The 72,089-nt window shown below is 39.3% G+C and overlaps 1 protein-coding gene across 1 annotated transcript; it reads right to left on the reverse strand.

Moving 5' to 3' along the window:
- Positions 1–18,928: 18,928 nt before the first annotated feature.
- LOC139742274 (uncharacterized) lies at positions 18,929–33,831 on the reverse strand. Its single transcript, XM_071652853.1, has 2 exons — positions 33,149–33,831; positions 18,929–20,483 (listed from the first exon to the last, which is right to left on the reverse strand). Exon 2 carries the CDS (start codon positions 20,372–20,374, stop codon positions 19,202–19,204), a length of 1,173 nt encoding a protein of 390 aa, XP_071508954.1. The 5' UTR covers positions 20,375–20,483; positions 33,149–33,831; the 3' UTR covers positions 18,929–19,201.
- Between the last annotated feature and the right edge of the window lie 38,258 nt (positions 33,832–72,089).

Below are 72,089 nucleotides of genomic sequence, written 5' to 3' on the forward strand. Positions count from 1 at the left end.
AATATATGGATTACTATTAGAACTTAATTATTATTAGGTAATGTTTCAGAGAGTAGCCTATAACACACCAAGACTACAAAACCAATTGGAGATTGTGTGTGTGTATTCAAATAGTGTTATGAATTCCGCTGATGTATATTTTGAAATTAATTAATGAATTACTTTTGCATAATACAGAGGGTAAAAAACGTTGCTGTTCAATGAAATGGTACAATGTACGGATCTAAAAGGCCACTATCTATTAGTATTATTAACATACATTATGATATACCCCTATCAAAACATGACGTCAACGGGAGTCAGCTCTCCAAATCTTCTAAAAGCAACTATAATTTATCATTGGCAGTTTTTTGTCTTTTTTTATTAGCCCTCGGCTCAGTCGGTAAAACTCAGCAGTTGGCATTGTAATAACGTTTTACGTGATGATAATGATGAATATATGTATATATATATATATATATATATATATATATATATATATATGTATCCTGGCGAGGAAAGCGCATGTTTTAGAAACAAGACACCAGACAGGTTAGTCATAGAATTTTTTTTTTTTTTTTTTTGATGAAGAATGCGATGACTAACCTGTTTGGTGTCTTGTTTCTAAAACGTGCGCTTTCCTCGCCAGGATAAAGCGTTGTATATATGCCATTTTAGGTTTTTATCACGCACACACACACACACACACACACACACACATACATATATATATATATGTATATATATATATATATATATATATATATATATATATATGTATGTATATATATCATGCGGGACATAAACTGCGATCGCAGCTAACGTTTATCGAATGTGTTCGTTTTTTTTGTTTGTTTTTTTTCTCTTACAATAGAATGTATACCTAGGAGTATAAAACGAAAGCGTTTGAAAGCATGTGCCCTGGGCATCCTCTTTCGAGATCCCCACAGACCCCTAAAACACACACACACACACACACACACACACACACACACACACACACACACAAACGCACACACACGTGCCCTTCCTACGCTCCGGGTCACTCTATATATTTTTTTTTTTTTTTGCTGTCTCTCTCCCACGCACGCATGCGCCTAGAATGAAACAGCATTTGAAGGGGTTCAAGGAAAACGAAAAGGTCGATGATCCCGGGATCTCTGTCTTCTCGGAGGGATTAGCCCAACACGTCATATTTGATACATATTTTTCATCCCCGGATAGCTCGGACAAATGGCGGAGTAGGAGCTGAACATCGCATTCAATTAGGACAGGAGCATCAGAAGGTCAAATGTGGGTTCGCAGAGATGTTCGTTGAATACATTTGCAGGACGACAGATAGGCCTACTTTGTTTTCTTTTTCTACCATTTGTCGAGCCTTCTCTTTAACATAATGCTTTATCAGCCACCCCCTTGTTTATTGCCGCATGGTAATTATTTCTTACCGTCTTTGGATTTGCCGTATGGAGCATGGGTGTGAATCACAAGTATTCTTCATCACTTTTATCATATATTCCACGTCGACTTTCCATTGCAGAGCAAAACATGACATCAATAATCAATTCAGTTCAATTCAATTATAATGTAGTATATGTTTATCTAGCAAAAGGGTAAAATATAATACAGACAATACAATTCATATATTGCTTCAAACATTTCTAAGATAGTGTCAGTTCGTTTATATGTTTTCACTAGAGCTTCTGCATATTATGTTTTGCTTCCTTGTTGTATAGGAGGACATTAACTACTTTTTCGTTCACAGAAATTGAATTAAAGCGACAGCAAAATGCGCCAATGAAGACAAGAAATCACAAACCATATTAATTTTTTCCTTTCATATATTCATTTCATGTAGTGTTGCTAGCGACCAGCAATCAGCTTGACCGTTTCTATGTGTAGAAGCTCTTTTGATATTTCACATTCTAACCCGACGATGTAAGCTTTCTAACTGCTGTGTCATAAGTCATTTACGTTGAATCTGATCTAATGGAGAGTAAGAGACTCGCATCAACTTTACACGTTGCTCTCTCAAAGTAAGTACATGTCGTCACCCTTTGACATACTTACCGGTAGTAATTCATTTTTAAAACAACAGTCATTTTAAGTTGATTATAGTTCACTGCGACATGAAGCATTAACCAATTCTGCCATGTCTGCAATTACAATAAGATTGAGATTTCTTTAAGACCGCCAATCCGTCCGCCCCCACCCCCGACATTACATAGTTACACCTTTATAATTATAATAAACACAAATTGAAACTCGAGCACTCACACAAACATACGCATATTCATTCACTCACTCTAACAGACACAAACACCCACGCTCATGATATTAAACATATAGAACAGATGCTTGCAGGGTAATAGCTGTAATCATGTCTGTATATATACGTCATAAGAAGCATAAAAGGCGCGTGCGTTATTCGATATCCCCGCTGTCTGTGCTAAGCTAGACTAGGCCTTTTGAAAGACACCATGGCTCAAGCCGAACAACAAGTGTGCATGGCGTTCCATATCACTCGAGTTAATAAGGCGGACTTTACGGAAGCCCCTCCTCTCTCAGCACCTAAGCAACTGTTGAGCGCATTTTTCTTTGAAAAATCTGGGGCTTTCGATATCATATGCAGCCGATCGGAACTTGGCGGGATATATACGAAGACGCGTCCTCTTTCTACAACCGTTTGTATAGATATCCTAGGTTCATTGACATCACCATGTAATATACAGCGGAAGAAGGGGAACACGCCCGCATTTCGATTTGGGGACAATTTACAATCACTCCCCAGTATTTGACTTTAATTCGCCCCAATTCTTCCCCCGATAACAAGTGCAATTTTTTCTAAGCGACTACAGGCAGGCCAGAATAATGTTTTCCGTCTGAAACCAAAGAACCCGATACTGCATCTCATTTCGAGAAAGCTATTCCAAATGTTGAATGTCTTAATGAATTCACGATGTCTTCATGGAGAACTTTCGACTTGACCGTGACGTCACCTGATTAGAATCCCCAAGCGTACACTAGTATACCCCCACGCACAAACACTCAAGCAGTCTAAATACTTAAAGAACAGGAAGACTGAATGATGTGAAAGATGTGTAATAAGATGATATCTATCTATAAAGTATGAGATTAGCAACATTTCTCAAAAAGAAAGAGTGGATTATAGGCATACTAAACAGGTGACGTCAAAATCATGTCATGAAACCAATTATTCTTTTGAGGGGGGCCCAATGTTAATCACACACTAAGTCACTTTTTCATAACTTTCATAACTGTCTCACTTCCCGTATGGTTATGATTAATTTCACCGGCCGTCCCTGCTTTACCTGTATGATTGTTCAAATCCTCGGAATGTTTGGATTCTTTATCATATTGTCCTTAATTATTAGCGGGCATAAATCACTCTTATACTCATATGTCATGTAAAGCGATAATGATCCAATAAAAAAGATAAAAAGGTAAATGATTCAATTAGAAAAAAAATGAAATTGAAGGCAAATGATTAAATTAGTCCTGGTTAAACAGTAAATATTTCCATGTATTATAGAAAACAGTGACAACGTCAATTTATTAAACGACCAATTGTGTAAGCATAGATCAGCGTAGGCTATCGTGTTTATCAACACATCGGTTGTATCAACCTCAAAACGGGAATGATAATTTACGTTCATTCCAAAAGCGACAAATTAGCCTTCGGTAGTACCAGTTATTGCATCGTACGTTCTATCACGGCGGATTATCAATGTGGTAAATGGTGTATCTCAAGTTTAAGCAAAGACAAAGCGGTTTAATATCCTTTGATATAAGTTAATGACAGCACGTTACTTCGACAGTTTCCGTCCACAAACGATGCTATCCTGGCACGACTTGTTTCTTTACCCTCTCTGCTATGGAGAGTAAAATCTTGGCACCCTGTCCGCAAACTGGCCACAACTTCATTTTAATCCGTCTGATTAATGTTGTATTTCGTGCCCCCCTTTCGAGCGCTCTGGGGCTCGTTATAATCATCACCTGCTTTGTAGATGTCATTAAAGCAATTATCCGAAATAGCCCGGGCAGGCGAGTAAACATATTGTTCCGATTTTCTCTTTACCGTGTTTGCGCGGAGCGAGCTATGACGAAGTCAGGGAATTAAGTCGAGCAAAGAAACGTGTCCGCCCTTTTCAGAAAGTCATGTTCCCGCCTCGCCAAGCAGTGCCAAGTGGCAATAAATAGTGCGGGTCGCCTTGGCGACCAGTCGTCTGAGGTTTACTCTCAGTGGTCAGGTGTGACTTTGGAGGACAGACGAAACACACCTGGTTTGATTTCAGCAACGCCAAACGAGACATTGAAAGTTACACACCGTCAGCCATGTTTACTGTGTATGCGCTATGATTACTTTAAAACTTTACGAAGTCAAAATGGTCAAATGGTCTAGTCCCGTATATCTGGCATGACAAAGTGAAAATTTCACCTCAAAGAAAGTTACCATGCTTCAAATCAGTGGCAATGATCAAAGTTGGTCAACAACCATCAAACATTATAGTAAAAGAAGAAAGATATTGGAAATTAAGTGAAATGAAATCTGTTAAAATGAGTAAGACCTTCTACACAGAATTACAATTTGGTGCGACACCTGTCCAACCTATATATTCGAGACTTTGCTCCAATCGTTCTTTGGAATTGAAAGGTCACATCTTCTTTAAAAGACAAAATGGAATTATGACTAGGTGTCTGATCACGAGATAAACAGAGATCCGGCTGACGATTTAGATTCGGGTTTCATATTCGCAGCTTAGAGCTTGAAGATCTTGCAGCATTCTACCTCCGGAAGATCTCCGTAGAGCTTCGATCGGAGCTCCCTCAGACGTCTCGTCCCCGTGAAGTCTTTGCATTCTAAGATGTGTTCCTAGAGAGCATGTCTATTGTCTTGGTTAGTAAACTAAAGTCCAATGATACAAATCCTACAGCAACATGAGATCGATGAATAAGCCTTCAGAGAGCAAAACTGCCGCCTGACAAAACTGGCCTGCGACCAAATACTCGGGGAACTTCCAACATGAATGTACTTTGAAAGCTTTACATCCTTCGTCTGCAAAAGAACTATATGTGTTTATTTGATTACCAAACATTCTGCTCCTGTTATGAATGCTTCAATATTTTATGTAAATTACGTTCATGCATAGTATAGTATAATACAAAAACACCTTTTAAAAGATGACTGTATTATAGTAGGGGAAAACTTTGCTTTATTTTCCATTCCCTAAATCTTTGCACGGGCTTTAAAGTCGAACAGAGCAGAGATATGGGTCACGTACATTAGAAGGTTTTCCGATTGGTGTACAGTCGCAGGTGGAATGCGACAAAAATCACCTCAGATTTCCCGCGGAAGACGGGGTATACGTTCAGCTTCGAATCTGCGAAAGACGCATGCGCTCTCCTCACTATTTTACCCCCTCCTGTCTCTCTCTCCCCATCTCTCTCTCCCTTACCTTCTCTTCCTCTCTCTCCCCTTCAACACCCGCCATCAAACCCTCAAACGTCATACTGCTCTCTCCTGTCCCCATTCTCATTGTATCGAACCGCGTGAAAGTTTCATGAAGTCAGTTGATCATTGTCACGTGATTGTATAATCATGACTGATTGTATTTATGTATTCGTATATACTATAGTCTGCTGAAATGCACAGCCCACCACATCGAATCAAAATACACAAAGCAGACTGTTGTCTCTCTAAATAGATTTGAGACTGTTGTAGCTCGTTACGACGATCTTCAAGACACGCATGAAGAGACAAATCAGTACATTTATAATTACCGATGAACGGCGGAGAATTAAATTCAACATGTCACAAGTTAAAGGTTTTCGAGAAAATAGTGCTGCCAGTCAATAAAAAAAAAAATGCATCTTACTAACATAATACATAAGCACGGTAAAATTCCCGTACCAGTAGGTGACTGGGATATTACACTGCTTATACAATTTGGGCTTAAAATATGACTGTGTAAGGCAGGATGGCACGTACTTTCATGAACTCTAGCCAATATACAACAGTAAGCAGGTAAGTGGTAAGTATATAGGATCACTATGACTATGAACAAACTTGTGTAGTGGAGTGGTTTTCTTGTAGGACTCTAGAAGGGAGAACACGATGGGCAAGAGAAACAAAAAATCAGTGGAACGTCATGTTTCATCATTCCTTGCTATTCAGAGGAAGTTGGATAGGTCATATTCTTGTGTGCGAGTGCCCGAGTTTGGTGAAGAAATTTAATTTTATCGATTGAATGTCTTTCTTTCTTTCTTTTTATTCTTCAAAACATATTCTTTCCGTTTCTTTTCGCGGAAAATTTTAATGGAATCGAATTTACGTCACATATATACATTTTCCTTTAAAAAAAAATGATAATGGGCCAAACAAAGAGAGAATTTGTTTAAAATATTTTAGACAAGTATACATAGAAAATATGAGATGATCGTTTGTTCGTTAAAAACTTCATTCTCCGTTGTTGTTTTTTTTTTTAGTTTGCAATTCTTCGGAGCGAAACCAAAACGAAAGCACGCTTCTTCCGAAACCCGCGTACTGAGTGGCGACTTCAGTTCGCAACATGCAAAAAATAACATCGAGTATATCGTCATACAATCATATGGATGTGAAGCAAGACAGACCCTCTTCTACCCTTTTCCGCGATGTTATTATATTTGTATCGAAATAATATGCATAACCTTCTATTCAAGGACAAGTGAAGATTAACCTCTTTGCAGTATTAAGTTGGCGCTCTCTTTTGAAATGGTTAGATTAAAAACAAAAGAATCTGTGCGTAAAATAATAACATGATGTGTGTTTGTTACCCCAATATTTGCAGAAGAAATTCGCCAAGCAAAACAAACGATTCCTGAATACAACAACTACAAATCTGGAAAAAATCAATCCCGTAAATATGGCGCCAAGTACATAATAGAAACCTTATTATAGTGCATGAAATTATAACACGTTAGATATTGACATTTGACAGCTGCTTATATTGATATGATTATGAGGTACATAATTAGACTTAAAGAAAAATGAAAAAAAAAATCTGCTTCTGAACGTGTGACGAGCGTTTAAGTTACTTTGTTCAAGTTAAAGTTAAAAAAAAAGAGTAAAGTCGGATCGACCCACACCTAAGTTTTTTTTCCTTTATATACATAGATAACTTAAAACATGATATGATTTCTAGGTTCATGACACTATAACATTGATCGCAGCCGATTGTTACACAAAAGTTATATATCACATCACTTAAGTATTCAATTTTATGGATGTTTCTTTTCAAGAAACTTAGTGGCGAGGTGTTTGTTAAAATGGTAAACAATGGACATTCACCCCATGTTACTCGCGGTCTTCTCGAATGTCGAAAACATGGTTACACCTTGTAATATATTCATCAGTGTTTGTTGTACATAGTCTTTTGTTTTCGATAAGGATGTCAAAAGTCATTTTCAAATTGGTTAGAATATTTGTTTATAAGATAATCCAGATTTTTTTTAATTTGTAAATAATTTGTAAAATATATCTCCTCTTTCTTTAATATTTGTATAATCGTTGCAACTCTAGAACAGTATATACGTGGATGAAATAACTTTTCCTTCAATTCATGAAAACAATTACTTTTAAAATATGTGTTCAAGCGAATGTGTGATTTAGCCGTGATTTGCATGTACCAGACTGTCACCGATTTTACCCATACATTACTAAACCACCATTATAACCTTTCATGTGATTACGTGACACATATTTTTCTTAATTGATTTTTTCAATATCAATTTTCTGAATTTTCACCACTCAGTTTCCATAATTTTAACAAATAAATAATCTTAACATTTGAATAACAAATGTGTAGTCTATTTGTGTCCATATCAATATCTATAAAGAAATTAAGTTTAAATGAAAGAGATACTAAAGATCAAAGCACATTAACTATTGGTTTTGACAAAACCACTCATACAAAATAACGGATGGAAAGCCCTTGCCCAACTGTGTCTTTGATTGGTATTAAATGTTGGTATTACTAGGGGTCTATAAAGTTTGAGAAAGAGCTATAGGAAGGGAAGAATATTTTATTCACTATTATATATTAACTTTTTTAAATGCATCCTTTCAAGTTGATGTGTATAATGATATTTTCTTTTTAACCAAAGAGTGAAACGGTTACGCGATACCATGTAAACCTTCAAGCTTGCAGATGGTGTGTTTTGGTTAGTTTTTTTTCTCTCTCTCTCTATTCAGCCAGTCGCCGTTTTGACTCGGCATGATTTTCGTGTCCGCCTTTTGATTTGTCCAACAGGTGGCAGCGATTCCGCGATTGCCGGATGAAGTTGGTATTCCAGGAAATAGCGCTCCTTCAGTTTGAGCATTTCGATTATACATCCCGCCCCCTCCAAACAGAAAGACAAAAGGAAAACTACAGAAAAAAAAAACTCTTTTCTTTCTTTTTCTTTTTCTCTATCTACCATTCAAGTATTTCTCTGTAATATAGAGATATATCTTTTCCACTTTCTCTATATAACTCTCTAAAGAGAGCCCTCACTTTACCTGTTTATCTGTCTTTCTACAAGCAACTCCTCCTCTGAATTTTATATATTTCATTCTTCCTTGCATCTCTTTCGGATTGAACAAACAATATCGCTATATTCTTACATTCTCAGTTAGATTTGGATGCCAAAATGGAGAGAAGTGCTTCGTACAGGCAAAATATGGATCCATCTCTATTTTACACAGATCAAGAGGACACAAAAATAAGATTACGATCATCGAGTTCATAGTTGCCTCTTTCAATCATAAAGAAATGGCATCTGTATTCCGAATCAGCTGCAGCGGTGCTCAGACAAAAATACCCTCTCCTTCTTTAAACGTCTTATTTCGAAGTTCGTGAATCCGTCTTTCAAGATTTTGCATGTTCCAGCCTGCTCGCAGTTTGTGTGCGATGATTTGTTTATGGCTACTCACAGTACTAGAGGTTAAACGTTTTCTCAGGCCGTCATTATGGTTATTAAACTCGCATTTTTGTTCTTTTTCTTTTTAAAACCACCAGCAGTTCGATGAACTCACGATTCTTCTTTTTAGCGTCATTTCAATATGCAATTGTTCTTTCCCTGAAGCAGGTAAAGATGCACGATGTGCATTCGGGTTCTGGAAAACACTCTCGTAGAAAGGTATACTCTTTACCAAATGTCATGTGATAAGCACTCGACCAAAGGGTAGTGAGAATGTTCCTACCACTTCCTGTTCATTCACCCCGGCAAGAAGGAGAACCTTCTCCTCCCTTCTCTCCTCCCCAGCTCACCCCCCTCCCCCTTCATCTGAGATCAGTTGATCTAATTAGATGAAAAACATATTTTCATTTGGAAGTGATGGGGGTGGTGTCAGCTCGGGTCTTCGCTAGAAAAGAGTTCCACATAATTGTCATATCTGCACACAACTTTAAAAAATCCCCTACCCAAACCCACTGTATCATTATGCGAAACCCCCTCCCAAAATTCAATAAAAGTATCAGACTGAACGGTGAATAATTTAGATAAGTCAACAAATTGATGAAGCAATCAATCATTCAGTTAATTAATCAAGTTCTAAATCAATGAAATGAAATAAATGAATACATAAATTGATAGATACGTGAATAGATAGATTGATATAAAGATAAAACAAGAGTGATAGTACGCTTTCTTCCAGATTCTCGAAATGAGGTTGTCTACCTTTAACTTCCTCGGGCAGGTCAGGTTTCTCATTACTGGATGACCTTTTTCAAGATCTTAAAAGTGACGGCACGCGACTTTCACCGGTGCATGGCACTTACGTCGTCAGTGAAGTGTAAAGTTCGAGGACGAAAGAGAAAAAAAAAACACAAAGAAAGAAACAAAGCTAGCAAGAAAGGGTACGTGGTCGAGCACGCTATAAATACATCATTGTAGGAGCGACTGGTATTGAGGGCAGTAGATAGGAATCAGTCTTCGAATAGAGGTTTATGTGGAAGGAGAAAAAAGCGCGAAGGACCTTTACCCTCTTACTTCCGCCTTGTTTTGGAGAATAGGGAGGACGTTCCCCTGAATAGCGTGAGGTAAACGAAGGTATTAATCCGCAAGGAGCAACACTCCCTAGCTCCTCCTTTTTATTCCACACTATGTTCCCATTGGTGAATTTGAACAAACAAGAGGAGGATGTGGAGTGATAGTGCGACTTCTGTAGTGCTCTCCTTTGCAACCCAACAAACTTTAATTACCATACAGGATGTGAAATTATTACTAACAGCTCTCCCAAGGATCATGATAGTTGGAACATAAAAATCTTATTAAAAAGAATCGTGATTTTAGTCGATGATGCATCGACTTTAACCCATCCCCCCCCCCCCCATATTAGACATCACTACTGGGTCATTGTAAAACCAAGATTAGACTTATCCTTATTCAATTCATGTCACAAAGGATTTTTCAAAGTGACAATTTGTGCATAGATTAATTGAACACTTGTAAAGTGATGACATCATAACTTCGTCCAATTTGCACATGTGGGTGTAATGAATATCAATGTTTCGTGAAAAATTTACAAGTTTCATAACTTCTTTTTTAAGATCCGGTTTGAGGAAACATTCACAGTTCTGTTCGTCTAATTTAGCACCCTATTCATTTAGACACGGTTGACACGTTACTGTGGAATGGCCAGTGAAATCAAGGCCTGTTTAACTGCTCCATCTCTAAGCTTATTGGAAGGTTCTTTACGGGCAAAATGTTGGTAGTAAAGCGTTTTACATATCACGCACTGCTCGCACAGTGGTAGAGTTTGCTTCAAACATTACCTCCATTTTGATCACCGCGGTCTATCAATTTCTTCTCATTGGTGGAAATCGAGTTGTTTGATAAGTTACCAATTGAAATGTTCATTCCTGTTCCAAGTTAAGGAAGATATGAGTTTTAAAATTGTTTATTTGTGTGTTTTTTATTTGGTGTTAATTCTATAAGGTGTGAGGCTATTAAACTTAAAGTGTGTATCACAAGCGCAAGATATGAGGGTACTTAACTTTAAGTGTATCATAAGCATAAGATTTAGTGTTACATCACTAAATTAATGTTCTTTATCGAATATATCTATGGGGCAATTAAGTACGTGTATGTACTGTGTCTATCTCATATCTAATGATGACGTGAAAACACTGCTGCATACGACATGACTCAGATATAAAGTATTCTTTCCTCATGGACCTCTGAGTTATAACTTAAGAGTGGTGCTAGAAATCATAAATATGCCTCGACAGGAAGAGACAAACTGCAAAAACACTCCATCAGAACTATGTATAAAGAAAACCCGAATCAGAACTATGTAAGAACTATTTAAGAGATTGTCCTTTAATTTGCTCCTTCCGAGGGAAAATTGAAAAAAAAAAATCTATTGTCATCGTAGTCACACTTGTACTCACATGAATGAAAATCATTGCTTGCGAGCACTACGTCTATTGTCTGTAGTCCATCTATCGCTTATATACTCCCACCTTCCCAATCATACTCACCTTGTTTTCTACTCTTCTTTCATCTCTCCTGGATTTTCGCTGTTGTTTTCCGTGGTATCTGTGCATATATATGTATTTATATATACATGCTGTTTTTTTCCTTTCCCATTCCCACCGAACCAAATGTACAACCTTGAAATGTATATTAATTCTTTTGCTTGTTTGTTTTACATGTATATTAATATTTAAGCATTACTGGGGCCCCTATTTATAAGCACTGCTTCTCCTGGGGTTCCCACCATCAAGTTTAATTGTTTTCTGCTTTGTTTTTGTTTGCTTTGTATATAGCTATGTATCTTTGTGTATGTTTTTTATTGTATACTCCTAAATTGATGGTGAATAAAACTGAACTGAACTGAACTGAACTGAATCGACACTACGCCTGTTCTTTGACCGGTCTCCACGGCAGGAAAACCTTTCTATAGATGTGTAGGGAGAGTCGTCTCAATCAGCACTGGCGATACTGTATGGGCAATGTTTGATGGGCGTTGTATCCTAAGTTTACCAAACACTCGACACGATGTGACAGATTGAGATAGACATCAGCAGGGTCAGATCAAATATTTTGATTACTTATATCCCAATAATCGATACCTGTAAAGGCAACATCAACGGTGTTAACATTAATCATTATTACCATCGTTATCATTATCGTAATGAAAGCAAAAAGTATAATACCTAAATGTGATGACTTGTCTGGTTGATACCACCCGAATTTCGAAGTTGGAAAGAGAGAGATCCATTGTTGATCCCCCCCCCCCCACATTAATTTGATTGCCTGAATTGTATCAAGCGACTTGACAAGTAATCTGCCCTTCTCCGTCGACGGAGTCTGTCGGAGAGAGCACGGCACGTTTTTCCATAATGGACACAAAACAATCAGGTGATCAATCTTCCCCAGAGTGGGTTCTTGATTATTTGTTTTCATCCACTCTCTGTCACCGCCGGGAGTTTTGTCAGCCTCAAAGAGGTATAGGTATAGAAAACAGTGTGAAAGAGGGGAGTATATTTGGTAGAAGACTGATCGTGATGTCAGAGAAGAGTCTGTCTGTCGTTACTGAGGAGGAAGAGCTTCGTTACGTGAATTCACAAAGGGTTGTCGCAATAAGGTGAACGTGTCGACGGACACCCCATCACAGGCATCGCCCGTGGCCACACAGCGTCTTCTCGGCTCAGCGTTTAAAGGTGCGTAGCCGTCTCTAAAGAAGAAGAAAATGAAGAGCCCAAGTTCCTGCCCGATTAAACTTCAAACGGGTCATTGGCTTAGATGCAATTCTACACTATTTGTATACGTTCAAGTTGGATTTGATAAATAGAGTAGAAACAGACGAAGAGCTCGCTATAGATTTCCATCAAATCTAATGTTGCAGTGCGTAATTCCAAAGGTTCGTTAATCCGAAAATTAAATAAGATTCGATATTCCGCGAAGGTTAGTTGATAATAATAATGATAACAAAGTTCGTTACTCTGAATGTTCGTTTATTTTCTGACGGTCCGTTACTCCGAAGGTTCGTTTGACGAAAGACCGTTAATCGCTGCGTTATTTCGAAGGTTCGTTAATCTGATAATGTGAAAATAATGGTTCGATATTTCGAATTGTCGTTAATCTGAAAACGAAGCAATGTTCATTAGGTTTGTTATTACGCAACATCATTTCATTTTCGGAATTTCCGAAACTCATCATGTTTATTTCACCACTTTCGGATTAACGAACCATCGGAATACCAAGCCTTATCAAATTTTCGGATTAACGAACCTGCGGAATGGCGAACCGGATTGACGAACCCCATTTTATTTTCGGATTAACGAACATCTAGGTGTATGGAATTTGTGTGTGTCGGACTAACGAACCTTGGCAATAATGAACATTATCCTAGATCTAGTACATCCTTGATCAAACACAACTCAAGACGAAGAGCTAGGTGGAGGTTTCCATCAAATGCAACCACATTCCTAAACAGGATTAGGTAAGGATGCCATCATCTCACACGACTCCCATCGACTTGTACACAGATCTTCTAATACTGTTTTAGATTTCGTTTTTCCCTAATATCATTAAGAATATGTTGTATCCTCAGCATTAAATTATCATAGTCTTGTAATAACTTCGTATTGATAACTTTTAGGGGAAAGGTACGTGATTTAGTTGCTTAATCATTGATCAATAAACAAACAAACAAATTTGCTCACTCAAAATTGCCTCACTATTACAAAGAGTCATGACCATGTACAAGCCAAAGAGTTATTATTCCACATAATTTGGGAATCTAAGCCTTGATATTACGTAATGACTCCGCTGACTGTGGTATATATACAATATGATAATGTATATATTCAGTGCTTATAGATAATCATACATTATATATAAATATGTATATATATGTATGTTGATAAGGTAGTCCACGTGTTGGCAAGATAAAAAAATAAGTAACAAAGCTGCAACAAAGTTCATGCTGTATTCACCAACGGTTTATTTCTTCACACGTATATGTACATGTATATATATATATATATATATATATATATATATATATATATATATATATATATATGTGTGTGTGTGTGTGTAGGTATATATACATGTGTGTGTGTGCGTGTGTGTGTGAGGTGCTTTGAAATGTTAAAGTTCATTATGTTCATGTGATATTCAATTTATGGGTTTTTTTTATATGTACACATATATCGATCATAATATTCTTCTTCTTCGACGTCATCATCGTCATCATCACCATCATCATCATTATCGTCAAGGAGGTCATATACACAAGTAACAACCATCACAAATATAATCACAGCGGAAGAATCAGACGACAGCAGCGTGTATGTTTGTTGATTACTTTTCTTATTCTTTACACGTGTGTTGGTTTTTTTTTTTCCTTTCGTCATGAAATATATAGGAATGTACGTACATGGAATATAATACTCTCTGTCGCTTTCTCATGTCATCTACAAAAAGAGAGCAATGAAAACTTCTTTGCTTACTGAATCAGTCAATCAATTCATCCATTGCATTGCAAACACAAGTAATGCAGACGACATCTCGTATTATGTTGGCTCTCACGTGACTAAAAAAACCGTGAGAGCAAAGTCTAAATAGAATATAAACGTGCAAAAATATCTCTACTTTACACAACTTCGCAGGCATAAAAGCAGGAATGTACAATAATATATAAACATTATCAAAAACATTCAGGAATGACCTGTTCTCCATAATTTGCCTCTGTCTTGTTCTCGTGCAACGGAAGACTTCAGTGGAAAAGGAAGTGCATGTACAAAAAAAAAATTCATCGACATAGATCTTTAAAAGAAATACACTTTCTTTTATAATTCAGCGGGACCAGCCGCAACTAAAATGACAAGAAAACCAAAAAAATCAATTTGGAATATACAAAGCAGATATACAAACATAAAAGAATGTGCGGTATCACATTCCAACAAAAATATAAGCAACAATGGAATATGATTAGAACGTTCTTCAAATCAAAAGATTCGGGGATTTTATAACAGTTTGCCAAAGAAAGAAACAACCCAACTTAATCCCATCACAAATTGTGTGCGATGAGTAAGATAATAATATTTCTATTCTTACATCTGCCGGAATGTTTCATAGATTCTCGTCTCCGGGAGTAACAAAGCACTTCAAAACCTTCAAAAATGAATCTATAGTTTGGGGTCGTCTCCTCTTATACAAGGCTGCAATAATTCCATGAAAACAAACTTAGAGTCGTCTTTTTGTGTGTGTAAAGACAAGCGACTCGTATTTCCCATAATGTCAGCCCGATATTGTTAGATAAATCAATCTTTCAGTTAGATAAGTAAATTCAGTCTTTACGTATCTTTAAGGAAATTGTGAAAATGATTAGCTTTTATTCTAAACTTGAGTTTGGTTTAAAGAAGGCAAAATGGAAACCCATTTGTTCTATCTGTTTACCAGTGTAAGGAGACATCAGATTTAACAAGCAAACAAACATACACACACAATAAAAAAAAACGGGACTGGTCAGTCTTAAGTGGCGCGATATGACCCCATAACCCCCTGAAACAGCAAAAAAGCGCGCGTTCGGGGTTATCTCGTCTGTTCGCCCACCAAAACATATTTCCGGGTTTGGACAACGAGGTATAATCTCTCACAACATGGATACCTTTTTTTTTCTTTACTTTACCAACGTTTTCCAGGACAGGATGACATTGGCACCAAAACTAAGAATCGCTGGCCTTTTTTGTCTATCCAAACTGGAGATGAACAAATGAATGTTACTGTCTGCTCGTGACATTTCTGCGACAAAAAGACAGAAACCAAGTCTGTTACCCGCCTTGTGTGTGCAATAACGCGATGCCCACAGATGATTTTGTTCATATTGTTTGTAGGAATGTAATACATTAGAGGTGATTTTTTTTTTACCGCATAATTAATGACAGAGTAGCAAGACCTTACATAGTCATTGCTTTATGGAATGATGATAATGTAAACAGAGCAGCGCTACCTATTAAAAAAGGAATGGTCTGTCAGTTCTTCAAAATTAAAAGTAAGAGACAAACGGTAATGTATTTGAAGCTCGGAATGATATATGAATTTATCAATAAAAACCGTTCGATGATCACTTTTTCTCAACAAATTCTTCTTCCTCTTCACCACCTCCTTCTTTTGCATTCAACTTTGTGAGAAAAGCCCGATTCTTGCAGTTATGTGTGTTCTCTACAAATGAATGAGTTTATGGGAAAAAAAAAGTTTGTGAGACACATTTTCCCTCTCTTGAAACGAATCAAAATGTGTTCGCGACGAACGTCAGAGATCTGTCATGTAACCAACAAATATTCCAAGGGTCAGGCCATGACTAAAAGCGATATTCAATAATGAATGAGAGATTAATTCATCTGTTCATTGACGGAACTTATTTGTCCAACATATGCACTTGTTCATAGCAAGGGCGAAGCACAAGTTAAGATTTCATTACAAAATTTAGAAGTATGATGAATAATAGATATTAAAAGGAAAACTAACAATTGCGACACCGCTTGAGACGAAGCATTGAATTTGTATATAGGCCCTACATGTTAATGTTTGTACCTAATGCAGGACTCGACATCAGTCCTGTCGGTCTAACGCAAAGCACATCGAACGCCCCTGGCCTAATAGAGGCTCGTGGAGGGAACCAAAAACTGTTGTGTCACATCACCAAAGAATTTACTGGTGATTATTTGAATTGATTTGAAAAACAAAATGATGGTGATGACACACGAAAGCTTGAAAAGTAATAAATTCAGTTCAACCAGGAAAAAATATAAAATTTTCAGGGTTTAAAGTGCCGAAACTGGGTCTCATACTGTACTCATCGTAGAGCTGTTTTAGAATCTCTGTAGAAGTGACTCGTTGATTTTATAACCGGATTGAAAGAATGAAAAACATTTATAAACAATGAACAGATGAATACGACGATAATTTTTCGCTCGTTATTTTTTTCCTCTATCTCTTCGCTCATTGTAATTAAATTGGCATCGATTTTTTCTGATAATTCGTCACAAATTGATGTCACGTTGTCATCTGCTTTGTTCTCAAGTACATACCAACAGCATTGTCATTTAGATGAACATTGAACTGATATACAGTAATTGTGATTTGTGAACCGCATACAAGTACATCAATATTGTAAAATACACATGCACTTCTGGTATGCGCCAGCCAATGGCTGAGAAAAAAACTTGAGAGGGCAAAACCGAAGTGATTATTCATGTGTTTATCTCTTCAGTGCCTCGAAAATACAAACATAATTTACAAAATGCACGCCGCAACGGCTGAGAAATCATGATAATCTACTATGCCGTTCTCATCTCATCGGAATGTGATCATTGAAATATGTTGGAATATCTGGAATATTTTAATTGCAAGAATGCCTAGACGTGGTTTTACTTTGTGCACGGGTCAACCCATGACCCTATAGTGTACATTCATTAGTTACATCAAACCTGTTTCGTGTCATACTCAGATTTTCAGGAAAAAAAATAATTTCATATTCGCCTAAAGTGCAGCAAATTTTGATTGAAGTCAATTGCCACGCCTCAAAGAAAGAAGAAGAAAAAAGCAAGAATTTTAACTGCAAAGAAAAAAACGGCGCGTTTACAGATGTACCTTTTGTGAAGAGTCAACAATGGTCCCCGTATTTCCAAACAGGTACATTCGTTACCGTAAAAATAGAAGTCGATAACAGGCCATTATATCGAGACAGCAGCATGTGCTTTTCCTATATCCCGTTTGCTTTAAGATTTTAGAGAGCTACGTCTTCATAAAGAATTGAAACAAGCTGGGCCAATAATGCAATTAATATCCAATTAACATCATTTTGTTCATAATTACGATATACTGTGTAGGCAGCATAAACAGCACTAGGAATGCACACTTCGTTCAAATAGCAACTACTTGTGTCAAACACACCAAAAAAAAAGTTACCCACTAATTCTGAGTCATCACCTCTCCATCTTATATGTAACGCTGGCTCATCCATGAATAAAAAGAATAATATCAGTAAGTTTTGAATAGAATGAATACACAATATATCTGATAGCTCTCACTCTCTTTCTGTTCCTATTCACACTCTGACTGGCCTTTAATTGCCACATACTGGGCAAGATATGGTTGGGGAGGAAAACCTCACATATTCAGAAGTTTCCGACATTCTAACCATTAAATATTCTTCCATGTTCTCCCTATATGGACAAACATGACTGTTGAATGAGAGTGTCATCCTCTTTCAAAGCGTGAATATGTCCCACTTACTACGTACAAATTAAATCCTCTTAAACAATCAAAATGTTTCGATATTCAGTAACAATGTATCTCACCGAGCAGAGATAATGTAAAAAAAAAGAGAGAAATAATAAGTTCAATCAATTGAATAATTCTCTTATGAAGCCAAATCCCCAATATGACTCTTAAAGAATCATGATATCAATAGCGCCAAAGCTTTCGCGACTGTTTATTTTCTTAATCACTTCCTAGCCGTAAATCGGCAGCACTCATTTGGAATGTAGCCCTCTAGTTTATCACTACGCATGCGCGTTGGAATGAAACCTCCCACATGGCATCCGTTCCACGTCACATCGAATGGAATGAGAGAAGTGTTCAGGAATGAAGATTGGAATGATCTTCAGTGAAGGAGAAATATGATTTCTTACAAGATAAAAGAAAAAAGGTAGCACGAATAAAGTGAATAATACGCCTTCGCTCTCTTAACTTCAGCAAACAGGCGGTGTTGCGCGTCAACTACCCCTGAAAGTCTAAATTTTTGAAGAGGAAACGCTTGCCTCGCTCACTCCTACTGCAGGCTGATGAAGCGAAAACCCAGTAATAATTATAAAAACTTGCAAAGCCAAAGGGGAAAAAATCGTCTCGTCGAAAGGATGACTGGCAGCGTACCACGTGACTGCACAGCAGGAGTCACGTGGAGCATACTCGGTGTCCCGTCTCTCCAAACTTTATCTGCAAAGCGCATCTCCCATTTTCGATTGTCTCATGGAATAATATCAATACAATATGGAATGAAGAATAGGAATGTCTGAATCAACATGCATACAAAAGATAGGCTATCATTGTTCAGCAGAAATTTACAAGTCCAGGGGAGGCAGAAAATAGAAATCGCTTAGGCTTGAATAGCGTAATCGAGAAGATTCTAGAAACTATGCAGGCGCGAGTGACAGTCGCTGCGACCTCAGACACTCTCGTTGCTGGCAGGTGGGGAGTACCACGGGCTGGTGTCACCGTGGCACACGCTGTCGTCGCTGAAGTAGACGCTATTGGCGCTTCCACACACGCTGCTCGTACTCCCACAAATGCTCTCCGAGTCTCCGATCCCACTCTCGGAAGAACTTCGGCTACTCCGCGCATGTCGCATCGACGTGCACGTTATCGCCGTGAACTCGGGCTCGGGCTCGGTCTTGACCACGGCGGCAATCGGCGAAGGCACCTCGGGCTCGATGTTCTCAAAGGCATCCATGGCGATCGCCTCCCCCTGCTCGCTCTCGCCGTCGATCTGGTCGTCCCGGAGTTCCATCAGGAAGTTGATGTAGCGAATCGTAAGACGGAGGATCTCGTTTTTGCTCAGCTTTTTGTCGACGGGATGCGTCGGCAAAAGTCGTCTCAGTTCGGCAAAGGCCGAGTTGACGTTTTGTTGGCGCCACCTCTCTCGGCTGTTTGTGAACATGCGTCGGCCAACCTTGCCCGTGCCGGGTCGATCCATGATGGGCGCATGCATAGCCTGACGGGGCAGGTGGTAGACCTTTTGGCTGCGTGGATGGACGGTGAATGTCTGGTGATGCGGGTTCTGCTGTGTCTGGTGCTGAGGTTGCTGATGCAATTCGGAAAGTCCCTGGCTCGACAAAGAGGAGTTGACCACGGTGGGAAAGGTCCAGGTGACCTGGGGGGAGAAATGCATTCGTTTTGCGTTCTTGTTCTGCATGCTGTCGACATTGGCGGTGATGTCTGGTTTGTCGTCGGGCTTCAATCCTGCCAGCATCAACTGAGGAGTCCCCGGCATGGTCGGGGACAAGGTTTCGTCAAACTCCGACGTGTCGACTTTAATCTGGACACGATCTGTAGGGAGGGTTGGGCTTTGCACCTGTGGAAGAGCGAGGCTGCCGCACCGAGGCGTGGGCGCGACCGTCGAGTCGATATTTGCGAGTTTCTCGGGGAGGGTGAGCGTGATCTGCGGCGGGCGAGTTTTGATGGGTTGCTGCAAATTAATCGGGCTCACTTTTGCGGGCTCGACGTCCAGCGGGGAGGTTGCGGACAGGTTGAAGCTGCCGCGCCCCAGTTTTAGGGTCAGCGAAGGACCCATCGAGGAGAGGTTGGTTTGGAATGTGGGCGGAGCTGCCATGTCAATCATTGTGATGACGGTGTTTTATAATTCACGGGTCAGTTCGAGATTGATGAGTCAAATTGTTTCGGTGATGAAGACGATGATAGCCGAGGTTGGGTGGATGCTATGAGAACACCTGTGTAAGGACGATAACGTGAAAAGAATGATGACAATGAATATTATTGATTTTACGTGGAACAAATAAAAGATTCAACAAAACAATGACAAAAAAGGAAATAATGAATCAGACGCTACATCGGGACTTATGATCATGATTTGATACTTGCTTTGAGCTCTCCAAGTGTCAATTTAAGACAAAGAGAGGATAGGGAAAGAGCAAAGCACTGACCCCAATACCTTCCGCACTTTGGAAACCTCGTAATCTCAGGAACAACGGAAGACATGCATAGGAAACACTTTGTTTTTCATTCGAACATAGCTAATGTTGAAACGTTTACACTAGGGAAGGAAATGGTAAAGGCACCTAAAAATAGCTGAATATATCACAATATTACAAAGATGTCGTTTGTGAGGTGCTCCTGAATCGTGTTTCTTTTCACGAAAAAAACAAGCTCATAACTTGTAGTCTTGAAATGTCAAGAAATTGATGTCATTTGTCACAGAAAACATAACGTGACGTTTGTCAGTAAAAGAACAACAAAAAAGGAAGCAAAGTTCATGCATCAACTGCATCAACGAACAGAAGATCCATCAAGTGACGTTAAAAGCAAGATATAGCTCTTAAGGTATTGGAGTACACATCGTTATGGTTTTCAACTGTCTCCTATTCAGGCATGAAAATAGTAAAGATCTATTTTTTCTTTAATTGTGCCCGCTGCACACCCCTCTATCACTTGGCACGTACGCAATTGTCGTCGATAAACCCCGCTAACAAGCCCCGTTTTCCTGTAACTCTTTAAAAAAAGTAATATATGCACCTCAAAAGTATATCAAGTGTGTGGGGAATTTCCATATATCGTTTTGAGAGAATCTTTGGTGTCAAATGGCACACGGTTTTTCGTCGTGATCGCGACACGATCTGGTTAGATATCTATACTCGAACACTCATTTCCTAGTAGAAACGATTATGACACATTGATTTACGATCCTTACGCTTCATTGTTCTATTCATGGACCCATGTTCCATCTCCCCCCTTCTCTTTATACCTCTCATTCTAATTCTCTTCCTCCTCTTCTTATCCCATACGAATCGGAAAACATAAGTAATCTGATATGAGATTCGCTGTGAAGAATGTTACAACACATGGTTAATAATTTAGTTTCATTTTCATTTCCTTTCATTTCTTCGCATTTCCATCCACCAAACAATTTCCCACAATCATAACACAGCGCAACTGTATAAACACAAAGTATTTCCAATATTTAGAGCAGCTCGTGGATCGTTATGTAATAAGGTAACAAACTTTGGACAAAGTCATTAAGAATTAGTTAACGCTGTACTAGATATTGGGTAATTTATTAGGCAGTTTGGAACGAATGATAACAAAATGAGGGCAACAGAACGACCGAGATTCCTCATTCTGACTAAGCGCAATCGGACTTTCAAAAAGAAAGTATACGCAGAAGGGGTCTTACATGTATGTTTAAGAATAGGAGTGAAAGCAACACAATCGTTCAGGGATATTTTTTAATGTCTAATATCGAATAGAAAATTGTCGTGACCTTTTTTGAGTGGCACGATTCCGACATGACCAAAACTCTGAACGAACTTCACACTCAGTCTAACGACTATACAGTATATCCGGTTGTATGTACTTGATCATTCTTCCTCCGGAATTGAAAGCGTGTTTACATCGCGGCTGCCTGAGAAAAAAAAAAATAGGTTGTGAACGCACATGCACTTCTCTTTCAGAAAGCAAAACAAAACGCACACCACGCATGCCAAAACTACGAATGATGCCTGTTAAATATAATTATTTAGCCCATTACTCCGTCGTGAAATTGCGAACACGAAAATACTATTGCGTGCCTTCGAAGCCCGTGGATTGACCGACTATTTCCCTTTCTAGAACACGAGTATTGATAGTGAAAATAAAGCCCAGTTTATACAGACTGTTTTATCAACAGTACGCCAACAGAAACCTAGCACGGAATCACTTTAAACAGCTGCGTAATGGAGTATTGAATGCTCGCTGTTAATTAATCAGCGGTTGTCAACACAAAAGGCGGCTCTTTATCTTCTTGTTGACTCTCGAAAAAAAAAGAAGAAGTGAAATTCAAGCGGGAGACAGGCCTTGTCGTGTGACTTTATCAAGAATGAGGCCAGCCTCCTAGCGTCATTGTATTTTAAGTAGATTTTGGAGATTTCTGTTTTTCAATTAGCCTTCCGATAGCAATGCAACAATGAATGCGATCAAGCTTCTTACAAACAGTTGCATACTTCAACTGGAATAATGTAAATTTCATCAGTAGCTGCTACGTCGGGCAAGACATATTGGACAGGAAATACCCTCGTACAAGATTTTTGGGTTATCATGAGAATCCCGCAATATAGAAATGAGAGTAAGAAAGGAAACCATAATGAAAAAAGGACGTTAAAATGTATACTGTACAGAAGGTCTGTAATGCGAGGATGTAGTTTGATATAATGTACCAAGGAGATATAGACGAGCTGGTATACCCCCTTGGCTGTACTGCAATAGATGACAGTTGTCTATTGATTCGTACAGGCGACATACAGTTGGGGGCGCTATGCATATGAAGACAGTTGAGGGTAGTGTGGGATACGGGCGATATACTCTTGGGAGATAATGCGTGGCGTTTGTTCCTCTCCAACATACGCAATACATAGCGAAGGATTTCCATGACGCCTCGACCTATCATCCTAGAAAACACCAACTCGCGATTGTTCGGCAGACCTGTCAGAAGATTCCCCTGTAATCCCAATGGTCCGTGTCATGTTTCTCCCCAGGTTGTACCAGATACTAGTACTCATTTTTCGAATTTTACCTAATTACGTGGTCCCCAGCAGCAACTTAGAGGCAACAATCAAGTTAAAGGGATCGTATAGTTTTGGTTGAGACATGATTTCAGGTTTCTAACATTTTTTGGGAATAATGAGAAACCTCTTATGAAATATGATAGAGCATGTAAATCCACGAGGAATTCAACGTTTATTTGATAAAAACTGGTTTTAAAATGGCTGAGATATCCAAAACAGAGCAATTCTAATAAGTGTGGGACCCACACTTTATTACGATCGCTTTGTTTTACTTTGTTTTTGGATGTTTAAGTCATTCCAAACCCGATTTTCATCAAATAAACTTTGAATTCCTCTTAAAATGGTATCCTCTGTACTATTTCATAAGTGTTTTCTTGGTATCTCGCAAAAAGTTAAAAGCCCAATTCTCTTCTCCACCAATACTATACCATCCCTTTAAAATTATAAATCGCATTTCCTCAATACTTCCTACCACTTAGGTAGACACAAGTAGAGACTCTAACGTAACGATGAAATCATAAACCCCCATGACCACGGTGAGATTCGCTGATGATCATAACGTTGGACAATACAGTAGATTCTAACATTAATGCAGCCATAAGAAACGATACTAAAACCATGCAAAGACGGCCTACTTCACCAAGGAAGTAGGCTCTCCTATACCTCCTTGGTTGCATTGTGTTCATGTCGATTTGACGCCTTGTATGTTCAGGTTTCATTTAAGAGAGTGACACTATAAAGACTAACTAGTCCGAGATGAACGGATCATTTAAGACAAGAGAAAAGATAAAAGAAAAGAAGAAAAGACACGGAAGAAAATAGAATTCAGAGAAGGGAAAAGAAGAGAAGAGAAGAGAAGTACCGAGAAAAGGAAATAATAGAAAAAATGAAATACAGGGTTAAAGCGGAGAAAAGAAGAGAAAGGTAAACAAAATCGAAAATAAGAAAAAGTAGGTATAATCATGGACCTAATCCATGGTATAATAGACGTGAAGGAACTGGACCGGAGTCCCCGTCAGCGGGAGAGCCGAAAATGACCCGGAAAGAGGAAACGTACCCTTTCCGGGGTACAATGTCCACTTCCTGCCAAGTTGTCTTGCCTGGGTCTAGGCATAAATCTTTCGTTCTTATGTACATGCTGGATCACACGCTGCTTCAACAAAATAAGTGAGAAAAAGGGTACTCATAAAATCATGTACGGCAATAAGCAAATACAAAAACAAGACAATGTATCAGTTATTATTATCATCAAAGCAATATTTCATGTGCGGCACAGAACTGAGCGGTATACCTCATGACCTCTTGCAAAAGTTCATTGATTTTGCTTGAGGATGAAAAGAAAAAAGCGTAGGGTAGTTTTCATGACCCGCCAATATGTAAACAGGTCATGACCAACTAACCTAAAATCAGCAGCCAAATACTACCAAGGGAAAATATATGCACTGAACTCCTTGCAAATCAGTACCCAGTAGCTGCCATAAAAAGAAAATACACTTGACAAATTTGACACTTGGGGTTACCTCCGAGTCTCGACCAATAAAAATTAATACTCTCATTTTAAAAATCAATGAGCATTTGTTTCCTGTTGGTTACTCATTCGCCAGGCAGCCCCGAGTGTTCTCTTTGTGACAGATATCACTTTTGTCACTTCTGCGTCGAGAAGGCAATCAATATAGAGTCAGAGTAACAGTATACTTTGAACGCTAACCGACACTTGGACGCCAGACTTTACGGGCCAGTTATGTTATATTCATACTTAACCTATATACTCGTATCGAATCGCAGCTTCTGCGCGCTTTCTGAATGAAACAGAAGAATAGAACAAAAACTGTGAAAATCCAAACAACATGAGGAAAGTCCAAATGAGATATAAAAGAACTGCATACTAGAAACTGCAGTATTATGGAAATTGACTGCATAATCGAACTATACATTTATGCTCGAGTATAAAGGTTTTTAGGATAGATGTACAGTCGTAAGTTTTCCCCGCATCTTTTACAGGTTCTATAGAAGGATGTAACCATGCAGGGAGGTGGAATAGTCCCACCTCCCTGATGTAACTATGCATTAGCCCAATGCCTATAAGCAGTGGAGAAGTTTTCAATAAAATTTGACACATGGTACGCCATGGTTCCGTGAGCATGGTTACTTAGATTCACACTTGTGATACTGGAAGGAGCGTTATTCATTCCTTCTTAGGGAGGACTATTTTAAGAATTTTATAGGTGATTTTAGTACATAATTTGGGAAGTAAGAACTGCGTTGTTACATGTTCTGTCTCCATAGCGATAGACGGTACATGTATCGTATGTCGAGTTGAGTTGAGACGTTCGATTATGCCCGTGCCAATAAACGTTGGTGGGAACTCCCGGTATGGACTTCCAACGCGCCACTAGCCTGCGGTCCCTAATTATCACCAATTAACCCCGACTGCTCATCTTAAAACGATTACAGAATTAACCGCTATAGTCCTCTCCCGGCACTCCAATATTAGTAAATCGTCTACTCCATGGTATGACCAAAATGGTGGCTCTAATTTACAAAAGTGATACACGAAGGCAATGAAACACACACAGAAGAGGTCTTTAAAGGTCATGCAGATTCATTTTAGAGTTAATATCTTGAAATTGGTTATGTATAGAATGATTATTGCTACAACACTAATACGATGGAGTCAGTGTTCAATAACGTTAGTTGCAGATTATTACACCGGGACTTACTTCTCTTTTTTTTTATGTAGCTCAATGTGTGTTTGAAATCAGTGCTCTCATAGGGGCTTGCAAATGACCCTAGCAGACGTCAGTAACGAGTCCATCATGAAGGATGATAAATAAAATGTGCAAACTACTGCCGCTGTTGCCATTCGTAAAGACCCCGAGTCGTTTTTTTAAGCGCAACGTCAATTATGCGATTACCACTGTCCCCATTCGTGGTCGTGCAAAACGCGACTGCCATTAGGAGCTACAGGTGCAGGGGGGACGCGTGGCGGGGGCAGACAGGGATAACATTCCTCATCAGCTACTTGATTTACGGCGCCCGAAATCATGCGAGACTAATAATAATCGAATTGTTTCGGCACGAGCCGAAATAGTGCCAACTTGAAACATTCCTCTTAACTCGATTTCAGGAGGCCAAATTCCAAAATGTCGCAGACGATAACACTTTGAACAACATCAACAGCTCCCGCATCTGGGCATGATGGTGTTCGGAGGTTTTAGTTTTCTTATTTCCTTCTCCGTTACTTGTTCCTGTTCAATTCAAATGACGACAAATCCTGGAATGATTACGTAACACTATACGCAGAAATACAGCCACTTTGAAGAAGTGGGGGAGACCAAGGGGAAACCACTGCGGAGGGAGGAGTCAAATGAATACAAACACCTTCTGCGACGAACGAAATAAGATGGTACCGCTGGATGAAGAGTAAAAGGAAAGTAGAGGGCTAGTTAAAGGGACTGTACAGCACCGGTTGAGGTGGGGATTCTCGTTTTGAACATTCCTCAGTGAGATAATGAGAAACCTCTTATGAAATATGAATGAGCATGTAATTTTAAGAAGGATTCAACGTTTATTTGATGAAAATTGGGTTTCAAAAAAGTGATAATAATAAAAGGCGACAGGTCACGCCTTTTATTAGGATCTCTTTGTTTTACCTTGTTTTTGGATATCTCAGCCATTTCAAAACCGATTTTCATCAAATAAACTTTTTGATACCCCTTAGAACTGCATGCTCTTTGACATCTCATAGAGTGGTTTCTGAATATCTCGCAAAACGTTAAAGGGGAAGGCTAGTAACTGATCAGTGGGAATCAGTGGAAATGCTGGGAGATGATTGTTCCAATCCTTATGGGATTCATTCAAGAGTTCATTGTATATCTATTGTTGTGTGAAAATGATTTGCTTCAGAATGGTCTCATATTCAAGTAATGTGCAGTTTAATGCTTCCAGGTTAGCGTCCCTGGTCAGTGACGGAGCATTAATCTGCACATTACTTGAATATGAGACCGTTCTGAAGCAAATCATTCTCACACAACAATAGATATACAATGAACTCTTGAATGAATCCCATAAGGATTGGAACAATCATCTCCCAGCATTTCCACTGATTCCCACTGATCAGTTACTAGCCTTCCCCTTTAAAGCTAAATCCTCACCTCGACCAGAACTGTACACACCCTAAGTTTAAAGGTACTGTGTACCATTCATTGGGAGCAGTGATTAAAAAAAAATGTTCAAGATGTCACATTGGATGCATATGTGTAGGTCAGTTGTATCGCAAAACATCCTACCATCTAAAAAATCCCTTCGCAATAATGACTAAAATATAAGGAGATATTACTATTTTTTCTCAATAAACTATAACTGTAGACGGTTTAGTCTAGAAACATTTGTATTACAATTATTGTTCACATTTTGTGTATTTAACAATACTGAACATTGATTATACTAATTCAATTTTTTACATTGGTTGTTTCTGTCACTAACTCACATATCTGAACTATTTTGAAGTACTTAAGCTGAGTTTTTGTTTCATCTACGAATGGTAAATAATGCCTTGAAAAGGGAAGTTTTCCGAGTTATGTGCCACTTCAATAAACTTCTAGACAAGAATAATGATTCGTATGGGCAGTAGACTAGATCCGTTACGAATGGTCACGTGACGAAATGGGAAGAAAAGTGATCGATGGAAATGCGATGAATTGAAAATCACCACAAAGTGAATACATTTAAGTTACTGGGAGGTCTAAGTCACAGCGGTAATGAGCCACACACGGTCAAGAAAAAGGATATGACCCGTCTACTTACAGGTATTGTGACGTCACGGTTTTTATGCTATTTTAAGTACATGGATTGCTGGTGAAAGATTCCGTTTTTGTTATTGCTATGAGACAACAGCTTCATTTGGAGGTCTGCTGGTGTCTAGCTACGTGAACGTCAGCTATATCTGCATAGGAATTAGCAGGAAAATCTTGGGTAAACAAGCAACAATCTTAGGGAAAAGTATATCGTCTCCAAGAGGATGAATCAACTCTTCGATAGCCGGGAAAGCGCGTGTTTGGTCGGGATCAGCCCGTCCCACGGGATACCACCAGCCCAGCGGTGACGGCCTGTCTGTGCTGCTTGCCCCCGTAAACGGGCACCACTTGCACATGATCAAGAAAACAAGTTGAACGAATCCATCGCAGCGCAACCAAACAAAAATCATGTCCCGTAAAAATAATAAATCACTTGCTTAACAGGCTACACAAACTGTTGCTGTAAATTCTATCCTCAACGGGTCTTGTGAGATTTCTACTGCTAATCCCATGCTCCAACAATGGGCCTGAGCAAGACGCCCCGAAAGTGGTTCTGTCTACAATAAGTTGATAACGACTCGGTCTTGGAGCCCAGCACCCAATAAGAGATACGTCATATTTGTTGTTTCAGTTTTGTGGTACTTACAGCAGACAGCATCTAGACTGGGTCTCTTTACACTTCCCCCAACCCCCTGCCCACCCCACCCCTTCCCGACGATGGTCGAAGGGTGTAAATAAAATATGAAAAGAAAATTGCTGCGATTTCTTTACTGGTGGCAAATTAATCGGACGGTAGTGGTCTGTTTGTATTTTGTAGTTTTTAGGGAATAACAGAAAAATCAACGCCATATTTTAGTAGAGTCCGTTAGATGGACAACAGAAAATCAATGCATTGTTCGAACCGATCTCTTAATCGAACGGTATAGTGGTCAGTTTGTATTTTGTCATTATTAGGGAATAACAGAAAAATCAATGCCATGTTTTAGTAGAGCCCGTTAGGTGGACAAAAGAATGATAATCAGTGATTTGTTTGAACAGAGTTCTTAGATGACATGGCCTTGGGAATGAATCAGAATAATGTCTTCGTCGTTTTGTTTTTGTTTGTTTTTTCCTCGGGGAGAATGACAGACCAGCATTTTTTTTTTCATGATTTATGCGCCCTGTTTATGGAATTGCCCCTTTAACGAACACAAACTGTTGAGGGCGCCACACTAGCTTCCCGTGTAGCGAGTAAGACGAGCTTCACGGTTCGCCACACTTTGCTCCCTTTAAAGTGACATTTCTTACCATACTCAATTTGATTTTCAACGATGAGAATATTAAGCTCGTACATAGAGAGCAGTGAAAGTTACATTCAAATTGGACACACAAAAAAAAAAACCAACCCGTGTATAAGCACGCTGATATCAGTCGCAGCCATGCAAATCAGAAGAGACGGTGATGTTGTCACCGTCAAAATTTCGTTAGGTTTGCACAAAATTCTTCATTAGAATTCCTTTATGACATACAATCATGAATTAGAAATTGTCTCATTCACACCGTTCGTTTTCGTCCAGTTGTAATGACTTAGCAGTAACGACGTTTTGCAATGGAGAATGCGGATGATTTTATGATATTTCAATGTGCATACCAATGAGAGAATATTGTGTGATGATGCTTTGCTGTGACTATAATCTATATGTGATACATAAATAAAATTAGAACTTTTACATTTTCCTTATTTTTGCCAGATTGTTATGACATATTCATGTTTTCCTCTTTTTGTGCGTGTAACCTTACTGTTCGTATTATTACAGTCATCTCAATGATTGAGTGGATTTTCGCTTTAACCATTCCCAAGACAGTACATTGTAGTTCTTCACACACAGGCAAAGTGAAGGAGACGACACTCTATGGTATATGTGGGTGAGCCAGCCGCCGCAGAATACCCATCCTTTTTCCTGCGCTTAAAGAACCTAAATATACGATTTTCAAACCTATAGAAAGACGACTATAATTTGTAATCAAGTTCTTTTTTCTTTTACCTCATAATTATCATATCGCTGATTAAGTACATAACAAAATAGTATAAAGGTGCGTGCTAATGAAACAAGGAGTGTTAAGAATGCGTCGATGGCATGATTCCTATATAGATACATTGCAAATATCAGTGACTCTCTTTTTTAATCAAGATTGATAAGTGAAATAACGCTTGGCAGGGGCGGATCCAGGAATTCTGTAAAGAAGGGGGCAACTAATATTTCTGGTGCCACTTCCGGGTTTCATTTCATTTTTTTTTTCTTTTCATTTCTTTTGTTTGTAATGATAAGTAAAGGGGGCGTGCGCCCCTTGCGCCCCCTTTAGATCCGCCACTGCTTGGTGTTTATTTGCTTGTTATCAGTTATTAAATGTTATCACAACAATCACGTAGCTGCATGGCCGATTATTGACCATTCTCACAGCTAAGACAATGTACAGACCAAATATCATTTATACGCATCAAAAGCAAAACGTCCATTGAAGCCCGCATTGGAGGTAGGATTTTTAAAGTTTGAGATAACTTTCTAGGTCCTGTTAAACTAACACATTGTCAAGTTTTCCCTTTGCATGAAGATAGTCTCTAGGAAAAACCAAGAAGAATATTAAGATTGGCCAAAATTCATAATCAGTGAGTTTTCTGGAACAGCTTCCTTGTTTATATAAAGGTTCTTTTTTTATATAGAAATTCAGTGAGCAATCCTGCTCTTTCCTTATATTTTATAGTTTTGTTAGGTTTTTTTTAGGATAAAGGACTGCCATATAATTTGGAGAATCAAACATTTGTTTATGGTTATGAGGCAGTAATAGATAATAGAACATGAGGGATTCGACAGACAAGAGCGTGATTCCATGCGCCTAGAAAAAAAAAATCACACACACACACTAGAGTTTCAGAGTTGTTTGCTTTACCACCCACGGTGCCAAAATCATGACAAAGGCAGGCACATTTGACGAAGATTTACTACAATCAACATGCGACATTCTAATGTCATTGACACCCACTGCTGAAGTTTAATGGAGAAAAATCTGACAGAACTTTAGAGTATAAACCTACCGCTTTTCGATGACACAGACTTTTCACGATGCCATAGTCAAAGACGCTCAATGCTAAGACATTCGCCAGATGTGTGGAGCATCCAGAGGTGGTATCGGGATTTTTGAACTACTAACTCAGCCTTGGTCGGCAATTTAGTCCTTTAAATTAAGTGGGGCCCCAGTCAGTTAGTTTTATCCCAGCCCAGAACCAGCGCAATAATCACTCGTTGATTTTTGTCAATGTCAACAACAGCGAACGGCGCGTGGCAGAAATAATGCTCAAGTTGTCCGCAAAATGTCCGCTATATAGATGGGAGATAGTTGGCGGTCCTTCAACCTATCACGGAGGTGCCTGAACCTATACTTGCCGCTGCCTGCTGCTCCGAAAAGATCATGATTCTTCCATTCATTAGCCCCCCCCCCCTCCAATAATGACAGGGGTCTAGGAATCAAACCAACAACGAAATAATTAGCGGCAACGTCGCGTTTACTCTGAAGGTTCAATGTCACGTTTGTCGGGGTGCACTCGGAACACAGTGACACGACAAGATAGAAAGGAGCGTCCTTAAAACACACAACACACCTGTTAAATGGTTGTTATTGATTTTCCCTCCAATCCAATCCCCTCTATCCCCCTTGTGTATTATGTGTGTGTGTTTGTGTGTGTATGTGTGTGTGCTATAGCCCTTTTCCTGTGAGTAAACGTTATGATTTCCTCTTAGTTGGTATTGGAATGGCCTCGTAGTCGTAAATATCAACAATATGCTGCCGTCCAACAGTGATGAGAGACGTCACGTGTGTATAATCATTGAACTCGGGGAAAGCGACATGAGCTTGAACTCTACGAGCTGACGTAAATATATTGTGATCACTACGAGAGAGTCTATAATGTTGTATTTACGAATGTCAGTATAAAATAAAGCAAGGCCGTGGACGTTGAACGTGCCAAGCTCAATTAAGGAGAGTTGTCGGATTTTCACTGATACTGTACGCGTGGGACTATGCGGAGAGACAGAATTCTTGACAATTTGAGCTAAACAGAAAATGAATCGGTATTATCTCTTGTATCAGAATAACGTTGAGAAAGAGGTAGCATGACCGAAGTATCCAAGGCCTTACACACACACAAACACACACACATACATCAATATACACACATATATTAACGTAGGCCTACACATGAATATATCTATATGCTAATTTTGGTAGTCGGCGTTATATTGATAACTCCATTGTTTATTCAAAGTCATTCAGTAAATGCTAATATACTAAAAATGAGTAATCTGTGCTTTTTATCACGCGATTTGAGTTCTGTCCAGCTTGTTCTATCTTTTATCAGCAAGTATTATGCACTTTTTGAGTCCCTCATTTTTCCCACGAACTTGTTACTGAGATTCCAACTTTTTAAAGCAGTACACAAATATCGATATGATACATTAAAGAATAAAAGCAGTCAAAGAACACAAATTATGACACAAAGTACGTACGATCGTGATTCCCGCTAACGTCTAGTGATGAGACGAACAAGATATCAAGCAATTACTCGGATGGTCACTCGACCTGTGCAAACTGATGCAGCAGACAGTTAGCGAAAAATTCTCGGGCGGGAAAATCAAGGATGCGTTTAATTTTAGGGGGAGGGAGTACGAACGTTACCACCGTATTGCCGCGTGATATACGTAGGTGTTCTCGGTCATAGCTACACGAGGGAAATTATCATATCCCTAAACGTAAAAGCAAAACAAACAACCAAAGCTAGAAATAAGACGGTGTATGTCCTGCTCATCAAACGATTACTCCGATGTATCTATTACCCAGGATGATGGAACAGCTCAATTTTGTTTATCTGCATACTTTACAAATTTATTAGACCGATAAAATCTTAAATGCCAGGACTACAGACCCGATATTGTATGCCACAACTCTTTAAAAAAATGATTTAGCTTTCAGCTTTGCGTAGCAAGAGGTGGTGAAAGTAGGCACACCTACCCTAGTCACGTTCATGTGAGTAGATCCCTGCCGACTGCTCCTCATGCGGCGAGGCTTGGTGAAGATTTGGGATTAATCCTCTAGCGGGTTTAGCTAGCCAGCCCTCCGAGCACTTCTCGGCGACAAACAAGCCTAGAACGCATGCACAGACTTGTTCGGTATCTCCCCTCCTCCAACGAGGGATCGAAGCAGCATATGGAAACGCGAAAGTATATGAATCTCTCCCCCAGAAAAGCGGAACATTTGCCACCACTGTTGTCAGGATACTATGGTAAATCCCCAGGTCATGCTAGTGGATCTGTCGGTGTAAGCCCTTGCGCCTTCACTTTCTCTCTGGTTTTAGGAAGTCGCCGTGGTTGAGCAAGAGCACAGGTGGTTATGTTGTTGATGTTGTTTTCAGGTGGAAGAACGAGGATCGCAGAGTTCTGCGTTAAACCAGCACGTCGTATAACCACTTGACCTGTTATCCAACGATGTCTGTGCTCGCAAGTCCAATTCTTGCCCCTCCCCAGTTCCTTCGGGACTGGGCGCACTTGATTACGGGAACAAATTTCAGCCAGCAGAAACTTCACTGTGTATATTTTCATTCAGGTTTCCGCGCATGTAGTCAGCTTAACAGCTTGCAAACGTCCACTGTTTGATTTAGAAATTCACTACATACAACGATATCGGCGACGGTTCTCTGCATCGTAGGCACACCGCCGAGCATTAGGTCTCCACTCCCCTGGAATGTTCAGTTTTTTTCTTTCGGAATGTAAATACAACTGTACGTCTGTCCCAATCGGTCGCGTGCTTTACGTGTGCGAGCGAGTTGGCGTTCGCGTTGGCAGACGACAACTTGTTGCTACCCGGGGCACGAGCCAGGATTTTACTATGTGTACCTGGCTACCAGAGCCTCCCTTCTAATTTTATAGTGCCCTATCCTAAATCCGCACGATCACATACGAAACTTTCCTGGCAGTGTTACTATAGAAAGGTAGGCGGGACTAAACGGGCGTACGCGTGCCTGATCAGCTGGCATGTCAATCAACTGCGCTGTGTCTTGAGAGTTTTGACCAATCAGGAGAGAGCGATTGGAAGCGCAGTGAGCGATTTCTACTTCTCGTCTGTCTCATATGCCTGGTTTCGGCTCGTGGTATGGGGTGTGTGATTGGTCGAAATTTCCACACGCGCGCTTGCAAAATAATGTACACGAATCCGCAAGGTTACCCCATCGTATCGGTTACCCTTCTGACCTTATTCTTTTTACTCGCCTTTTTCTGCCTTTCTCGTCTAAAATGCGTCTGGTAGAGGGAAGGAAAGCAGGTTTTTTCCCCCCTATCGTTTGCCTAAAAGAGAAAAGAGTAGACAAGTCCCACATGAGGTTTTGCTATTGACTAAGAAGGAACTAATGTCGCAAGATGGGAAAATCTGGCTTAATAGGAGACGATATCTTAAACATTTACGAGATTTGACGACCCGAGTAGGAAAGGAATCGTTCACCTTTTTTTATGTTTTTTACATGTCTCACCACGTCCCCATGTACTGGGTTGATGACATGTAAACATGGACGTCTCTTTGCTATGATGGAAAAAAAAAAATGTATCTGATTCCTTAACAACTACATGGCAACGAAGATCTTTTAGATTTGAGTAAACGCAAAACATAAATTGTATATTATAGATTTGTTATACATTGCGTTTGCCACAATGAGCAAGAGGGTTTACCCGTTTTGTTTGAGCGGGGGTTTAATCAAACATATCACAGTATCATGAAAGTATAAATCGTACTTTAAGGTTATAAGAAAAGTAGAATCCATTTAGATTCAGACATATTCACTCACACAAAAAAAAACCAGAAAAAACCCACAAACAAATAAGGTGTTTATTTTCCGGGTTTTATTCTGATGATTGCATGAAGGAATTCATAAAAATCATGAAAGCTTCATGCAAGTCTGTCATCATTCTTTAAATCTGTTCAGCTACATAATATATCCCTTTTCTACATATCGTATCGAAGCAAATTAATCAGGACTGTTGAGGTTAATGTGTAACATTGCGCCGAATCCTTGAAAGTTCGTTTTATTTTCCTTCATTTCCGCCTCATTGCTGTTTTCTAGCATGTTCTCGTCCTAAAGCTGCACATAACAAATAATAACGCAGACACATTGGGGCCAGTTGAGGTCGGAAGTGCGATGAGAGAGAAAAAGACCCCTCTGTATGTCCCTGTCTATGTTAGCTTCTGGCGTTACCTTCATTTCCGCTCTCTTACGACTATTTCTGAGCAAGTGTTTTCACGCCTCTTTTTTTCAATCGTTTTTCAATGCACCCTGCTGTTTGGTTGTTGTGCTCTTCATTTCAATAATACCCTTTTATGTAAAGTATGACTAAAAACCTGCTTTCTGCCTAAATGCATTGAAGCTGATCCAAGAGTGATTTTACCCTTTGATCATCGGTAGATCTTATCATTAAATGTTAGTAGGACTTGCACAGGTTGTTTGACCAACCAATGCTGCCAAAGGAAGGTACACACCCTCATATAATCATAATCTCAAATTGTCATTAACATGATATACGAACAGGTTGTCATTGGTAATGGCGGGGTTAACCAGATCATAAGACAGAAGGTTTTTGGTCTTGGTGTTCGGCAGTCATCAACTGTATAAGACAATGAGCGACACCATGGCAAACCCTACAAATCATTTCGTAGCCACATTCGAAATGTTAAAGGGATGGTACAGTATTGGTGGAGATCAAAATTGGGCTTTAACTTTTTTGTGAGATACCAAGAAAGCACTTATGAAATAGTACAGAGCATACCAGAGGAATTCAAAGTTTATTTGATGAAAATCGGGTTAGGAATAGCTGGAACATCCAAAAATAAAGTAAAACAAAAAGATTGTTATAAAGTGTGGGTCCCACACTTTATTAGGATCACGCTGTTTTGGATATCTCAGCCATTTCAAAATCAATTTTCATCAAATAAACGTTGAAATCCTCATAGAATTACATGCTCTTTCATATTTCATGAGAGGTTTCTCACTATCTCACCAAAAAATGATAAAAACCTGAAGTTAAGTCTGAACCAAAACTATACGATCCCTTAAAAATAGCTTTTTCCAAAACTCCGTTTTGGAGTGTTAGTGTTCAATTGACCGGTAACATTAACACTTGATTTTGTTTTATGTTTCTCTTGTTCTTTCTTTCTTTCTTTCTTTCTTTCTTTTTTCTTTCTTTCTTTCTTTCGTTCTTTCTGTCCCTTTTCTCTCTCTTCGAACCTCGTCCAGTGAAAAATGTGTGCAATTGTTAATTTTTATCCTTGTAAGTTGATCATTCTTGCTGCCAAAAACTCTTCATGTGATGGTGAAACGGGAATGTAACGACAAATCAGTGTCATGAAGCAGAGTGGTGTTCAAATGCAATGTCGGAATTAAGGAACTATAGCGCAGCATGTCTTTGATGCACCGACGCTCCTATCACGACCACGCGAGATATTCTCAATGATCTCTACTCGAAAGACAGTAGAGTAAGATCAGTGGGTATGCTATGTTCAGCGAAATGTCGAGACGTTGGCTGCTATATACGAAGAATGCTGAATCAGTGTAGCCTTTCGTCGCAATGCCGTTCTGATCAATGCGACGCGGGCACAAGTGCCCAGCGAAAATTTGCGACTCCAATATCGGCCAAGAGTAGGTTGGGGGCGCTCTTTGCAATCATCACTGGGGATGTAAAGCCGCTTAATGCTGATAGTTAAATCCCAGGCTTTACTACTAATCCGTGTTGGCAGATTAGGCACCCTCTTTTTCCTCATCATCCATTCCCTGTGGATCAAAAATCTGGAGAATTATTCAGTTTGTTTGTTCGATAAAAGAATAAAAAGGAAAACGATTAAGAAAATAAACTGCAAGAATATCAGAATATCAAACTCATCTTTGTCGCGTGCCGGTGGAAAGCATCACCGTTACACTTGTTTTGCTCAGTTTATACTATATTTTTTTTCTTTCTGAGGTAGGGGAAATTTAAGGATATGAGGATGTAATGTGTTACATAATATTTGTTAAATTTTGAGTTTAATATACATCAGTATACAGTATATTAAGATATATACAGATTTGATACTGCAAATATGATTTTGTTGTTGGTATTGTATGATTATCATACATTTTTGTGTTTATTTGTATGTATGTGTTCATGCAGGGCCTCCAAGAACAACAGTGTTTAACCCACTGACGGAGCCACCCTGTGAAAATAAAACATATAAATAAATAAATAAATAAATAAATATAATACTCTTATATAATACACTTTGTAGAGTTTTTGTCATTGTTAATAGATTATTAACTCTAATATTGTACATCGTCTCCTTTCATCTTGCAGTGTATGTTGGTGTAATAGATCAATACAATGAATGATGTGACTGTAGGAAACTATATACACGTAAGTTGGCGATGACATCATTACCTTTTGCAACATCAAAGTTCCTGCACTATTTCTACAATGCTATTATATAGAAACTATTTCTTTTTCTTTGAAACGAATTTTCTAAACTATTTCTTAAATATTTTAAAGTAGAAATTATTTTACAGAGTATTTCTCTTTCTTTTTTTTTTTTGGGGGGGGGGGAAGGGAGGTATGTTAAATATTTCCCAACCATTGTCTTATTCTGCACTATCTCCTCAGCGACATCAATAAGCATTCATTTCCTGACCAGCAATGACCAGTGTATTACTTGCCTGTAAAATTGTAGGTTAAAATGTAATTCTATGGTGAATGTAAATGGACTTTCGAATATTTTCAAAATGTTTTGCTTTTTGCTGATCCCCATGTGTGTGTGTGTGTGTGTGTGTGTGTGTGTGTGTGTGTGTAGGCCTAGGTTTATAGCCTATAATATGTTGGTGCGGACACGGGCACGTGTGTTAGGCAGGTGTACATGGCTTTGGGAAAATGATGCAAAATAGCTATTTTATTAGTTCACGTGTGAAGACTACAGTCCGTATTTCATGATCTTATTTGTTCTTTTATATGAGCTCCCATGTGGAGACTTTTTTTTCCTTTCTTATGAGCTCCTCAGTGGAGACAATTGTTATTATGAACTCCCCAGTCTAGATGTACTATTAGCTTAGGTTTAAATGAAGTCATATATTGATTTGATGTCAGTACTAGCTGGGACATTTTTCCTTTTCAATAGGGCCCCATTTTCCCATAAAACAGCAACTTCATTGCTTTGCTTGATTTGCATGTTGTAGTGTTGACGGATACCATATTTTCAGTAAATCATATCAAATTTACAATTTCCATACATTAGAGTGGCTTGCCTCCAGTTTTAATGAACTTGTAACGGTGCTGCTTCACTTTTTATCTTCTCATCGAAGTGATCATAGAAAAAATAGTTGCTCTTTAAGATTTCTCATGTTTTCAAGCGATAGTGTCATTGTCCTTTGAAAAGAAATCTTTGTCAAATTTTCCTTGTCTCAACGCAAAGAATTAAAATCATGCTCACCCATTCAAATCGTTCTATTAATGCAACGATATAACACGTTTACTGGTTATTTTGTCAAAGTCAACATTATCGTGGCGTGGAGTTTCCCTCTAACTTTGAAGATTATCAGTGCACAAAACATCTCCATAGAAACTCCAAAGTATTCTTTGATATATCTTCGAATATTAGTCTTTATGCAGACGATTGCATTTTGTATAGGCGTATCAATTCACTTGAAGACTGTGATGATTTACAAGGGGATCTTGATGCTTTGGGTAAATGGTCTAAGGCATGGCATCTTGATTTTAATGTTAATAAATGTAAGATAATATAAATGTCACGGAAAAGAACAAAATATGATTATGATTATGTTTTATATAGAAAGAAATTAAGTAAAATTCAGTCAGAAAAATATTTAGGAATAATCATTAATGAAACACGTAACTGGAACGATCATTGAAATGAAATGTATGTCAAATGTAGTAAAATTATTGGTGTCATAAAAAGGAATTTTTTACATTGTCCCTCACATGTTTTAATCAGTTTATGTAATTCACATATAGTCCATGTTTAGAATATTGTGCTGCTGCATGGGATCCATACAGGTTATCTCACATTAACGTACTTGAACGTGTTCAGAAGAGGTTTGTTAGACTATTGTTTCGTGACTGGGAAACAAGTTATGACACGTTGTTACAAAAGATACATTTTTCGAAATTAATCACAAGACGTAAATATTTCAGACTTATAATGTTTTACAGAATGACAAATGATATGGTGAACACTGGACAACATAGAATTACACGAGAGAACAGATTTGGTAGAAATGATCATAATAAGAAAGTATATGTCCCGTTTGCAAGAACTGATTATTTCAAATGTTCTTTTTATCTCAAGACTTCACAGGAATGGAATTCATTGCCAAGTAACATTGTAACCAGTACATCTCTTTCTCGTTTTAGATATTTTTTATATTAAGACAATTTTTATGTATGTGAATTTATTTTACAATGTATTATGTAACATATATGTTTCATTTGGTGAACGTCTAACCTTATTCTGTCTGACGTAATATTAACGTGCATATATTATGATATAGACTTTTTTTTTAAATATATTTATCAATCTTTTTTATATCCCGCTTGTATACCCTGCAATATGGTTTGTTGCTTTAGATGATTATACCTCTGTTGCAATATCACTTATCAACATATTTATATTGGTTATCCATTTTTTGTGCAATATTGCTGTTCCGAAGGCCAGAGCTAGATTTCATTTTCATTTTACTGTATTATATTATACTTAAGTGTATTTAGATTTTTGTATTTCAATGTTCCGATCATGATTTTTAATTTGTTTAATTTGGTGTGTTATCTACTTCAGGGGTGCAGACATGCATGGGTGTTCGTAACTTTTTTTGCACCCCTAGACATGTTGTTTTAATTTGTCTGAATAAATACAACACAATACAATATAATACAATACAATACAATATTCAAACGACATCTGCACTTCTTCACAGACAGTCACAGGAAAGCGCGTGGCACGAACACACACGAACACACACACACACACACACACACATACACACACACATACACGCACACACATACACACACACACACACACACACACACACACACACACTCACACACATGATGATGGTGACCCCATTGCACCAAAATTGTGTGGACAATGAGCACTCATGCACTTGCGGACAAGGAGGAGGATTAGAGAAGTGGCCAGACACTCTTTTCGCTCCTTCAAAATCCCCACCGTAATGAGATTTTCTAAAAATAACTCTCCCCTCGCTCGGTACTCAAGCCGTCTTTGACGTCACATCCCGTAAGGGTCAAAGGGTCATTAACTCCCCCACGCTAACGGGTTGACATTAGCAGTTACATGGGGGGATAATAAAAGAGTTAACCTTGGGGTCATTAAATCTCGGGACGCATTTGCGTCAGAGATGGCTTGTTTATACCGGAAATGGAGGATGTTGGCAAAGTTATCTGATAAACCCTTCTTTCTTGGGTCTTCCAAGTCTAGGTAACTTCAAGAACAAACTGGCTTTCAGTTCAAAAGAGCATACATAATCTTTGTTTATGGGGTAGTTGTTGACTTCTATTTTTTACTATACAGATTAAGGTTTTTCACCTTCAGCTAAGAGCTCGTTCTAAAAATAAGTTGTGTCTGATTTGAGAAAACTGCTTCAATTACAGGCAGCTGGTTTCCATAACAGTTTGACTAGATTTGAAGGCACTACTAAAACAGTTCGGCATTTCTTCTTGGAAAATCTCCCTGACTGCAGACTTGCGATGTTGACGAACGGAAATGACACTGAAATTTCATTCCATCATGAGCATTCAACTAATCAATTAATGATCGCCAATGCTTCAAAAAATCAGGTAAAACTTTTAATGTAAACCCGACAGCCATATTATGATAATTATGTCACCTGCCCGCCAGTGAGACACGTAAAGTGCAGATCAGCTCAATGTGCTTGGCTTGACGTAAAATCCTCTGTATGTTTCTTTGACGGTCTACTGTTTTGCGTTCTGATAACTGCTCAAAGTCTCAGAGATAAAAACTTCATTTTTCGTGTCGTATCTCGATTCATGTCATCGATGGCCATATGCCTACTTATATTTTTGCATTGCATATAATATACGTATTTGCTTGTTTAGTTGTTTGAGGATGGGGTGAGAGAGAGGGTGGGGAAAGAAGAAAGGGAAAGAACACATTTTTGATGAAAGAAGTGAAACTAATACGTTATGATTATCCAAACGTTAAAATCTGACTATACATGGTGTCCTATATGGATTGTCCTCTTCGATAGATATAGAGTTGACGTCATAATGGGCATTTTGTAATGCAATGTACTCATTGGTTTTGTCGTGCTGGGTGTCTGTTTTTATTTCGTGAGTGATACTGATGTCATACTTCGAATATGAGATGTTGAAGATACATCGACTCCCATTTTTGTCATTTATCACATGGTTGATACAGGAAAACCAGCTTCGCAACAGTGCTTCTTGCGCAGTAGGTGTTAGAAAAACATTCATTATCTATAGCCCACATGATGAATCTTGCTTCCTTTGAAGTTCTTTGTTTTCCTCTTATTTTGTTGCTGTTGTCCTTGCTGATCAACTTACTTCTTTTTAGATTTTTTGGCTCAGTTACGCAACTGGCCGTGACCTGCCATCCCATAGTCGACGTACAATTTAATACCACTGGTTTGCGGTTCCCTCGTGCGAGGGCACACGAGTGGTTATGCTGTGTATGCTGTTCTTTATGAATATACTTGGAAGATAATGAATGCAAGTCAACTTATCCTTTCCTTTTCTTTCCTGTGTCCTCGTGAAATCACCTTATTTCCTTTCTCAAGAGAGAGAGAGAGACAGACGGACAGGGGTAGAGATTTTGAATTCTTGGTTGTCTGCTTTGATTAAATTAATCATTTTCTTTTCTTTTTGTTTCTCTTCTGAAGGACCACGAGCAAACCTTGCCTCTTCATCTCTGCGAATAGCTAAAATATCTTCCACAAATCACCCTTAATTATGTTATTAATGATGGACCAAAATACTACGATGTACTATGGTTTGCGCTTGCTCTTTAAATATTTTCTTATTCTTGCTTGTCTGAGGCTCTGCTGTGCTATACCTATACTACATCTGCTATTACATTTTTTTTCTTTGCTCTAAACTGATTTCTGCTCCTGTTAGGGAAAAGTGGTCGGATAAAATAATCTTGTAAGATTCATATGTGTCCCTAAAACGAACTATGGTGTTCACATTCATGCATCAAGCCTTACTCAAATTCTTCTCTTATATTTCACTATTTTTTTTTTCAATTGAGAATTCCGAACGCAGAAGATATATGCAGGTTGTATACAAGAAACTCGTATTCTATTCATTAAATCACAGTGATTATGACTGCTAGTGCTAATATTTGTATTGCTTCTGCATCGGTATTGTAGATAGTTACAATTTTTCATTAGCATCATAATCACCACCATTAAATATCCGTGCTTTATGCCCTTTAAAAACAAACAAAAACGACTGTCACTAAAAAGCTGATACGAAGTAAAGATTACTAATACACGAATCTTTGATACTGCAACAAAAATGTTAACTTTTAACTCTAACTTTAACAAATGAGAAAAAAAACCCACCACGCATTTACACAGAAGGAAGAAAGTGCCCTCCTACTCAAATTAGTCCTATGTGAACGGTAATTACGTAATGATGGTTGCCTACATTTCCTGACCAGAAATCGTTTTGACGCCGTTACGAAATAGGAACTCGGAGCTAGAAGGCCCAATTTTTTTAACTCAGCTCAAATTGTTTTGACGCCATAGTTTGCGTTTACACGAAGTTAACCTCATCACATATGGTGTAATTTATTTATAAGATATTGTTTCTAGTTACTGTATTGTTCTACCGTGATTGCTTGATTTATATTATTTTCCTACGTTTGGGGTGGGTGTTTTGCTTTGCTTTTTTCTTACCAGTCCTTGTTAGTGCTAGGGTAGTCACGCTGGCATACTCAAAGGGGTCTAGGGCAATTATCCCATATGCTATTACCCCAGGCCCTTCCCTTGACCCTAACACTAATCCTAATCCTGAACCTATTCCTACCCTAACTCAAACTCTAACCCTAAGCCTAACCCTTACCCTAATCTTTAGCCGGGGGGGGGGGGGGGGGGGGGTAATTGCCCTGATACGTATTCAAAACACCGTAAACTCACTAGCCCATATTCACGAAGGTGCACATGGTTTAAACCATGGTTTAGGCCCTATGCAAATTTCTCCTGCAGCGTAAATACGATTGACAGATAGCGTAAGCCAACAAACGTCTATAGCAACAAACGTGCGTTAGCACTCGTATGTTAAAGGGATCGTATAGTTTTAGTTTAGTTTTTGTTTTAGTTGAGACCTAACTTCAGGTTTCTAACATTCTTGTGAGATATATAATGAGCAACCTCTGATGAAATATCAAAGGACATGTAATTCCAACATGTATTCAGCGTTTATCTGATGAAAATTGGTTTTGATAAATGCCGTGACTGAGATATCCAAAACAGAGCAATCCTGATTAAAGGTGGGACCCGCCTTTTGTTAGGATTGCTTTGTTTTAGTTTGTTTTTGGATGTCTCAGCCATTCCAAAACCGATTTTCATCTAATAAACTTTGAATTCCTCTTAGAATGGTATGCTCTCTTTTATTTCATAAGTGGTTCTTGGTATCTCGCAAATAAAAGCCAGCTCATCTCCACAATTACTATTTATCCCTTTAAAGATACGTTATTTCACGTTTATTTTAGACCATGGTCAAAATTTGTACCATGGTCTAAGTTTAAACCACCTTGGTGAAATCGGGCCACATATAGTTTTCGCTCAGTGCTAATAATGAAGTAATAGGACATTTCCGCGTTCTTCGTATGACGTCATTAAATGAGATTCGCAATGTACATGCGCGCAGGATGAAAATGCACATGTATGGTTCTCCTACTCCGCAATACTGGACATCAGGGTAGTCCCATTTATCGTGTTTCATGTTGGGGTGTCAGACTCACTAAAGTCAGAAAAGCCCTCTCAGCGAGTTTAGACATTCACATGCACCTCACCATTTTTTTCAAACCTTTAGCGTCTTTGCAATAGCTAAAGATGAAATATTCCACGTTGTCAAGGTGGATGACAACCATGTATTCACTAATTTAATTGACAACTCCCATCGATTACATCATCAATAATCCTTGATATAGCTAGGAGCGCAATGAGGAAGCAATAGTACCTCTCGTTAAAGTCCTCGCATAAGATTCGGCGCTGCAATAGGTACGATATGAGTACACCTCACGCGCACCAAACGCTCGGTATACAGTATGTCCCCCCAAAAAAACTACAATCAAATTTTTGCATTGATAACACTCAATATGATTAAACTATCAAAATGCTACTTCAGGGTCTTAAAGTATAACATCTTAGCTGTATTTTGCAGAAAACCCCATTCAATTTGGTTAAGCAGTCACAGAGAAATGTGAAAAGTTGTAAAGCATGTCATGAGCCTGATTCTTTCAAGTTTAGCACTTCGATGCTTTTGTGTGTAAATACAATAGACAGAACTTGGAGGGAAGAGATTCTTGACATCCTTTACAAAATTCCTCATTTCTCTTTGACCACTGAAGCAAATCGAATGGGGTTTTCTGTTAGATGTGGGCAATGAGTTATAGTTTCATACCCTGAATTTATATTTGGATTGATTCACTATCTTTAAAGATATTACGGAGGGTCCCGTTGTAATTTTTTTTGGGACATATACGGTAGACGAGAAGATTAATGTCTAACACTTTCCATTATGTAATGCAACATGTTCCTCGCCTGAACCATGGTGGAGCTACTAGCTCCATTCCTGAACCTTATCCAGATTATCAATTCAATATAGAATGAATATAGAATATAGAATGAAAAAAAAATCTGACGCACACACCGTGGTATGGCTCTAGGACCTTTACCCCCTGGACAATTACCCCAGACCCTTCCCCTGATCCTAACCCTAATCCTATGAACCTAATCCTAACCCTAACCCAAATTTTTAACTCTAAACCTGAATCTTAACCTTCATCTTTACTCTAACCCATGAACAATCACTTTCATAATATAATCATGCATTATTTTTTTTAATACATTGTACGTTTTGTTTTCTTTGAACAACAAGCATGTATATTATCATTAGAAATAAAATTTCATTTGACTTGAAAAAAAAAAGATGAAACCCTGCCACTAATTGGTATTGTACTCGGAGGTAATTGTTCTGATACGTTATATATGTACAGTATGTGGATATACATTGTAATTATTACTCTCATATATCCTATTATATGACATTCATTATATATTCAAGTTCATTTCACACGTGCGTGCTGTGTGCTGGTGTTGCGTGCGGGTGTTTGTCTGAAACTTTTGATGTTTTTCCGCCAAGAAATGAGGACGGGGCAAAATTTCCCCGGTTTGACCCATTTTTCTCACCCGGGTCTACCGCTCATTTGTCCCGGAGCGATCCCCCTTCCAAGATGACCGTGAATGCCCCCTTTTGCCCATCACACACTTCCATCGACCCAAAAGTACACACTTTCACTCTTAAAAAGAAGTGGGGAGGGGGTATGTAACAACACAAGTTACTACCAAAAAAAAAAAGAGAAAAAGCGGAGAAGAGGAAATATTGAGGGGTATATGACAGAGAGAGTGCTTCGAAGGCATCGAACCCTACCTGGACTCTCTCGAGAAATTCGCCGGCAGATCGGCGTGAAATTGGTGAGGGGCAAAAATAAAAAGTGACAATGCGACTGGGGACAAGACGTAATTGGCTTTTTGCTGATACCCGAAACTTCTTCCCTTTTTTTCTCTCTCCCGTCATTTTGTTGAGGAAATGTGATATATTTCGATAAAAGCAAATGGTAGACGGTGGAAGGGCGAGACGGTGATATCTTGTGGTGAGGAGGACAAAAGACATGCACATCCAGGGAAAGAGATGGGGGGGGGGGGGGAGAGAAAAGGTGAGAAAACTTGCAGTGGAGCAAAACGCCGTTACTGCAAAGGAAAACGTAGGTAAATACAAACATAGTTAAGGTAAAGCAGTATACTATTACGAATATTCCATTCATAAGAGCGACAGCTGTAAAAAAAAATGAGTTGAACGATTCTATTCAGAGTGAATGAAAACAGGGAACAAAGTGGGTAAAAGGGGAATAAGTGAAAACAAGACACATGGGAAGGTGTATGCAGATCAGAGTAAGATAACGGGGCCCTGTTTCATAAAGCTGTTCGTAAAGTTACGAACGACTTACGAACAACTGGTAATCAGTTCTGATGTGCTATACTTATCAGAATTTCAATAATTCAGCACAAGAACTGATTACCAGTCGTTCGTAAGTTGTTCGTAACTTTACGAACAGCTTTATGAAACACCCCCAGGAGTGCCGTCGATTTTGTTACTGCTGTTATTTTTGTTCTTCTTCCCACTACATCTCAGTGCCATTTTAGCGTCATTTCTGTATAATAATGCTCCGAGAGTTTGGCATCTAATAGTGCATTATACATTCCCCCTTTCGGTTCAGTTTAGTTCATTCTGCAACTTTTCTTCATATAAAATTGAAAGAAAATCTTTTTTCCTGTTGTTACTTCTTCTACATACAATCTGACTACCAGTAATGAGTACGTGATTACAGAAATGATGATGATGATGATGATGATGACGATGACGATGACGACGATGGCGCCGATGACGACGATGACGACGACGACGACGACGAGGATGATGATGATGATGATGATGATGATGTGATAAGACACATAAAAAAATCTAAGTATTAATCTGATGTAATGGAGATTAAAAGTTTGTGTACGTTTGTTTGTTCCCTGTTTGTTAAAGAAAGGGGAGCAACTCAAGATCTGCTTGTGCTTGATTAATTTAAGGTTTCATTTCCACACTCATAATATTTTTCAAGCGGTTACTTTTTTAAGGTTATTGATCGATTAATGAATGGATGGGTATATGGCGGCTTGCTGGTTGGATGAATGGATGGATTAAAATAATGAGCGGAAGAACGACTGACCAAGTATAAGATAGTGAGAGAATATGGAAAAATGAATGAGGAGTGCACGTTACGAACAAGACGCCCACGAGTTATACTGCTCACGAGTCATACAGCCAACGAGCTAGACAATATAAGTTTTTTATTTTGTTTGTTTGTTTTATTTTCATCTGAGAAGATGGCTTGATAGCCCATATTCAGCTGTAATAGCTGGTCTTCCATGGGGTCCAGTTTGATGTAATAAGGGAGACCACTTCACGTCGTTAAACGCTCTACTGTTTGCGATGAATTATGAAGCGGGATCTTTACATACCTGAGTTGTGACTCTCTCACACATGCATGACATGGGAACTCCATTTTATGTCCAGTCCCAGGGACAGATTGTTTTGCCTCTTACCAAGGAGGTACTATTGCCTAGTACCTCCTTGCTCTTACTAGAGGGGACGGTATTATTGCACACAACATTGCTCAGTGGGACCGGGTCCCGGGAATCGAACTGGGGTCCTTTATGGATCGTGTGGCAGACGCCTTGCCGACTGAGCTAACTCGCCGCCCTGAACTAGTGAACAATTAGGCCCACGAGCTCGACACAATACACTAAGCACTACTACTAGTGTCTAGATTGTGGACCTTGCTCGTAGCCACGCTTTACTTGATGTCTAGCTCTTGGGCTGTATGACTCGTGGGTGTATGACTCCTGGACATTTTTTCTATGACCATCTCGTGGGCTGTATGACTCGTGGGTGTCTTATAGCTCGTGAGATGACCCCATGGCAACATCGTGTGAGTTTAATCGATGTTGACACTTATACAGGTAAATTGACAATCCCTCGATTGAAAACTATTTGTCTGCTCGTTGCGGGTTTCTGTTTGTTTGTTTGTTTGTTTGTTTGTTTGTTTGTTTGTTTGTTTGTTTGTTTGTTTGTTTGTTTGTTTGTTTGTTTGTTTTGCTTTGCTTGTTTGAGGATCTAGTGATTCATTTAAAATCTGGTTGATGGCAGATGACACCAAACAGTTTTATCTCTACACTACAGATCGTCACGTCAAGTTGACATCTTTCAGAATAACTTTGTTTGATAAAATATTGAAACAACGCCAATTATCTCTGTACCTTCCAGTTCACGTCTAGCTTGATCCACGATCAAATTTAATATGTTCTTTGTCTGGGGTACAATCTTGGGTCTGGGTTAGGAGGAAATACCACCGCGTGTCAATGTCCATTTAGTGACAAGTTGATGGGTGATGCGTGTGAGCACCCTTCTCGTTCTCCTCCATTTCTCCCTGCTCCTTCCCGCGTGGCTGATGGAAGGTTCACCCCCTTGATAATTGATACGGGACGAAACGATAAATGGGTGATGAAACAATCAATTAGGGATGCGAAAGCATAAAGGTGGCTTTGACGGACCAAAGGGGGACTTTCATCGCGTCATTATTGGGGAAGATTGTGAGGGGGTGTAGGGAGGGGGTTTGTTGATTGGGTGAGTAATTCCTATAGTAGCATGATTAGGTCAACGGATTCATTGAGCTGCAGTTATGATTGAATGGGGGTTATTTTTACCAACCTTAACGAGGAAATCATAATGTGATTATTGTGTTATTTGGAATAATTTCCAAAGCCGTGAGCATCCACCACCTATTCTATGGTTTCATGAAAATACAGCTTTAACGCAATTTTGGCAAGTTATAGTCTTAGTGGTGCTTTCATACTCACAATAAATGGACCCTCCTTTTCATCGCCATCGTTTAAATTATTATGGTGCTTCAACTTGTGTGTACGTTTATGTGTGTTTGTCTGTGTGTGCTCTTGCATATGTGATACCTATAGGGGTCGGTAGAATAATCAAGCACGATGAATGACGTAAGTAATCTTTCGATTGTAAATTACTACAAAAACGGCTGCATACAGGCCTACATCATTGTAGTACAACACTCTACCAATAATCATAATAAGTTCACTACTGCAGAATATCAAAATGTATTCCGCCAAAATCAATATCTTAAAACTTGATGTTGTTTGTAAACGTAGATAATCAAGCGTCATGTTGCTACTTGTCATCTCTCTCAATTCAACAACATCAGAGTGCCTCCCACTGCCGGGGTTTATTGCTGGTCGCCTTTGTAATGTACACCATCTCTTCTTCGAGGAGAATATTCCTTGCCGCCGCCCACTCTTCTTTTTTTATTTGCGCTCTATAGGCCCGAATTCACGAAGGTGGTACAAATGAAACCATGATTTAAACCATGGACAAAACCCATGGAGCGCCAAGTGTCGCACAGAATATTTCGTTACGAAATTGGTCATTTCGTCGACAAAATAACCGTTTCGTTAACGAAATATTCATTTAGTTACAAAATGTTGTCATTTCGTCACAAAATAATCATTTCATCGACGAAATGACTGATTACGTAACGAAATATTCCATGCGACACTTGGCGGTCCATGGTTTTTGTCCATGGTTTAAACCATGGTTTCATTTGTACCACCTTCGTGAATTCGGGCCAATAGGGTTATGGTCTAAATCACTCTGCTTAGGCCTACAATTTTGAAAAAAAAAAGAATGAAAATGAAATGAAATGAATTGAATTGAAATGAATTGAATTGAATTGAATTGAATTGAATTGAATTGAATGAAATTGAATTGAATTGAATTGAATTGAATTGAATTGAATTGAATTGAATTGAATTGAATTGAATTGGCAATTTCATTTAGACATCAGGGACATAGGGCCTAAATATAAAATCATTATTCTCTGACGTTTGATGTAAGTCTCATGCGTCACCCATTTGTTCCTCGTGCGTTAAATCCTGTGGGCATGCGGTTCATATTCGTTTCTGATGTGTTTGCGCACGTTCCACTGTCCTGTACACAATCGCCCCATGTTCGTTATTAAAAATTTTGTTTGTTATGTTTGGCAACTAGATTGTGCATAAATGATCCTCTAAAACGGAAACTTTACACTTTGTCCACCGGATTGATGATTTGAACAACGGATGACCAAAGTATCGCCCGTTTTTTGTACGGTGGGACTATCTGGCAAAGTGTGACAGGGGCATCAGGTGAGGCTGCTGCTTATGTGACCAAAGTGTTGTACTTTCCTTTGTGAGAAATATTTTAGCAGTGTTGGTTCACTGTCTAGTTCGTTGAGAACATCTTTATTGAAGTTTCGGTCACTGCATGACATCCTGCCGAGGATAGGTCTGTAAGTGCTAAGTTAAGTGCCGTTAATTGGCCTAGTTTTATTTGCTTTCTTTCGAGTTCACATCTCAAGTACTAGACCGAATTGGGAAAAGAATGGTAGTTTCATGGGCGGTAACGCAAAGACCACGGTCGGCACCCAGCTGATAGGCCTCAGTGAATGTGCTTCCGGGTTTACGATGAACAGTTTATAAGTGTCGGTTCATTTTGGGAATATAAAACTATGACTATACAAAGGGTTCTGATTTCTGTCATTTTGTTGATGTGCAATGATTAGTTTCTCCGGAAGTACAGTTTTGTGTGTCCACCGAGACACTACACCAGTACCTGAGCGGAATTCCCAGCAGGTCGGCCCCGCGGAGCTGGAGGGGAGACACGTGTCCAAAAGTGGCCTGCAGCAGTCTGGCAGGGTCTGCATGGTAACCGGATGTCTGTTATTGACTGGAGTAGAAGAACAAAAAATACAACAATATTGCACGAAATTTACAAAGAGGAGAAAATTCCGGATATGTTAGCAGATCGTAGGACCCCCTCCCCCTCTTTTTTTCCGTTGCAATTCTCCTTCCTTTCAGTCTTTATTTTGTATCACTTCATTAATTGTTCACCAACACAGACACAGACACCCCCCCCCCCCTCACACACACACTTTTTTTTTGTTTTATGATATTCTTTATTTGAATTTCATTCAATATCAAGTCCATGTTAATAATGAAATGAATATGAACGCAAATAAGCAGCTGTATTCTCCTCTCTTGTGCTGCTAAATCATTTTTCCCAACATACAGTACAACATGTTTTGAGGGCTTTTTTTTCAAATCATATCATTATAAGAGAACTGACATAAAATTCTCTCACACACACAAACACCTACGCGCGCACACACTCAAAAAGCGTAATAAAGGAGGAAGAGAACTTTTCTCTACAATGAATATTGTCATATGATTGATCCATCGCGGAAATTATATTACTTCTTTTTACGGCAAGAGTTAGGTGATGGGGGGGGGGGGGTAGGACAAAACAATCTGCTTCTGACACGCGGCAATTTGGATGAATATTCCTTTATAGAATTATTTTATTTGTATGGTGTGTGCGTGTGTGTGTATGTGTGTGTGTGCTTGTGATTATGCTATTGTGTGTGCGTGTTTGATGTTTATGTTTTTATACTTCTGTGCTTCTCTTTCACTTAATACTTGAATATCACAATTATATCATTTTATTCCATGAAATGTCATATAATCTTTATATTTGTTTTATGTGTTGTTTCTGACTGTGTTTATACTTTCTGTACGATTGTTTTAATCTTCTCTCATTCATTTTAGCGTTTGAATTATATGATTGTATATATACATTATGATATATTATATGATAATATGTTATTCATTTTTTCGAACTCAAAGGATATCGTTAAACTGTAAAAACCATTCCATTCAAAAACACACATGAAGCGTTGAAAAGTCATTCATTGGTTGTTATATCCTTGTAAGAATATTCTAAGTCTTGCCATTTCTTCGAGTATGAAAAATAACGACAACGATAAGGTCAAAGTTTCCACACAGCCCATTGTGAGAAGTCGAAATTAATTCAGAGATCATCTAGTAAATCCATTTTATATGTTATTTTTACTGTCGCTGATCTTTCATTGTGTGTGTGTGTGTGTGTGTGTGTGTGTGTGTGTGTGTGTGTGTGTGTATGTGTGTTTCTTTTTCTTTCTTTCTTTTTTGCCTGCTAGGGCATTTATGAAACGCAACTCCAAGAGTCATATATATCATATTTTCATTATTGCTGATGTTCGTGATTTTGTTGTTGTTATAATTGCATATAACGTTAAATCTGGATTCGAAATGTGAAATCTGTACTTTCGTTCTGTAAAGCTGATATTGACCGGTCAATCATGTCTGCCAAGCGGTCACGTGTACACCAGTGATCAACCACGGACGGCCAGACTTCCGGGTTTGAATCAAAGTCATATTTCGTGCACCGGGGAATAGTGTAAGTTGATCTTCGAACATCTTAATTCTCTGTCGGTTGAAGATCTGCCTTAGTTTATATTTGAGCGTCATTTCAATTGCGAAATAAACGGTGAAACAGAATTTTGTAAGTTTGCTTGTTTCGGTAGCTGCGCACTTAGGGAGCGCGACAATGCTCGAGTTTTATAAAATGCGATCGAGGTCAATGTAAAGTTTGTCAGCATGCACCTTCCACGTAGGGTATAGCATTGGCCTTGTTTTAAGTTTTATGGGCCTTTGTAGGTGATCGTGCTTGTTTGTTGTTGTTTTTGTTGTTATTGATATTGTTAGGAATGGCGGCGATGACGTTAATAGTGTTGCTGCTGGTGTTGTTTATATTGTTGTGTAAATGTACAGTTCTTATTGCGTCTTTGTTTGCGCAAAACACGCTTACATGAAATGTGCACGTTCATTGTCCTGTATACTCTTGGCTTATTTATTATAGTTGAAATATATTATGCGGAGTTCAAATAAGTGTACGGTACAGCACTCTGACTCGTGTATGTAATACATAATTATTCTCCTCACCGTTTGACATTAGATGACATTAAACGGCATTAGAGTGTCTTATAAACTATGTTGTGTCGGGGAGGGGTATGCATCAAAAAGTAACAAAAATAGCGTTATCTACAACATATACAAGAGTCATTGTGATAAGCACCTATTTAGATGAATGTGTAGCGTCATTCGATGGCTGGAAATAGAACCTTATCAGACCATTTTTATATATATGAGACAGTATCATTGTATATACAATGTTTACTGCCGCCATCCATATGTGTATTAATAGAGAGATAAACATATAGAGCAGTAAGATATATTCCAATGAGCTCAGCAAAGCATTTTTTATTTACTGTATCCTTGACCTTTATTAGTTTTATTGTCAAATAATTCATAAACAATCCATTCTGGATTCAAAGTAAAACATACAAGTGCAGTTGAAGACAAAATCAACATCATTTTGCAGTATTTACTGCCCGCCAATTTCTCACTTTAAAATCATCAAGTAGTGATAATTCAGTAAAGATCCCACAAACTAAACTTCAACATTGTCAAATGTGATAAATCAATTAAAGTCCAATCAAATAAACAATACTAACGAAGCAATATTTTTGCTAATATCCATTATATTCCACTTGAATATTATTCCGTTTGGATACGGTGACATAATAATGAAACGTTATTTCACTTGAATATGTAAACATATAACTCAGATTCCACCTTTCTAAGTATTATCTGCAAAAAAAGGTACATTATACAACTCAAGAATGAAATCTTTTAGATACAACTCAAGAATGAAATCTTTTATCAAAGCCCTATCAATCTCAAACCGATACAGATAATACGTCCTGAATAATTAATCAAACCCCACTGTCTCCCCGTCCATCCCCCACACACAAAACACGAACACATACTCTTATAGACAAAAACACAGACACACACACAAGTGCACACACTTACCCGATACCACCTTTAATCCTGATGAAACACCTTAATACCAGTTACCAAGTTACCGTTTTTTATCGAAATAAAAGCAAACATAGCTGCACATCATAATACTGAGGCCTTCTAACAACGGCAAAAACTATATAACATAAAGAAAAACGTCAAAGCCCTTATTCCAAAAATAACCTTTTCCCATTTCATCAAATGTATAATCCAGTACTATACATTTATTCTTTTGGTTGCTTCAGGCAAGTATCACTGTTTTTTATGTATGCTTATTCTTCTTCCCGATGAAGTAAATTTGTCTTGAACATGAAGTAGCATATCGCTTTTATGACAAAGTACACGTCGGCAATAGGTGTACAAAGGTGAAGCATAATACTATATCGCCCTGAATAACGGAAGAACAAAGCGATGAGCACGCAGTATCATTTTCTTTTATCATTATTATTATTATTTTTTTTTGTTATCCGCATTTGTATGTCATGTTTCACATCTGCGGGTTTACATGCATGGTTTCATTTCCAAACCACGACTTCCTTTGGACATTTACAACCGTACAAAAAGGTGGTTTTTCTGGAAAAAAAATAGCAGTTCCCGTTGTGTAATGTGATTACAAGTTTCTTCTCTAACTATGAATCAAAATATATTTTTGGTTACGAGACTTCCTTTCAATGCAACATGATGTTGGTTCAATATTGTTACCAAATTTTTATTGGTCTATTCCTGCGAAGGGTCTACGTGTGTCCGCAGGTTTTAGTTTTTGTTCTTGCTTTTTTTTTAAGGGGATAAAATAATATGCTGGAAAGACTTGATAAATTCGTGTGCTGTTACCTCTTCTCTCGCTGCTTACAAGAATATTCGTTATGCATGTTCACCATATTTACCATATTCACTTTATTCCATTCATTTAGTTTTAATTTTCTAATCTCCAGGTCGTTATTGTACGAAGTGGGAGTGATAAAGCTGAAATAATGGGGTTAATTGCACCAAGGATATCAATGGGAGGCCATCCTCTCCCACCTCCCTTGTTTCACTAAGACTCTGTAAAATATCTTTATGTTTGGAGATAAATGCCAAACAATACGTATTGGTATAATCTACCAAGGAGCTTCAAACACACTTGAATCTATTAATGTAGGAGTTGATAGGTATTGATGGTATTCTCACTATACATTTCGTTTACAGTTCGGTTCATAACTAACATCTCACTGTAGTGTTGTCAGTGCCCTTTGGTGAAAGTTTAAAGGGAACGTATAGTTTTGGTTGAGACCTAATTTCAGGTTTCTAACATTTTTTGGTGAGATAATGAGAAACCTCTTATGAAGTATGAAAGAGCATGTAATTCTATGAGGAATTCAACGTTTATTTGATGAAAATTGGTTTTGAAATGGCTGAGATATCCAAAAAAGGGCGATTCTAATAAAGTGTTGGACCCACACTTTATTACGATCGCTTTGTTTTACTTTGTTTTTGGATGTTTCAGTCATTCCAAACCCGATTTTCATCAAATAAACTCTGAATTCCTCTTAAAATGGTATGCTCTGTACTATATCATAAGTGTTTTCTTTGTATCTCACAAAAAGTTAAAAGCCCAATTCTCATCTCCACCAATACTGTACCATCCCTCCTTTGCCCTACAAACTAACAGGCTTGTCTTGTGATATATCAGAGTGAATACCAGGTCCCATGTCATACGTTTGACTTTAGACGTAAAGAAATGAGATAACCTGGTTAGCAACGTGTACTCCACCCAGATTGGTGCTGGGTGTTTTAAGCGCTCAAATTCACGTCCCTGGGAAGAACGTCTGCCCACGGGATTTGGCGCGAATCTAAGAGCGTGAGACACACATATTATTCGAGGCGGTAATAAAGCAACATGAGGCATCTCCGTCTGATAAGATCAAATCCCTGTTCATAGAGCATATTACCTCCGCATCTTCGGCGTGACAATGTTAAGCTCTGGAAAAATAAATCCACCCCAAGTAGATACGAGCGTGGCGACCATTCAACTGGGAAGAATAATCCACATCACTCGTCGCTATAGGTGGGACTGATGGGGCGACATATCCCATTACCACAGCATGCTTACACTCTGGTGTTTGCCCATATAATATGTAGCCACCAACTGCATTAAAAAAAAAGAAGCACAAACATACAAGAGTTTATGCAACGCTGCATAACTTAAGAGACATTAAGATGACAATTAAGCTTATGATTTCAGAGGATTTACAGGATTCAGTAACATTTTGACAGCGAATACAAAGAGCTGGTAAAGACCACACATCGGGTGCAGTTCACGTGACCACTGGCGAAAAGAGGCCGAGCTCAAAGGACAATAATTCTGTGTAGCCATGCGCCTTGTAACAAGCCCTGTCTTTAAAGCCCCGTCTTAAAAGGGAAACTCTCATCTTCGTTCAAGTTGACTTTGATGTAATAGAGCATGTGGTTTTACTATAGCTCCAATCATAGAGTAAAAACAATCAAACGAAATAGTTATACAAGCTGTATAGTTTCATAAAACTCAATAAAAGAATAAGGTTTTCTGGTTAACGACATGCTTTCGCGTAGGGGTACCATCGTTTCCAATATGATATGCGAACTTAACAAGGCGTTCTTAATAGTAACTATGAACCCCACTTTGATTTAGGAACAATTGCAGTTTCATGCAGATGACAATTGTGTCTTCTTGAATTCATGTGAAGAAAATTGATACATTGAGGAGATTATGGCATTATTTTGTTATACTTGATGTACTGTATAAGTTTTAATTGAGAAATGCGAAAATGAATTGAAATTTTTCTTTTTTCTTTTTCAGTTCCGAGAGTTTCGGCTCGTGCGAGGTTTGCTGTATATGCAACATTTGCCATAGCCTGTAGCTTGTCACATATTTTCATACTCATTGTTGCCTCTCTGTACAACTCCCTTTGAGGAATATTTCATTTCAATGTTGTCATGGGAACTATTATCATGTTTTCGTTGTTTTTTTGTGTGTTTGTGTTTGTGATGTAATGTATTTTGTAATCACCACAAGCTTTGCTTTTTTGAGGTTCTGCCTTCCTGTACAATAATTTCATGCATGTGATTTCCTACATGAAAGAAAAGATGGAAAATGAATGTTATACAAACTTGAACTTGAAATTGAAATTAAGATTGAAATTGAAATAGAAATGATCACCTCTAGTCATATAGTTGGTACATCTGACCAAAACTGGTTGACTTGCAAAACTTTAAAATCCCCCTTACCTCTCCTTGTTTAGGTCTATTAATCTCTACCAGCCTGTGTGTATGTTTGATGTTACTCTTTTTATTTAATCGAACTTCAGCATGGTGGATGCTGAATTGCATTTTAAACTTATTCTTACGACACGTGGTGTGTAAAATATTGTAATCCCGTTTGTTTTGTTTTCTTATGAAGAAAATTCGAGCGTTATTCCCAAGCAATGAATCCTATTTTGATATTTCCTTTTAGATATTTTGTACTTATACTTTTGAAGTTCGAAAGGCCACTCATTTAGCTTACAACCCCATCCCCGTATGATAATTGAGTACGATTAGCTCGACTGCACGAAAAGAAATATGAGACAAACGCTATTGTTTAAATCTCTTGAAGAGGGGAAGAACAGCTGAGAAAAGATATCTATAATGCTTCTCCATCTCTCCATTTCTCTGGTTTTCTGTATATAGGATGCTTCATAAATCGCGCGAAATAGAGATAAATCTGTACTCTTCACGTTACACCTTTAAACAAGTCATAATGATTAGTATTTCCATAACTGACAAAGGGATAAAATTAAAAAAACACCTCTTTGAATAATGAAATCATACAAAAAATTGAAAATCATCTACTCTCCGTTTTGCGAACAGTGGAAATACTACACCACATTTCTGACTACCCTGATGAAAAGTAGTGAGAGAGGGAGGGAGGGGGGGGGAGTGGGGAGTGAGAGGGGGAGGGGAGGAGAGGGAGGATGGAGAGCAAAGTTACCAAACTGATACTATGTCTCTAATCTTCCGAATCATTTCGCAGTCAGTTTCGGGGCTTCTATTGTCCACAGACGAAGGAGAAGGAAACAGGAAGGAAAAGGGTGGATTAATAGCCAGAGGTCCTCGCGAGCCAGCAGAACTCTCTTGAAGATCGTTTCCTGTTAAATGTGGAATGTTGAAAAGCATGTCACGAGTCTGATTCTTCCAAGTTTAGCACTTCGATGCTTTTGTGCGTGAATACAATAGACAGAACTTGGAGGGAAGAGATTCTTGACATCCTCTACAAAATTTCTCATTTCTCTTTGACCACTGAAGCAAATCGAATTGGCTTTTCTGTAAGATGTGGGCAATGAGTTATAGTTTCATACCCTGAATTTATATTTGGATTGATTCACTATTTTTAAAGATATCATTGCGGAGGGTCCCGTTGTAATTTTTTTTTTTTTTTTTTTTTTGGGGGGGGGGACATACGGTACAGAGAGATTGAGAAACGCCATGTTGATTTAAATGTAACTTCCTGATGTGTGTGTGTGTGGGGGGGGGGGGGCACATCTCTGTCTTCCACAGTGTTTTCCCTGTTCATATTTGCTCTTATGACGTCAGTGGGCAGAGTATACGGGGTGTGTTTTGGGGTTAGATGAAACAATACGCAATTTCGGTCTTGGAGGCTTTCTGCTAAGTTTAAGCAGGAAGTGATGACCGGATTAAAGTTGAAAAGGATGAAACAAAGCATGGATAATGTTTGTTGAATCTAGCCTTGATGTATGATTTCAAATACTCATAGGATAATTGAGAGCTAGAACTGCAAAAGAAATGGAGCCCCCCCCCCTAAAAAAACCCAAAACAAGACAAAATACAAAACCAAAAGACACAAACACACACACGCGCGCGCGCACACACACACACACACACATATACCGTAGTTCCAACTCTTGAAATACTCAGAAGTTTCTTATATCATATGCTAAAACTCTAAACCAACAGTAGCTCACAGTCGCTGTGTTGATTTTTTGTTATTTACATTTTGTGTAGTAGGCAAAACATTATGATCTATTTTAAAATCTCTGTGTGCCATTTTGATTGATTATACGAGTGTTACATTTTTTAAATACATGCAAGTCTACTTTTATTTACTGCAGAGGCGATCGAGTGACGATTCTTGTGCAACACTTCTAGACTGTGTGCACTGTATGATGCTTGATTAGACTTCATGCGATTGTCTTTAACCCAGTCCTTATACCCTGTTAGAACGAAACTGCACTGTGTGCATTTGTCCGAAGTAGTCTAGTTCCTTCGAGATCATGCGATGAACATATTTGAATAATGTACAAAAAAAAAATAACGTTTAATCGCTGACATAAAACTGAATATGAGTTTTCTAGTTAGGTAAGGATGATTAAGCTTAAGAATCAAGTTTTATTTGTGTGTGTGTGTGTGTGTGTGTGTGTGTGTGTGTGTGTGTGTGTGTGTGTGTGTGTGTGTGTGTGTGTGTGTGTGCTCTGTGTGTGTGTTTGTGTTTCGAATGACGCTCTTTCTTTGTTCCAAAGATGGTAAAGAATGTTGAATATACAGGTGTCGTCTACGAATGACAGAAGCAAGAGTTAAGGAGAGGACGAAAGGGCAGGTGAAGAAGGAAAAGAAGAAAAGGAATTAAGAACAGGAGAAAGAAGAAGAAGGAGGAGGAGGAGGAGGAGAAGAAGAAGAAGAAGAGGAAAGAATGACCTATATTAAGAAAAGTAGGGAATATCATATTTCCATGTGTTTTACCGTTTTAGCACAATGTAAGTCGAGGTGCTCTCATTAGCAATGCATGGCCGGAGAACGTCAACACCAAGGAATCACAAACACGCACACGCACACAGGCACACACACATAGTACACACACTCACATCGTAACCAACGAGTTTCGTTTTCCTCCGTAGAAATGGGGGCAAGGTCTTCACACGACGCGCTGAAGTCATCGACGAGCGTGCAAAATTCTTCGCACAACTATTAATAAAATGCCATTTCTGAAGTTGCAATTTCTGAAGGTATCATGGAGATAATTATAGCTCCATAACATTGCCGTAAAATTGGCTCAAGCCGTTCTGGTCTTCTCCCATACTGGCATTGTGTTCACCCTTGATAGCACTAGCACCTGAGAACTATACGATTTTTTAATTTATTATATTTTTTTTTTATTCGGCAAAAGAACCGAGTTATTGTTTTACGATTAACAGTTCAGCGAAGGCAAAAGACCAAACACAAACGAAACCACTCTACACATCTATTCCATATAAAGATCATACTGAAACAAATGATTACATATTATTACCACTCAACAGAAAACTGAGGAAAAGATTATTACTAAAATGAAAATTAGAATAACACCATTGCATTTATATTTCCCTGATCAATTTAACTTCAATTTAGTGAAAAAAAGAAACAAGTGAATCAAGTTACAATGTTATTGTTAAGTGAATTTACATAAAATTGCGAAGTACGCGTCGTACATTTATTACTTTTTTTTTCAAGTCAGAGCATCTAATCTGAGGAATAAACTATAATGTTAGTTTAGTTTAATTTAGGTCATCCGTGTTGTCGGGAACTCTTCGAAAAATATGATTAGAAACAGAAACATAATTATATTTGACGAGAAGGCATATAATTTTGGTTCATGCATTTTCAAGACGTGAGGGCTTGAAAGTAAAAGGGGAAAAATAACCAAACATAAGCAGAAATTTGAAAATAAAAGCAGGGAAGAATAAGAACCGAAAAGGCACCAGGGCGTTTCGCAACAAATGAAAAATCTACTGCGTGTTCAATAAACAAGAATTATGGGATTAGCACCAAATTATCACGGGAAACGCTGCTAATTTTTATTGGCAATAAAGGGGTGCAGCTGGAACGCGTCTTGACAAAGGATGCATCCGCGCGCGCGATTTGTCTCCGCGTGTTGAGGATAAAACACAAATCTACTCCATTCCACCCCTACAATGCTGTTGACTGGGCTTGAAAGCAGAAAGAGGAAATAGGAGGAACAATTAAGCCCCATTTCTAACACCTCAGCAGACTATCGAGTCTCCACACGACGGAAACCCACGCCAATCGCCTCAAGAGCCCCTTTGGGCTGCCTTTAAAACCCTGCAGGCGCCCTCTTTGGTTTCCCACATTGAGGCATCGAGTTAATTTTGGTACATTGTAGTTGTTTGTTTGTTCCGTTGAAACGATTAAAGAGACACGATGACACCAAGTGTACATCTGTGTGTTTGGTTGTAGTGGTGGAGGTGCGTGTCTACACAATCATGCATCATAATACTTGTGTAATATACAGAAATAGGTCACGAACACGGATTCTTTTTCCTTCTTTCTTTTTTCTCACCAGTTCAATGAAATTTGCACTTTCTAGTTAATACAACAATTTATTTGCAAGAACGCAACTATTATACGTGGCAAGTATAAGGCTCGGTCACTAACATTAATTTGCGCAAAATTCCTCTTTCTTGATAGCTTGTATTTTCCTGCATTTCATAAATTACATTTCACATTTATAGATATCGTGAAAGATTGCCGAGGATTGTAAGGGCTAATCAATTAGCCTTTGTCAAGGCTTTTTTTTTCTTGAGTACCTGTAACTGAAAGGTACGCGAGAAAGGGTAGCGGTAGACTTTTTGCAAAGGCGCTCTCGCTCTGGTACGACCCGATAATCGCGAGTGAGGCGAGCAGTTGCCATGGCTACCTTTCATTGGTGGCTCGGCTTTGCTTGTATGACGACGATACTCTGCTTGCTTTGCTTGCGAAGACTTCACGGTGAAGTGGAGAGTTGGAACCAGGCGATACGGGACACCCATTGCGCTTTAGCGCTCAGACTAGGGCCTCGGCTTCACTCTCAATTTTCGGCGCAAACAACAGCAAGGGATATCTTTGCGAAAAGGCTATCAAGGTAGTAGATCCAGATCTGCGCTCTAGATCTAGATAAGAGAATAGCCTGAGTGCAAAGGTATCAACATGTTGTCGGAGATCCGAAGGGGACATATTGCAGTCATTTTGCCTCGTGCACTTGGGATTAACTTTGAGCTGGATTCCAGGACTGGTTTAATCCCCGTAAGAGAGTTGCTCAAAGCAGTTGATGACAAATGCAAACATCGGGGATCGACCGACCTGGTCGCGTTTTTTGATTTTGTTGTCGTTGGGTTTTTCTTTTTAACTTCCATCGATTTTAGTGGGCCGGTGCACAATATGAAACGTTTACATTTCTAGGGAAAGAAGACATCTTACATAATGCCACGTGGAATCCTCGTGCCAAAATGTGCTTACTGTTCCAGAAGTGCGTCTACCAACGAGCAGGACATGCTCAACCTTTAATACAGTTCTCGATATTTGAATGAGGATTGTTCTTCCATTTTTTTTCTTTAATTTGCCCCTTTAAGTTTCTACCCATTCGTTTTAGCTGGTAGATAGTTTTCCTGCATGTCGTTCAAATTCTGTTTCTGGTCTTCTTCCACTTTTTCTTCTTCTCCTTCTCCTTATTCTTTTTCTGCTTCATCTTCTTCTTTTAACTCCGACTCTTACTCCATGATCATCACAATTATTTTTCCTGATTCTTCTTTCCCTTTCCTTTGCCTATCTGCGTGTTTATCTTCTCCTCTTTCCTCCTTGTTCTTTTGTTTTTAATCTTTCACCTTTTTCACTTTTCTGTCATCTATTCACTAGTTACGTCGGTGTTTGTTTTTCATTCGCACCCGCCGCCACGTGGCGGCAATTTGCGCGTTCCAAGCGATGGAAGCACGCGAGCGTGCGGCGGGGCGGACGCGTGTCCGAAATCCTCCGGGGATTGCCGCACTAATACCACTGCGACGTGACGACGTGATGTAAAACTTTGGCTGATGAACTTCACGATGGGGAAGAAAACTTGCAGGAAAAAAAGAGAAAAAAAAAACTTCTTGGTTAATGGATTTTGAGTAACAGGGCGCGTGGAGGTCAGGTTGAGGCCATTGGCCAAACTACAACGCCTTCCATTACAATCGACCGAAGACCGAAATTTGTGGTAATCAAATTACCGAAATAATACATCCGTATATGAGAAAAAGCAACAACAACAAATTACTTAAAATGCGGTGTCCCAACACAATCATGTTAACTTTATTGGATTCCAAGGGAATGTGGTCGTCAGAACGGCGTTCCCTCTTATTTTTTCTATTCTGATGGGTAATATTAAATTCAGGTTTCTTTTCTGCTTTCCTCGTATTGTTTACTAGAGAAGGTCTGTCCTCTCTGATGCCACGTGGGGATGCACACAGAACATATGTGGACCGATTTTCCGAAATCGGCATTTTTTTTTTTTTATGATTGAATTTCGGTCAAACTGTTGCATATAATTTTCTTGGCTGTTGATGGTATTTGTTGTTGTTGTTGGTGGTGGTGGTGATGGTGTGTGCGTGTATGTGTGTGTGCGCGTGTGTGTCTGTGTCTGTATGTGTGTGTGGTATAAAAAGAGTGAGAGAATGAACAAGTCTTTTTCCTCTCAAAACAATTACCTCAACATGTCGGAAGTGAGAGTTAGATTTATTTTTCCTGTGTTATTAGAAAAAAAATGCAGTGAAGACGTAAGCCATGGTACTGCTCCTCAAAGAAAATCCAACCACCTAGGGAAAAGGTTGTTGTTGTTGTCGTTGGTGGTGGTGGTGGTGGTGGTGGTCCATTTTAAGCGTTAAAAAAACAACAACTAAAAAACCCATTCAGTAAAGACATAAGCCATGCATGGTAATGCTCCTCAGAGAAAATCCAACCCCAAAGGAAAAATTGCTGTTGCTGTTGTTGTTGCTGTTGCCGCTGCTGCTGTTGATGATGATGATGATGGTGGTGGCGGTGGTGGTGGTCCATTTTAAATAAAATTAATGAACTCCTTACATTCAGAAAGATGTGACAGGTTAAGAGGTTAATGTGTTATTTACGTTACCTCATAAGAACTCTTGAAGTGGTATGTATCTAAGGGCAGCGGTACTCGTTTTGGTCAATGACTATGACCTCTATGTTACGCGTATTTCGCTAATGTATAGTTTGTCGTCTTCATATACAAAGACAAATTTAGACCTTAATTTTTTTTCTTGAATTTGCTGACAATTTAATATTGAAATATATGTTGCATTCTTCATGTCAAAAGGACAATGATAAGCTCTTCTAGTATATAGTTCATCCATTATTCACAGAACATTGTCATTCTGTCAGCCATTTGATAAGAATTGAATAAACATTTGTTGTTGTTTTTTTAAATGATCTTTTAAACGCTCATAAGCGTTGCATTTGATGCTGTTTATCATCTTTTTGTTCTTATAAACGAAAAAAAAAATAAAGTTAAGTCAGACTAGATATAGAAAAAATGAGGAAACAACGTGAAAGACAGCCTGGTCACGTGACAAAAACGGCTAAGTAAGAGGTGTCTTTTTCTTCTCTCTGCCAATCATCTTTCCCCTCTCCTTTCCCGTCATTTCTCTATTTTCCAATAGTTTTCTCCTCTCCACTCTCCTCTCCTCTTCTCATGCCCATTGTCTTCCTGTATCCCCTCTTCTCTTTCTCCTACTCTCCTATTTCCTCTTCTCCTATAATCGTCGTTGATCGTTTCCTTCGTTCTTGCTTTTCACTTCCGTCTCAGGCACATCTCCTTCCCCTCCCCTCCCCCCACCCCTCCCCCCGCCTCAGCCAACCCCACTCCGCCCATCTTCACCGTCCTCTTTACCCACCTTTTGCGGAGCTTGACCATACTTCCTTGTTTGATTCCAAATGAACATGAAAAAAAAAAAGCTTCGACCACACTGATGACTTCGACGAAAAACAGACTCGAAAACGGGGCTCCGACAGTCATCTGGAGGCAGACGATTAGGCAGAACACGTGCAGTGTGTTTAGCGGTGTTTGTAAACACTGTCGGTTTTAAGAGCTCATCTTTTTTTTCACCCATGCAAGAGCAAATTTACAACGCTCATTGGGGAATACCGCAACAGATTAATCAAAGATTAATCTTGTTTTAAGCTGTTCGCAAACAAACATTACAGATCGCGGAAGGAGGGTAGTCACAATCTATACAAGAAAGATGACAAAGAGTTCCTTTTAACATTATACTTCAACATTATTATCATTTCATCGTTTTCAAAATATTGAGGTTCGTTACTCAATCTATGTCCTGCGATTCCTTTCAGGAAGATAAATGGTGTTATGAATTGAAGACATTAATTGAAAAAAAAACATGTATATCTATTTTTATAAGTTTGAGATGTTTGAGATTAAATCTGCTGAAAACAAGGAAATAGTTAAAATAAATGTAATAATCTAATATCTTTAAGAAGATTTCTTGTTATGTAACGAGTGCAGTAACATTGAAAGGATTTTTTTTTTTCTCTATTAGATTATAACCTTGTACTTTGGGGGAAAAAGGAAAATGGCGTTAATCTGTTTTTATGCCTCCGCCACGAAGTATAGTATAGTATAGTATAGTATAGTAAGTGGTGCCGGAGGCATTATGTTTTCGGGTTGTCCGTCCGTCCGTCCGTACGTCCGTACGTCCGTACGTACGTCTGTACGTCTGGACGTACGTCCATACGTCCGTCCGCATTCGTTTACGCGATAACTTGAGTAATATTGACTGGAATTTTACCAAACTTGGTCCAAGTATAAAGTATGATGGGGCAATTACTTGATTAGATTTTGGGTGAAATCGGCCAAAGGCCAAAGGTCAAAGGTCAAGGTCAAATCATGAAATTGTATCTGTTTACATGATAACTAAAAACTGGATGAAGCAGCTTTCACCAAACTTGGTCCAAGGATGATGTATGATGGGGCAATTAGTTGAGTAGATTTTAGTGACATTTGCAAGAGGTCAAAGGTCAAAAGGTCAAGGTCAAATGCTAAAGATGTTGCTATTTCCCCCATATTTATGCAATGCCCAAAGGTATTTTCTTGAAACTTAGAGTAGACATGTACTACTGCGTAAAGATTCTCCAGAGAGAGTTTCATGTCATAAGGTCAAAGGTTAGGTGAAAATGTTACAATTTCACTTTTCTCGCAAATGGTTCAATGTATTTTCATGGAACTTGGTACATACACATGTACTGACTGGCAGGGATTATCTAGTGAACTTTTAGGGGTCATGAGTCAATAGTCAGGGGGTCAAAAGTCAAGGTCAAATCCTCAAAATTTTACTATTTCCCTCATATACTTGTGATAAACTGATCTTATGTAAGTCTGAGGTTGAGACTACTGTATTATTATTTCCGCTCTTGCTCTCACCCTCTCTACTTCCAGCCCTGTTTTCTCTCCTCTCTGATAACAGTAACTCTCTGTTCTTCCCATGCCACACTATCTATCATCTTTCTCTTATCTACTGTAAGACGCCAGTGGTTAGACTGGATGCATTCCTTACTGACCACTGCTGACCACAACCCCTTTCCGTTCCCATGGAACTCACTGTATAAAAGATGTACATAGACTGAAATAAAGTCAGTCCGGTAATTGCAGCCACTGAGTCAACGTCTACTTTCTTTTGCGTGCATATAACCTAGCTATATACATCACACATATATTAAGGTTATAATACTGGCGACGAGGATTAAACTTCTGTAAAATGGCTGGTCTGGTAGGAAATATAGAAGAATTCCGAGAGGGAATCGACTGGTGCCAATACATAGAGAGATTGGACCTGTACTTCAAAGCCAATGGGATTGAAGCAGAGGAGAAGAGGAAAGCTACATTGCTGACTGTCATCGGGCCAGCAGCTTACAGTCTTCTCCGCAGTCTTGTTTCTCCAGCCAAGCCAGCGGACAAGAAGTATGATGAACTTGTCCAGGTAATGACGGAGCATTACACCCCAGCACCAAGTGAGATTGTTGAACGGTGCAAGTTCAACAGCCGTGTCCGAAAAGACTCAGAAACAATCAGTGAATTCATAGCTGCACTAAAGTCAATGGCAGAGCACTGCAATTATGGTTCTACTCTTGGGGAGATGATTCGCGATCGATTAGTCTGCGGCATCAGACATGATCGGATCCAACGTATTCTTCTAGCTGAGAAGAAGCTGGATCTCGCCAAGGCCGTTGACATTGCGACAAGTGTGGAGATGGCAGAAAGAAATGTGTGTGATCTTCAATCAACACAGGCTCCACACGGAAATGGTGCAACTAACAGAGTGTTCAAGCAGCAGGCAGGACACAAAAAGGGCAAAACCGGAGCTCAACATCGCATCTCGTGCTATCGCTGTGGACAGGGGCACGAGAGGGGCAAGTGCAAAGCAGTCGACGCCACTTGTCATAATTGCGGAAAGCGTGGACACTTCGCGAAAGTCTGCCGGAGTAAGACAAATTCCGGGCAGAGGAAGGAGGTCCACACAAAGTTTGTCGCGGAGACTACCGCGGAACCGTCGACATCCCGCAAGGACAACTCTGAGGAGCTAGAGTACTTCATGCACAAGGCATCGCCAAAAAAGGAGGCTCCGATGTTGCTCGAGTTGGGGATTTCCCAAAATAACACTGTGATGGAGATCGATACAGGAGCTACACTATCGATAGTGAGCGAGGCAACTTATCGTGCATGGAAACATCAACCCCAGCTGTCACAGTCTGATGTGGTGTTAAGAACTTACACAGGGGATAAGATACCAGTAGTGGGCGCATGCAATGTGAATGTGAGGCATAATGCCCAGGACCTGGAACTCCCCTTGCTAGTTGTTGCAGGTGATGGGCCAAATTTGCTGGGGAGGAACTGGTTAGCGCGGCTGAAGCTCGATTGGAACACCATCGCAGTGGTAAAGCAGACCAACTCCCTCGACAGTGTGCTCGCAAATTACAACGACCTTTTTCATGATGGACTGGGCAAACTGAAGGGGCAAACAATTCAGATTGCCATTCAGGAGGATGCCCAGCCCAAGTTTTGTAAGGCGCGGCCTGTTCCGTTTTCGTTGAAAAAGCGTGTTGAAGATGAGCTAGACCGTCTACAAGAGGAGGGAGTGATTCAACCGGTGAGATTCTCGAGATGGGCAGCCCCCATTGTGCCGGTTTTGAAAGAGTCAGGCGCATTGCGCATATGTGGGGACTATAAAACAACAGTCAATCGCGTCTCCAAGACTGACATTTACCCATTGCCAAGAGTGGAGGAGTTATTCACATCGCTATCTGGTGGTACGTCATTCAGTAAGCTAGATTTGAGCCATGCTTATCTGCAGCTGGAGCTGGATGGGCGATCACGTGAGCTGGTGACCATCAACACGCACAAGGGCTTGTTCCAGTATACACGCCTGCCCTTTGGTGTTTCAGCTGCTCCAGCCATATTCCAGCGCACGATCGAGGGATTGCTGGCCGACATCCCTCACACTGTGGCCTTCTTGGATGACGTGCTTGTGACCGGAGCTACCGAGAAGGAGCACCTGGAGAACCTCGACAAGGTTCTCAATCGCCTCAACGATGCTGGCCTGAGATTGAAACGCGAGAAATGTGTGTTCTTCGCACCGGAAGTGACGTACTTGGGCCATCGCATCTCGCAGACCGGCATCCATCCGACGGAGGAGAAGGTGACAGCGGTCAAAGAGGCGCCTACACCGACGAATGTGTCAGAGTTGAAGTCATATCTTGGCATTCTCAACTATTACGGGAAATTCATGCCAAATTTGTCGACCGTCCTGGCACCACTGCATGTATTGCTGCAAAAGAATACAAAATGGGTCTGGGGAGCCGAGCAGCAGCGTGCATTCGAGTCGTCTAAAACGCTGCTAACGTCTGACAAGGTGTTAATCCACTATGATGCAAAGAAACCACTCGTCCTAAATTGTGATGCGAGCCCATATGGAGTGGGCGTGGTCCTTGCTCACAAACTGGCAGATGGCAGTGAGAGGCCGATCGCTTATGCGTCACGCTCGCTGACGCAAGCAGAAAAGAACTATGCACAGATCGACCGAGAGGGTCTCGCAATCGTTTTTGGGGTGCGTAAATTTCACCAGTATCTGTATGGACGGAAATTTGTAATTGCGACGGATCATAAGCCTTTACTGGGGCTATTTGGCGCTACGCGAGCGATACCGACGATGGCGTCATCGCGTATTCAACGGTGGGCACTCACGCTGAGCGCATACGACTACGAGCTTGTCTATAAACCAGGGCAGAGCAATGGCAACGCAGATGCACTCAGCCGACTACCCATGACGACACCGACTATGCGCATCCCCAAACCAGCAGACTACGTGCTAGTTATGCAACACCTGGAGTCGACACCCGTCACACCGACGTCGATCAGGCAGTGGACCGCGAAGGATCCAATTTTGTCGCGAGTGCGCGAATATGTTCTTCGTGGATGGCCGTCAAAGTGTGATGAGGAAATTTCGCCTTATTTCAGGAGGCGGGATGAGCTGTGTGTGTATGATGGCTGCATCATGTGGGGAGCACGTGTGGTCATACCTCCACAAGGGAGAAATCAGCTCACTGAGGAGCTGCATGAAGCTCACCCCGGGATCTCGCGAATGAAATCGCTCGCTCGCAGTTATTTCTGGTGGCCTGGAATGGATGGTGACCTGGAGAGCAAAGTGAAAAATTGCAAGGAGTGTCAGCAATCTCGGAAGTTGCCGCCAGCAGCACCACTTCATCCATGGGAGTGGCCACGAAAGCCATGGTCGCGAATCCACTTGGATTATGCAGGGCCATTCATGGGCCGTATGTTTCTCGTGTTGGTAGATTCGCATTCGAAATGGATGGATATCTTTCCAGTCTACAAGGCAACCAGCTCAATCACAATTGAGAAGCTACGCGAAACCTTCGCGATACATGGCCTGCCAGAGCTTATTGTCACTGACAATGGAAGCGTGTTCACAAGCGACGAATTTCAGCAATTCCTACAGCTGAATGGAATCCGTCGTGTTCGCACTGCACCTTTTCATCCATCATCAAATGGGCTGGCAGAAAGGGCAGTGCAGTCCTTCAAAGCTGCCATGAAGCGCATGACCAACGGCACAATCGAAACGAAGTTGTCGCGATTTCTGATGGCATACCGCATCACACCTCATCCAACAACTGGTACACCTCCTGCGCAACTTCTCTTCAATCGCATTCCCCGTTCGCGATTTGATTGTGTGAAACCAAACATGGAGGAGCGTGTTCAGCGAAAGCAGCATGATCAGAAGCAGAAGCACGATCAGCGTGCTAAAGCTCGCGATTTTTGCATTGGAGATCGCGTGTACGTGAAAAACTTTGCCAGCGGTCCACAGTGGATGCCAGGCGAAGTCATTTCCATCGAAGGCGTCCAATATACGCTGAGGCTGGCAGATGATCGCATCTGCAGGCGACACATCGAGCACATACGACGTCGCTATGACAACGACGATGTGGCCGCGGATGTGTTCCTTCCTCATCCACGTGGGGAGGGGAACAACAATGCACAACAAGACCATGATGACGAAGCACCAGCACTTCGCAGGTCTAACCGCCAGCGAAAATACCCCGAACGCTATGGGGAGCCGATACCACATTGAGGAGGCAGTTGTAAATAACACTTGTAAATATGCCGGACACTTTGGACAATTCAAGGTCGAAATTAAGTTCAAAGTTAAGGATAACTCTTGGTTGGTTCACAGCTGAACTTAATGGACAGTTCATTGGACATTATAATTTTGGTTTTTGTGTGTTGATACATTTGACATGGTACACATATACATTTATACCTCCCAGGATATAAGAAAGGTGACTTTAGGAATAAAACAAATTGCAAAATAAGTTGAACACACCAATTTAATAAGATAATGTATTAGATGGAGATTTTGGACATTTGACAGTTTCGGGATTATGTTCAAATAAGATAGTGTTATTCAAAAAAAAAAAAAGTTAAAATTTCACTTTTGTTTGAATAATGTTGTGTAAATTGATGAGAACCATTTTTGGAAAAACCAAAAACAATTCTAAGGGGGAGGAGTGTGATAAACTGATCTTATGTAAGTCTGAGGTTGAGACTACTGTATTATTATTTCCGCTCTTGCTCTCACCCTCTCTACTTCCAGCCCTGTTTTCTCTCCTCTCTGATAACAGTAACTCTCTGTTCTTCCCATGCCACACTATCTATCATCTTTCTCTTATCTACTGTAAGACGCCAGTGGTTAGACTGGATGCATTCCTTACTGACCACTGCTGACCACAACCCCTTTCCGTTCCCATGGAACTCACTGTATAAAAGATGTACATAGACTGAAATAAAGTCAGTCCGGTAATTGCAGCCACTGAGTCAACGTCTACTTTCTTTTGCGTGCATATAACCTAGCTATATACATCACACATATATTAAGGTTATAATAATACTAGTATACATGCTTGCATTATTAGTTTTAAAACTTAATATATACATGCATTACCTAATGGAGCTTCTCTGGGAAATTTCCAGCCAGAAGGTCAAAGGTTAAGGGTCAAATGATAGGTTTAAATGCACACAAAAAAAAACTATTTTGTACTGCAATTACACTCTTTCTTCATACCTTGAGAATTACTCAATGCACAAACTTATAAAAGGGTCGGTCAGAAGTCAAGTAAAATTCCTCAATTCCCCAAATATGTGTACCTGCATTCTTAGACAATTACAGCAAACCCAGTTCAAGGAAAGTGAACATTCAAGATATTTCTGACAAACCTGTCATTTCAATATTTTGCCAGTTATGTGTAACTGTCATCACACACTGTGAAGACATTGTACTATACACCTATTCGGAGAATCATGCATTATGGCGGAGGCATCAGTCGCCATAGCGACATTTCTAGTTTTTTTTTTCTATTGTGACACTGTTTAAAGTCAGTTTTGGCAAAATGATGAAGTAACGCGATAAGGGTTTTTTTACGTGTTTTGTTAGATACTCGACTACGCAGGATGACGGGAAATCTTTGGAATGATGAGAGGTCTTCAAACAAGTTGTAACTTGTCTGCCTTTATGTAAGGGATTATTGGATAGAAGATGAGGGTCAGCTGACTGGAATTCCGTGAAAATGAATGATATAACGCCTTATGATGTGGAAGCAATAATTTCACTTGCGTGTGACTCAATAGAGTTTTCTTCGTTTTTCGATGCGTATGTTGTTGTTTTGTAGGTTGTTTTTTTTTTCTCTGTAGCGAAAGGAGAACGTTGCTCAGCCCACACTTGTATACCACGGCGGGGCTCGCAAGCAGGTTTTATGTCGATGCTAGCGATTTGTTATCAAGTGCTTTTCTTTCATCTTGCCACTGCGCTCGTGGTTTTGGATCCATGCCCGTGTATAGCAAGGCTTCTGTTCTCT

Source organism: Diadema antillarum, unplaced genomic scaffold, assembly GCF_040938485.1.
Source record: "Diadema antillarum isolate AM-2024a unplaced genomic scaffold, OU_Dant_1.0 seq00000993_RagTag, whole genome shotgun sequence".
In the NCBI taxonomy this organism is placed as follows: Eukaryota; Metazoa; Echinodermata; class Echinoidea; order Diadematoida; family Diadematidae; genus Diadema; species Diadema antillarum.

Bases quoted from the DNA above. Each gene is read 5' to 3' on its own strand.
- LOC139742274 (XM_071652853.1), bottom strand. From the start codon at position 20,374: ATGATTGACATGGCAGCTCCGCCCACATTCCAAACCAACCTCTCCTCG.